Genomic DNA, 72,089 nt, shown 5'->3' with positions numbered 1-72,089 from the left:
CCTCTAATCAAAGATAACGTCAAAGATGTTATGTTTTATTGCTAAATTATTGAGAACTTCCTTTTGGATGATGAAGCTCAAAGCTAACCCTTTTGTTTCCAACTTTTTTGTTAATATACAGATTGTAACCCAATCATTTTTGTGATGTACAATTATAGCAAGGGGACTTGTTTTCTCCTTTTATGTTTTAATAGCTTAGATAAATGAACAGCTATTTCAATATGAGGTACATGTAAGTAATTTTTATAAGAAATGTATGAATTACACAAATATCATATATGAGTAAACTTAGTTGATGTGATATGTAGATTGTAAAATATTTCTTATTGTAAAGTAAATATACTGTATCACGTTGAGTCACATTATTTTGTAAGTTGCTGTTATAAGATATTTGTGTAAATCCAATGCTTCTAAATTGGGCAAAAAATGGACTCTCCGAGTGTCAAGACTTTGGCAATTTTTGGTGTGGGCCATCTGGTTTTCTTTCTCGAAGCTAGGCTGGATATTCATGGGATTAGAAGGGAAAAAAAAAAAAAAAATTGGACAAGAACGTCCTCTATGCTTCCCCTTGTTTGAGATTTGGCCCTCCAAATCAATGGAAGACACTGTCACATTGTACAGTTTGCCATAAGTTTGAAAGATTTTTTTCCCTTAATTTTATAAAATCGAAAGCAAAAGAAAAAATAAATTATAATACATTATGTTTTAAAAATAAATTATTATAATTTTTATATTAAATTTTTGAAAAATAAGAGAAAACATTTCAACATATGGCAGCCTTGCAACGTGACATGTGTCTTTCGTTAATTAGGTTGGATAGAATATATATAAGAGGAGCCTAATTCAAAGCTTGTCAGCACGGGATGTTAATCCCAGAAAATTGAATATGCTGAATTTCAAACAGGACAGAGCATGAGGTTAATTATTGTCCAAAATTCTCAAAATTAAAAAAAGTAAATGAGAAAAATTAAAAGAAAAAAGAAAAAGAAAAAGTCTGGAGGGATCATATTCTGGAATATGTATAAAGATCAGAACTTAAGATAGATGTGATCATGCATGAGTCTTGAGGTGATCATGATGAGTATAACCATGTGTGAGAGCATTCTTTCTCGTGCATTGTTTCAAGTGGGTTAGGCTTATTTCATCATATTGACCCACCCATAGTTGGAGCAGTGCCTTACTTATAATGGTAGCGGCCTTGTAACAATATTGAAGATAATATTCTTTGCAAGATTCAAACTCAAGACTTAAATATCATAATATAATAATATTATGATATTACAATAAACACAAATTATAATTGAAGATGTGAAAAATACATCACATGTTGATCATCAACCTTATGAAATGCTTAAAGCAATTTATGGTTGTAACATGCAGACAATACTTGAGAATAATTAGATGATGATTAAATGAAAAAATTGAACATTTAAAATAAAAAAAAAATATTTTGTGCTTGAGTAATATTTAGAAGTGCCCAAACTATATATATATATATATGGTGCAGCTTTTGCAGTATAGACAGCACTACGTGAAATTTAGTACTAGAGATTTGGGTCTACAAAATATCAAAATGAAGCATCGAGGAGATGCATGCATGCGCTGGAGATGGTTTAATTCATGCATTTTGGAACAATTTAAACCTGTAATTAATGCTGGGTATTATACAAATAAATATCATAAAATAAAATTCACAAATTGATGATATTTTATAGAATTCGTTAGATTTATTTTATAATAAAAGTAATTTTATAATCTGATGTATTATATTAAGTTATATCAGTTTGTAAATTTATTTTTATATAATTCTTTTATGACTAAAGTATTTTATATATATATATATATAGCTTAATATCATTTGAATTTTTGTAAGGAAAAATTCTAAACATAAGCCTGGCCACACATCACACATCACATGTTTTTTTTTTCTTTTATCAAATGTTTGATATATGGATAATGAGTAAAATAATTCAATTAGTTTAAAAAGAATAAATTCATAAAATATTTTTTTAAAAATTTAAAAAATAATATAATATATGATGTGTGAACTTATGTGTGGCAAGCTCTTCTATAAATATTTAGAAAACGTGGACTTCAAGATTAATCATTGGCTGTGAAGGAAATAACAATATTGGATTGTAGCAGCAATAGCAAGACATAAAATAAAGTAAAAAGGGTGTTTCTAGTCAGTCCCATAAGTTTGTCCTCAAACTTACAATTACTGCAAATTACACTTTTTGTACTTTTTTGTTTTTTCTTTTAAACATATTTAAAAGAAATTAAAAATAAATAAATACACCACTTAGTAATAGCTACTTCCTTAACTATTAACAAAAAATAAAAAATAAAAAATAAAATAAAATAAAATACTTGAACGATAACTTTGAGGGGGCAAACTCGGAGACCAATATATATCATTTTCCAAGTAAAAATCCAACAAACCAATTATTTTTCCCTTTGATTTATATTAATAATTATAAGAGCTTTCTTATGGAAGAAAGGAGTAAGTTATACCCCATGTAACCAATAAACAGCTAATTTCTCAAGATATATATATATACTAGGCAGGAGTAATGTGCAAAGCACGTTTGTCTAGTTTTATGAAATGGTTATTTGTAAAAAATAATATATATTTTATAAAAATGATTGATTTTACTTAATAATTTAAGACATAGTGGAGAAGATAAAAACATTAGTTAAAAATATCATGTAATACAATACATGTTTATAACATCTATAATTTTAGTAAAGCTGTCCATGATAAGTTTAATAAAAGTCCAAGGGGAGGTCATGGTGCATACGGTTAAAATTGGATAATGGTTTGTGAGGCCAAATGGGACTTTTGGCGTGGGCCAGATGGACTTCAGGCGAGATATTGGGCCGGATGGACTTCTGGCGAGATATTGGGCCAAATGGACTTTTGGCGGCCAAATGTGACTTTTGGCGTGTTTTTCGGAAAGGATGTGTTTTTGGGCCAAATGGGTTTTTGGCGTGTGTGGAAAACAGGTGTTTTATGGGCTTTGTGCATTGGGCATGTTTCATGCATCTTGTTTGAGTTTTATGTGTTTTTATCTGGTATTGTTTGGGTTTTACTTACCTGCGGTATCACTCTTGGTTCCGTAGCTTTTGGTGCAGAGTTAGAGGACGAAGAGGAGGAGGCTGAGCCCGAGGATGCGGCTCCGCCGGGTTGCTGATGCTATCTTTTTTTTTGTTTAAAACTGTATTTGTGTTTTTCTTTGTAATATTTTATTTATGTATGTTTTAAACAGCTTGTATTACGTTAAGAAAAATTCTGGTACTTAGTTATGACTTTCGTTATCCGCTGCGTTTCCTTTTGCACATTTGTTGCCTTTGCACACACTTGGCACCCGTCGATGGGATGGTGACCCGGGTTGTCACCATCCGGATGTCTCGATTTCCCCGTGTTCAGGCGTGGGGATTTGGGGGCGTCACAGGTGGTATCAGAGCGGTTTGGCTCTGGGTAAAACCACATGTCCCGTAGGTAGTACCAGAATGTTTTTAAAGTTGTGTTTTGAAAATTATGTTAAGTATAGTTGTTTTATTCGTTTTATTTGTTTGGGCTTGTTTGCGTGTTTTTATTTTATTTAGTTATGTTTTGGCATGCTGGTTTCTTTTGTTTCTTGCTGTGTAGTGCTGTTTTTGTTTTTGTTGGTTTTATGATGGTTTTATTTGTTTTCTTAAAGGAGGGTCAAGAGTGGTGTTGTGACAGGAATATGGGGAGACCAGGGAGACCAAGGAAAAATACTCAGGAACCACAGGACAATACCTCCAGGGATGACTCCATAGCCGAAGCAATTCGGCAGATGACAGAGTTTATGCAACAGAGTGCGAGGTCTCAACAGGCAGGGCCTTGGCCACCACAAGGACCTTGGCCACCACAAGGGGGTCCTTGGCCACCATCAGGAGGGCCTTGTCCACCATCAGGAGGGCCTTATCCACCGTCAGGAGAGCCTTGTCCGCAACAAGGAGAGTATTGGCCACAACCAGGAGGTCCCTGGCCATATCAGGGAGGGCCTTGGATGTATCCAGGAGGGTCCAGTAGCATGGTGCAAGCCGGATGCACCTATGAGCGCTTCCTGGCGCATAGGACTCCACACTTCACTGGAAATGAGGATCCACTTCAGGCTGGAAAATGGATCAAAGATCTGGAGAAGACTTTTGAGGTGTGTGGGTGCACTGAGGCACAGCAAGTACTTTACGCCAGCTATCTCTTGCAAGGTACCGCTTCTGATTGGTGGGATACCAAGAGGGTGCTGTTGGAATCTGAACTGGGATCTTTCGCTGCGGTGACCTGGCAGCGTTTCAAGAAGGAGTTCAATGACCGCTTCTTTCCCGCATCGGTAAGGAAGCAAAAGGCAAGAGAGTTCTCCAATCTGGTCCAAGGAGGCGCGACAGTGGAGCTGTACGCCCGGAGGTTCATAGAACTTGAGCGGTTTGCTCCTCACCTTGTCGCCACTGAGGAGATGCGAGCAGATCGTTTCCAGAAGGGGCTGCGTCATGACATACGCCGTATGGTGGTCAGCCATCGGATATCCACTTTTCAGGAGTTAGTGGATGTGGCCACCCTTATAGAGCGGGAAAATAATCTGAGTATGGGCTCCCCTCCAGGGCAAAAGAGGCGGAGTTTTTCTGGTGAAGGAAGCAGCTTGGGTTCGCCTCAGAAGTTTGTTCAGCGGACCGGAACTCGACCTCAAGCATCCTCAAGTGTTCGCATGGGAGGACGTGTGCCTGTTTGTGGAGCTTGTAATAGAGCTCATGAGGGCGAGTGTCGGACGAGTAGCGGACCCCAGTGTTATCGGTGCGGCCAAGTGGGACATATTGCTCGGGATTGCCCCGTCAGAGTTCAAGGAAGCCGTGGAGGTAGACACGGTGGAAGAACCAACCCGAGACAAGCAGTGCAAGCCCGGGTTTATGCTGTCACACCCGGAGAGGTGGATGATGAGGCACCAGCGACCCATGATGCTGGAGTAATCACAGGTATGGATTAATTTAATTTTTAAGTTGGATTTAATTTTTGGTGCATTTGGTTTCTTCGTTGTTTTTTTTGGATTTCATGGGTTGTGTGTTTGATTCAGGAAGAGTCCGTTTGTATGAGTTTTATGCTTGTACTTTGTTTGATTCCGGTGCTTCACGGTCGTTTGTATCTTCCACGTTTGCTCGGGTGTGTAATTTGGTCACGGAGCCGTTGCCGAAGTCTATGGTAGTGGCTCTACCCGATGGCGAGATGGTGTGGTGTTCCAAGGTTGCTTTGGGATGCCTGTTAAATTTTGAGGGAAGATTCCTGGATGCTGATTTGGTGGTGTTCAAGCTGTTGGGTTTTGATATCATCGTCGGGATGGATTGGCTATACCGATATTCTGCGAGTATTAATTGCAGAAGTCGGATAATTAGCTTTCAGCTTCCAGATGGTGATTGTCTGGAATTTGTGGGGAGTAGATTAAAGGAGAAACCGATAATTATATCGGCGATTCAGGCAAGACGAGAGATTGCATGGGGAGCGGATGCATTCTTGGTGCAGATGGTGTCCACGCCGTCTGAGAAGAAGTCTTTGGCAGACATTCCAGTTGTGGAAGAGTTCCCCGATGTGTTTGTGGATGACTTGCCCGGACTACCCCCTGTTTGGGAGATGGAGTTTGTTATAGACTTGGAACCTGGAGCGGCTCCTGTGCATAAAGCTCCTTATCGCATGGCACCGGCTGAATTGAAAGAGTTGAAGATTCAGTTGCAAGAACTGGTAGAGAAGGGATTTATTCAGCCTAGTACGTCGCCGTGGGGTGCACCAGTTTTATTTGTTAAGAAGAAAGATGGAACCCTCCGTATGTGCATTGACTATCGGGAATTGAACAAGGTGACCATCAAAAATAAATACCCTCTCCCGCGGATTGATGATTTGTTTGACCAGCTTCAAGGAGCAGCCGTGTTCTCTAAGATTGATCTGAGGTCGGGATACTACCAGCTGAGAATCAGAGACCAGGATGTGCCTAAAACTGCTTTCAGGTCGAGGTATGGGCATTATGAATTTAAGGTGATGCCGTTTGGGTTAGCTAATGCCCCTGCTGCTTTCATGGATTTAATGAATAGGGTGTTTCAACCTTACCTGGATTCCTTTGTGGTAGTATTTATTGATGATATACTGATTTATTCCCGAGATGTTGAAGAGCATGTGTATCATCTTAGTCTGGTACTAGAGAGATTGAGAGAACACCAGCTATATGCCAAGCTCAGCAAGTGTGAGTTCTGGTTGGGAGAAGTTAAATTTCTTGGGCATGTAATTTCCCGGGGCGGAGTGGCAGTTGATCCTAGTAAGGTAGAAGCCATATTGTCATGGCAGCGCCCAACTACAGTGCGCGAGATTCGGAGTTTCTTGGGGCTCGCCGGATACTACCGAAGGTTTGTAGAGGGTTTTGCTCGCCTATCCGGACCTCTCACAGCTTTGATTCGGAAGAATACAGAATTTGTTTGGTCAGAGAAGTGTGAGAGAAGCTTCCAGGAATTGAAGAACAGGTTGACAACGGCACCAGTGTTAGCACTCCCAGAACCGCATAAGCCATTCGTAGTCTTCAGTGATGCGTCTAAGTTTGGTTTGGGTTGTGTCCTTATGCAGGAAGGACGGGTTGTAGCCTATGCATCTCATCAGCTAAAGGACCATGAAAAGAATTATCTGACGCATGATCTAGAATTGGCTGCGATTGTTTTTGCCCTTAAGATCTGGCGGCACTTCTTGTATGGGGAAGCTTGCGAGGTATTTACCGATCACAAGAGCTTGAAGCATTTGTTTTCCCAGAAAAATCTGAATATGAGGCAGAGGCGATGGCTGGAGCTAATCAGTGACTATCAGTGTGAGATCAAGTACCACCCGGGGAAGGCTAATATAGTTGCTGATGCTTTGAGCCGGAAGTCTCATTTGGAAGATGAAGCCGAGCCGTCAGAATTGGAATCGTTGCTTTGTGGGATGAGAAGGCTCCTTATAGAGAGTTCGCAGCAAGTAGAGATTTTGTCTTCAGTTCTTGATATTCGGGTAACTGATTTTGAAGAATTGAAAGCTCTCCAAAGAAAGGATCCGAAGCTGCTGAACATCAGGAAAAGAGTCCGAAAGTCTCGAGGGCCGTTGCACTATAGCATGGATAGTGATGGAATACTTCGGTTCGAGATCGCAGAGTGGTCCCAAAGGACTCAGATTTCAAAGAACGGATCATGGCGGAAGCTCATGCGGCCCCGTATTCAGTTCATCCCGGCAGTACAAAGATGTATCGAGACTTGAAGAAAAATTACTGGTGGGATGGAATGAAGAAGGACGTTGCCTTATATGTGGAGAAATGCCACACGTGCCGTCAGGTAAAGGCCGAGCATCAGAGACCTGCAGGTATGCTCCAACCCCTCCCTATTCCTGAGTGGAAATGGGATGACATCACGATGGACTTCGTGGTGGGTTTGCCGAGAATGCCTAGTGGGAAGAATTCTGTTTGGGTGATTGTGGACCGGTTAACGAAGAGTGCTCATTTTCTGCCTGTTAATAACACCGACTCTTTGGGTAAGTTGACCCGTTTGTATGTCAAAGAGATAGTGCGACTACACGGCGTACCAAAGAGTATAGTGTCGGATCGAGACCCGAGGTTTACGTCGCAGTTCTAGAAGAGTTTGCAGGCAGCTTTGGGTACTAAGTTGAAGTTCAGTACTGCTTATCACCCACAGACAGACGGCCAGTCAGAGCGCACCATTCAGACCCTGGAAGACATGTTGCGAGCATGTGTCCTGGAATTCCAAGGGAGTTGGGAAAATCATTTGCCGCTCATTGAGTTTGCCTACAATAACAGCTACCATGCGACCATTCAGATGGCTCCCTATGAAGCTCTTTATGGGAGAAAGTGTAGGTCGCCCTTGTGTTGGGATGAAGTTGGGGAGAGTAGGGTAATTGGACCCGAAATAATTCAAGAAATGCAAAGCCAAGTCCGGATCATTAGAGAAAAAATGGCGGCAGCTCAGAGTCGCCAGAAAAGCTACGCTGATACCAGGAGGAGAGAATTGTCATTTGAAGTTAGTGATTGGGTTTATCTTAAAGTCTCTCCCATGAGAGGTGTTAAGCGTTTTGGTAAGAAAATGAAACTAGATCCGAGGTACGTCGGCCCTTTTCAGATTCTGGAGAGAGTAGGGTCCGTCGCCTATAGAGTTGCTTTGCCAGATTATTTTGGAGATGTTCATGATGTCTTCCACGTATCATCCCTGAAGAAGAGCTTTGGACAGCAAGAGCCACGTTTCGTCGACCCAGCAGGTATTCAGTTGCAACCGGATCTCACTTACGAAGTTGTTCCGTCGCAGATTTTGGATTGGAAGGAGCAACAGTTGAGGTCCAAGACGATACCTTTAGTTAAAGTGGCTTGGGGAGATCCGTTAGCTCAAGACTTCTCTTGGGAGCGAGCAGCGGACATGAGGGAGCAGTACCCGTATTTGTTCGAATGATGAAGGTATGTATTTTAATCTTGATCTCAGTTGGTTTATGAGCGTTTATGTGGCTTGCTTTAAGTTGGTGGTTGATTTGCAATTTCGAGGACGAAATTGTTTTTTAAGGAGGGGAGGATGTGATGACCCGCTTTTGAGTGTATTTTCGCTGAAATAATTGTTTTTATTTTAATTAATATATCAGTTATTTATTTTAATTTATTTGCGTTTTAAAATTGGTTTTTAATTTAATTTAATTTATTTGAGGTTGTGTTTTAATTCTTTTAGTTGTTTTGTGGTTTTAATCTCTTTTTGGCGGTTTAGTTTTGTTTTCCGGATGAGGATTAGATCTCCTCTTTTCCCTACATCTCTTTTCTTTTTTTCCTTTTCTTTTTCTTTTTCCTCTTTCTTTTTTCCTTCTTCTCTTCTTTTTCCTTTCTTTTTCTTTTTTCTTCTTTTTCTTTTTTCTCTCTTCTCTCTCCCCGATCGGTCCCCCCCCGAGCTCTCTCTCTCTCTCTCTCCTCCCTCTCCCTCACGCCGAAAGTCCCTTCAACAGCCCAAACCGCCGCCGTCCGGCCACCGTTTGACCTCCCACCGGTCCCATTCTCTTCCCCTCCCTCCGGCGCACCACCCCTCCAAAGCCCACCCCCAACCGGCCGGCCATTTGGCCGGAAAAGCTCCAAGAAGGGCGCACGGATTTTGCTCCGATCCGCCGCCGTCGCTCCACCTCCGGCCACCACTTCTTCACCACTTCATCACCGACTCCTTGCCGTCCTAACCCACCCATTTCCGGCCTCCAACGACCACCGGAACAGCTCCTACGAGCTAGCTTTCCGTTTTGGGTAATCCGGCCATTTTCCGGCGATTCCGCCGCCACCCACGGCCATTCATCACTTCCAATAGCTTCACAACCATCCCTAGACCATACCCTATCAATCTCGTGTCCTAGTTTGTCCCCGTTCAAAAGTGGGTTTTTCAAACCCACGGCCACAGTAAATTTTCACTGTGACGTTGCTGTTTTTCCGCCATTTGCGACGCCGCGTGTTTTCTAAAATTACCGTATAGCGCTGTAAGTATTTTCCAAACCCTATTTTTAGATTTTAATATATATTGCTCATTCAATTATTTACTGTTGTTGGTTGTTGATTCCGGACTGAGTCCGAGGAGTTTCGGGGGTCGGATGGATGGAGGACGGAGTTGCCTGTTTATTTGATTTATGATTGTTGGATTATTTTATTATGCATTGTTATGGCATTACATGGTGCATGCACGTGTGTTTGTGGATTTATGTGAAAAGCCTGTGTATTGGCGTAAGTGTATTGCGGGTGCGTGTGTATCACGAGCCCAAGCCGGGATGGGTTATTATCTCGGTGGAGCTCCTCTGGTCACTCGGGAGCGGAATAAACTGAGTGATGTCCCCTGAGTTGTTGAGAGCGATGACGGGAGCGAGGCTAGGGGATGCTTGGCTACGAACGCGCCGGGCGCGGAACCGGGCATCGCCCTACTCACCGACTCCGTGGCCCTTCGCTGGCGAGGGCTAGAAGATGCTTGGCTACGAACGCGCGGGGCGCGGAACTGGACATCGCTCGTTAGGTGTCACATGTGTGGTGGTACTCTACGGTGTGACACTGGAGTCAGGGTGTGCGGATGACCCCTAGGGGAGGTCATGGTGCATACGGTTAAAATTGGATAATGGTTTGTGAGGCCAAATGGGACTTTTGGCGTGGGCCAGATGGACTTCAGGCGAGATATTGGGCCGGATGGACTTCTGGCGAGATATTGGGCCAAATGGACTTTTGGCGGCCAAATGTGACTTTTGGCGTGTTTTTCGGAAAGTATGTGTTTTTGGGCCAAATGGGTTTTTGGCGTGTGTGGAAAACGAGTGTTTTATGGGCTTTGTGCATTGGGCATGTTTCATGCATCTTGTTTGAGTTTTATGTGTTTTTATCTGGTATTGTTTGGGTTTTACTTACCTGCGGTACCACTCTTGGTTCCGTAGCTTTTGGTGCAGAGTTAGAGGACGAAGAGGAGGAGGCTGAGCCCGAGGATGCGGCTCCGCCGGGTTGCTGATGCTATCTTTTTTTTTTTGTTTAAAACTGTATTTGTGTTTTTCTTTGTAATATTTTATTTATGTATGTTTTAAACAGCTTGTATTACGTTAAGAAAAATTCTGGTACTTAGTTATGACTTTCGTTATCCGCTGCGTTTCCTTTTGCACATTTGTTGCCTTTGCACACACTTGGCACCCGTCGATGGGATGGTGACCCGGGTTGTCACCATCCGGACGTCTCGATTTTCCCGTATTCGGGCGTGGGGATTTGGGGGCGTCACAATAGCCTTTTTTACTCACATCAATAAAGCAACGGAAAATAAGAAAACATACCTCACTAGAATGATTCATAAGCTCAACTACTGAATAATCAAATGCTTCTTCTATAACTTCATCAAACATAATAGTAGATAATTTTTCTGTACCATCGCCGAGTTCGATATATGCTCGAGAACTATAAATTTTATTGAAATATAATCTTAAGTTTAAGTCAATAAAGACTATACATTAAATCTGTTACATAAATTAAAAAAAAAATTAAAAATACATATCGTGGTTGGGAAATACATTGATTTTTGCAATGATAATAAAGAAAACTATCATTGTAATCATGCACAGTTCCTTTTTTACAGCCAATACATGACATGTAAAAAAATAGTTGGCACAAATCAACCACCATTATCTTTGCCTTTATCCAAAATTTTATTTTCTACATTATATTAAAAACATATTTTTAGATGAAGTGATTGTATAAATATTTTAATTTGTTAGTAAGAATATGATTTTACCTCTATTGTTTGAAAACTTTTTATCAGCTCAGCAACATCAGAATTTTTTATTATTTTTCAAATACTAACAGAAGATAGAGATGTAGATGGGTATTGCAAGGATTTTGCAATAATACTTTCAAGTAATGAATCATTAATCATCACCCTCAAAATTCATAAAATAAATGGAACATAAGGAATATAAATATGGTGATATTATTATTTAAGTGGCATGAAATTTATATTTTAAGAATATAATGTAAATGTATTAACAAATAATGGCTTATTTGTTACAATTACCACTCTTGCAATGAAGTTACCTCAGGAATAACAGGATTGATTATAAATATATTTGTTGAACGTGATGAAAGAGATAGTCCTTCATTAGAAATAAGGATTGTGATTAATGCAGGCATAAATGACAAAATAAAATATAAGAATGTTAATTATTAAAAATACAGTTATAAGGACGAACTCTTATTCCAAATATAATTGGTTTTGTTCGAATTATTTCTGAGATTCTTTTTGCATTCTTCTTGCACAAATCGAATAGTTAAAATATAGGGTTTAAACTACAAAATTGGAATAAAAAAATTAACAGAGTATGCAAAAAGATAAGACTGAAACATAATTCTGTAAAAGCGAACAACCCTAAAAATATTTTTACATTTTATCAATAACGTATATTTCTTGAATTGTTATTGGTCCTTGAGCTGAAATTATTTCTTTACATGGCTTGATATGGATTGCAACGGTTAAAACATCTGGTAAATAAAATTTAAATTTTTAATGCATTGGTAATTGAAGATTTAAAATAAAGAGTAAATTACCTATTTTTGCATTTGAGTCTTTGTAAGCGTCTAATTCATTGAATGGAATGGGTTGGTACTTTGGTGCCTCCAATTGGTCTTCATCATTTGGAACTTCTTCAACTATTATTTTAGAATTTAAGATCCATTAATATTTATGTGTTTCAATTTTATACTTCGGATCTAATGGCCTCACATATGCATGTAATATGATCAGAAAATATGCAAAGTGTTATCTCGTGAGTCAATAACTTTATCAAACATAGTTGCTTGCAATTAGTTTTCCTGTCTAGTATAAAATATTGTAATGAATAAGTTATAACTTGTAGTCAATTTTCTTGTTTAGTATAGAAAATTGTAGTGGATAATTTATCATAAGAAATTGCAATGATTTATTTAGTATAACAATTTTTTTGATTTTAAATTGTTTTAAGGTTTTTAAAAAATACTTTGTTTAGATATATTACAAGAAGAGAAGTAACTGAATGGAAAATAATCGGCATTTATATAATATAAGAAGATTTAAAGAATTGAACATCAAAAGACACCACAAATCAAGAGTTAAAAAAGAAGAAGCAAAACTTAATAGACATCATTCAAAAATAGCAAAATCCTTTACCAGTTTCCAGTACAGAGAAAAAAAATAAAAGACAATAAATAGAAATAAATATAATACTTCTTGGTCAATTAGTGTTAGGCTTTGATACTTCACTTGTGAGCGTTGACCTGTTCATTTGGGTGACTTGTCTGCAACGATCATTTTTATTTTCCAATTCCTTATACTCGGAGTAATATATTTTATCGATGTATAAACTGTCCACATCTTTAAAGTTGTTCACATATGGAGATGTTAAATGTGTAAGTGTAATAAACCCAATTCTAAAAAAAGAAATTGCAAAGAGAATTAAATAATAGAAATAAATCTAATTACCCGTATAATATTAATCTGAACATGCTAGTCTTAATAATTCTGTATATACGATATTTTTTGTACAATTCTTTTTTAATTGTTCAGTTGGCACTAGTTGTATTAAAATCTTTATTGTAGATGCTGTCTTTACTCTTGATAAAACCACATATAATTGATCATATGAGAAAATAGGTTGTGGTAAATATATCCTAACAAAATCCAATGTTTGACCTTGTGATTTATTTATAGTCATTGCAAATCTTAATTTGATTGGGAACTGAATTCATTTGAATGAAAAGCCACTATTCTTATCAACATTTAGTAAAAATGGGTTTGATCAACATTTGGTAAAAATGGGTTTGATCAACATTTGGTAAAAATGAGTTCCTTGGAATAAATACTATTTTCCCAATATGGTGCCCAACTACAATTTCTGCGTCAATGACATTTTGATCAAAAGCCTGACAAATCAGATGTGTTTCATTCCATAGTCCTTTTGAATGATTAATATTTCTAAGCAGCATGATGTGACAATTTTTTTCAATAACAATTTATGTGGAGAAAGTCTATTTGGGGTTAGAGTGTTTAAAAAATTCTCCATAATTGATTGTTCGGATGCATCTATTGCCTCATCAAAGTTATGATATCGCTTAAGCTCCCTAGGAAACTTATGAATTAGTAATGCATTTATTTCATCAACATAACTGTTCTTTGGTATTAATATGGCACGATTCACCATTGCTGAAATATTCATTGAATATTCATGAATATAATGGAAAACATCATCTATTAAATGATCCAAAGAAGTGCAGTCATCTTCATATGGAACAAGCATGCCACCAGGAATTTTTATGCTTTCGTCAATTGTGATTGGCGGCATTCCGTAGCCTAATTCTAATACATAATTTGAAAATGCTGGATCCAACCTTGCTCGCATATTTTTAGTCAAACGAAACTTGATCAATGTAGGCTATAAATAGGAAGAAACTAAACTGACGCCAACTTGTTCCTTTACGGACCATAGGTAAAACTTGACAAAAATCTCTACCGAAAATAAGAACTTTTCCACCGAATGTTAAGTCTGTGTCATTGATGTCTCGTAGCATTTTATCTAATGTTTCGATGTATTGTTTTCTTGACATGGGGGTTTCATCCCATATAATTAACTTGGCTACGAATAGTAGTTTTGCCAGAGAACTTTGTTTATTAACACAACATGTGCTATTTTCATCAGTATCTAGTGGAATTTTAAAGCAGGAGTGTGTTGTTCGACCTTCGGGAACAATGGATGCAGTAACACCAAATAAAGTAGTTGCAAGTGCTACTAATTTTCTTGATCTTACTATGACGAGAAGCGCCATGTACAGGAATGTCTTCCCTGTCCTACCAGGGCCATCAATGAAGAATGTAGCAGATCTGTTTGAAAAAACTTTTTCCAACACTAAATTATAGACATTCCATTGTTTACTGTTAAGGGCGCGCTTCTGATGCAGTAACATCTTCTTCTGAAATTTCAACAACTAATTCATCATCGATGTTCCTAGATTCAAATTGGTTTTCAGCAAAACAAATATCATCATCAAGAAGATGGAACGAATTAATGTATTTCCCCATTGATTCAAGTGCAAAAGAGATTGAGCGTAAAACTTCCATTCGTACATTTAACATAAAATCTTCAGTCGACCTAAAATCAGCTAACATATCTTACTCAAAACGTTCCCATAGCTCTCTCAGATTGGTTGGATTATAATAAATTAAGATAGTTGAAAAAAGCCATCTCAAACTGGATGGCATTTGATATAGAGATGCTTCATATAAACAATCTTCTAAGCTAATGTCTCTTTGTAGCAAACCATGCATAGTTGCTGTCTCAAAGAATTTTGAAGCTACAACACCATTAATTGTCCTTAGATCTTCAAACAATAAATATCCTCTTACATGATTTAGTAATATCCGCAAATAATACCTCTCACCTTCAAATGAATTTGCTGTAACAATTCGATCGATAACAGTTTTCTTCTTCCGATGAGTCCACTCTTTGTTTTGTTGGCTCCAAACATAGAATTTTAGAAATTTTTTGTACAACAATGTCTTGGCATTTTTATCCACTTGGTTTAATGCAAAGAATTCTATTAACATCGATTTCGAAGACCAATTAGCATTGAGCACATTGATTAAGTCTTCATTTGTTCTAAAAGTAACTTGGTGTTGATCTTCAAGATGTAAATGTAAGCTATACACCGCTGGGTACATTTTATTAATAATGAAACCGTCTATTCTCCACATAGCTTTAGGCGGAGCAATCCATCGAGCCGATTGGAATTGTTGGATTTCATCAATTTATTGATTGTTTTGTTTAGAAACCAAATTGAAAGCAACTCAATCATGTCTTTTGTAAATGTACTTATAAAGATATTTGACTACTTTTATTGTAGAAAAAATATCGACATTAATGTGGCAGTCGAATGTTGCAAGCAAATATAGATTATATGGAACGACCCAACGGTTATCCAGATTATGTCCTCTCACTTTGACATTTATTATATTGTCAGAACGCCTATATATTGGGATGCAATTGTTTCCAACAACTATGCTTGACGCAAAATTTTTTGGATAATGGCTTTTGCAAGAACCATTTTTTTTTTCATGCAAACATTTGTTATATTTAATACTCCACACGGCCCATGCATCATATACTTGCCGACGGCGTTATGCAAGTGCAAATTCGTATTTTTATCATGTATTTTTGCTGATACAATCTCATTAAAAAATTCAGGTGCATAGAGCTTTCAATCTCTCTGTAATATAAGTAAAAAATATGCATGTAGAAGCTCTCTTTTTTTGATGCTCAATAACATAGACATATGTTGAGATTTTTCTAAATATCTGCCGCTTGAATAACTGATATTTAATTATTCTAATTTTGCACGAAAGACCCGAGCAACCAAATCTAGATGGTTTTGGCTCTTCTCATGCATGCATAATTCATCTGAAATTTATTGCCAGTTTGAATTGCACATCATCGTCAGAAAAATATCTGGTTTACCATAAAACCGAACTAAAGTCATCGCTTCGATATATCTTTTTCGTATGTCTCTTGGACCCCCAATAAATGACGAAGGTAAAATAATTCATTTTCCAACATTAGAAGCATCAGTTTCTCCAAGCATAATAGTATTAACAATACCTTGATATAATTCAGATCGAATATGTTTTTGTTTGCTATAGAAATAATTTGGTCTAGATGTCTCTATCTTAACATACATATCAGCAACAAATTATTGTAACAGATAACCAGAAAGTAACAAAATTGATTTGGCATCTTCTCTGATTTGTAATTTGTAGCAATAATATTCATGACACGAAACGAATGGGTCCTTCCTCTTTCTGTTTAATAATACAAAAGTTGAAAGAGAATTGAATATTATAAAATTGGATGTTTATAAACTAAATAGAAAGATTGAGATTACACTCTAACCTCGCTGTTCTCTTGTAAGCAATTCTTCTGCAGACATTAATTGGTGATGATATATTGTTTGGGCTGTTTCATTACATATTGATTTGCTTCCTCTAACAATTCTTTTAATGCCTTGATGCCAACCAATATCACAAAGAGGAAATAACAACGGATATTGAAGTGGGTCGTAGCAACCATAATAATACTGAACTATATGACTTCCTCCAAGATGAAAGGCAAAAATGCCCCTCCCTCTTAGCTGATCTGCGTTGTTATTTTCAACCCATTTTGCTACAACTTGTGAAGATGTCAGGGTATTGAATACACGTTGATCTAGGCCAACATTCGATCTTATATGGATTACTTGATTTTTCAAATCTGGCAAATCACTAAGAGACTAGAAGAATACAAAATACGGATTGATGTGAAGAATATTGATAAGTTGAGCTACAATTGATGAATCCATTCTATTCGAATCAGAAATATAATTTTCTAATTCATGATCCGTGTCATAGAAATACAATTGGAGATAAAAATGATGATCATTTAAAGGAAGCAGATCATTGATATAGTGATAGATCTGTCCCTGAGTACAAAAGATATAAATTCCTTTGTTTCTCCTGCAAAGATCTCTATCAAACTTGACTCCAAAAGATGTAAAAGAGAACTTGTTATTATAAGTCTGAATATAGGTCCTAAAATATGTAGATTCATATGTGGTAGAAGTCAACAGATCATAAAGCTGATCAGGGACATCATTTATAGTTAAAGAAATTGCCTCATCAGCATAACAGAAACCGTTGGTTTCACGATAGAATCGCTTTCCTCTACAATGTCTGTAACAAGGCACATATAGCAAAGAATATGCTTCAGATGACACGACCTTCAATAATTGTCTAAGTCCAACAGAATGGTAATGTTGTTGACCTATTGACTCCCCTTGTATAATATCAACACCAGGAGGAACATATTCTGTATGAGATGAAGCCAGGTCAACAATGTCATCAAGAACGTTGAAAATTCGTTGTCTCTTTGATCCTCCTCGTACAAAACTAAATTCCTGGATGTTGTCTATATATTGGACATCATTGTTTGAATGTTTTTCAATTGACGTTGCCATTTGATCACCATCAAATAAAATGGAATCGCTACATCTCTTTTTTTAAAATGGATGTTGTATTTTATTTATTTATTTGTTTGTTTCACGGTTTTTAATCTCTTTCTCGGCGGTTTTGTTTTGTTGTCCGGAGTGAGGATTGGACCTCATTTCTCCTTACATCTCTTTTTTTTCCTTTTTCCTCTTTCCCTTTTCCTCTTTTCTTTTTCTTCTTTCTTTTTCTTTTTCTTTTTTCTTTCTTTTGTTTTTCTTCTTCTTCCTTTCTTTCCTTCCCGCGTCGACTCTCTCTCTCTCCTCTCCCACGCCGGAAGCTAGCCCAACCTGACCCATCGCCGTCCGGCCACCGTGTGGCACACCACCCCCACAGGTCGAAGCCCCTCCCTCCGGCGCACCACCCCACCAAATCCCAGCCCCATCCGGTCGGCCGTTTGGCCGGAAACCGCCCTTGAAGCCCCATGGATTTTGCCCCGATCCGCCGCCGTCGCTCCACCTCCGGCCACCACTTCTTCATCACTTCATCACCGCTTCCTTGCTGTCCTAACCCACCCATTTCCGGCCCCTAATAGCCACCGGAACAGCTCCCACGAGCTAGCTTTCCATTTTGGGAAATCCGGCCTCCCTCCACCGTTTTCGTCGCCACCCACGGCCAACCACCACTTCCAATAGCTTTATAATCATCTTTAGACCATTCCCTATCAATCCCAAGCCCTGGTTTGTCCCCGTTCAAAAGTGGGTATTTTACAACCCACGGCCACAGTGAATTTTCACTGTTACGTTGCTTTTTCTCCGCCGTTTGCAACGCCGCAAGCTTTCTAAAAATACCATATAGCGCTGTAAGTATTTTCCAAACCCTATTTTCAGATTTAAATATATTTTGCTCATTCAATAATTTATCTGCTAGTTGGTTGATTCCGGACTGAGTCCGAGGAGTTCGGAGGTCGGATGGATGGAGGACGGAGTTGTTTGTTTTATTGATTTATGTTGGTTGATTATTTTTATGCATTGATATAGCATTTACATGATGCATGCACGTGCATTTTTAGTTAATTGAGAAAAGCCTGTTTTATTGGCGTAAGTGGACTTACGGGTGCGTGTGTATCACGACCCCAAGCCGGGATGAGATATTATCTCGGTGGAGCTCTTCTGGTCACTCAGGAGTGGAATAAACTGAGTAATGTCCCCTGGGTTGTCGCTGGGGCTAAGGGATGCTTGGCTACAAATGCACCGGGCACGGAACTGGGCATCGCTCTACGCACCGACTTCGTGGCCCTTCGCTGGCGAGGGCTAGAGGATGCTTGGCTACGAACGCGCGGGGCGCGGAACTGGGCATCGCTCGTTAGGTGTCACATGCGTGGTGGAACTCTGCGGTGTGGCACTGGAGCCAGGGTGTGCGGATGACCCCTAGGGGAGGTCATGGTGCATACGGATTAAATTAGATAATGGTTTGAAATGGTTATGGGCCAAATGTGACTTTTGGCGTGATATTTGGAAAGGATATGTTTTCGGGCCAAATGAGATTTTTGGCGTGCGTGGAAAAATATGTTTTTATGGGTTTTACGCATTGGCATCACTTCATGCATATTGTTTGAGTTCTATATGCTTTTATCTGGTGGTGTTTGGATTTTACTTACCTGCGGTACTATTTTTGGTTCCGTAGATTTTGGTGCAGGATTCGAGGAGGAGGAGGAGGCAGAGCCCGAGGATGCGGCTCCGCCGAAGTTTTGAGTCGAAGTTATGCTTTATAGTTTGGTTTAAAACTATATTTGTGTTTTTTGTAATATTTTATTTATGTATGTTTTAAACAGCTTGTTTTATATTAAGAAAAATTCTGGTACATAGTTATATGACTTTCGTTATCCGCTGCGTGTTTTTTCGTGCACATTTGTTGCTTTTGCACACACTTGGCACTCGTCGATAGGGTGGTGACCCGGGTTGTCACCATCTGGACGTCTTGATTTCCCCATGTCCGTGCGTGGAGATTTGGGGGCATCACACAATGTCATTCACCGGAGTCGTAGACTTTAACGCAGGTTTAGCCCAGACAAGTTTTCCCAAAAAAGTATGATCAACCCTGCTTGAGAAGTAGTTACTGAGGCCTGTCTCCGATTAGAAAATATTTGTATTATAAAATATTTATTCTAGTTAGGCGATGGACTATATGTATGGTTTGTTGTGTTTTAATATAAGTGATGAAATGATGATGATGGACAATATTATTTGGGAAAAAGTGATAATAACATATAGATATCACTATTGAAGGAGGATTCTCTTGGTACATATATATGTGAAAGAAAAGTTGAATATCCTTCGCATGCCTTTTGAACTATTTTCTTATTCTCATTTGATGTACCATACATATGCCAAGAAATTGGTGTAATAACATTTCTTGTATTGCATTTTTCTTTTGCTGTGTATATAATCATGTAAAATATAAACAATATTAAAGGGTGATCATATTAAAGGAGGACAGCGTTCCAATCATAAATAGAAGACCTTGGGTTCTAGTACCTGATGACGATAGGAGTATAGACGGGAAAAACCAGAGTCGACGACACCGAAACCGAGTTCTTTGAACGAATCGCATTGCACGCTTCAAAGCCCTGGTTCGTAGTGGAGGCAATCAATAGATTTCAGACCACAGGGTTGATCTTGGAAATGGCGGAGCAGGAGAAGAGGAAGTGGAAGAGGAAGGGGGAGGGGAGAATCGAAAGCAAATAGCAGAGTAGGAGAAGAGGAAGTGGAAGAGGAGGGAGGGGAGATGAAGGGGGAGGGGAGAATCGAAAGCAGAGTAACGAGAACGGGTTCGACTCGATCCGCAAGTTGCGGGTCGGGTCGGGTCGAATTGGCGAGCGATTTCTTGCCGGACTGGTCGGGTCGGATCCAAAATTTGATTTGGACGGATCGGTTTGCAGCCCCAGTACACGCCCAGCAGTCACCTCTGGGCAGCAGAGTAGCATTACCCTTAAAACTAAATGCTTGCAAATCAAATCTTCACATGTCAGCAATGTAAGAGTTATGCCCTGCACACTGACTAGTAAGTAAAAGAACTTTGTTAATAATGTTCGATAGTAGAGGAACCCAAAGAAGTTATCTCTGTGTTCTTATAACAAGGCTTCAAGCATTCCTTAAAATAAAATGCATTCACTATGTTTTCATGTGGAAAAAGATAATGATGTGAAGAATATGCAACTTCATATACACGACATGTTTGTATAAATCCAATCTGCTATTAAACCAGTAATAGGTTGAGAATGTAATTTACAAGTGCTGCCAATGGAGTAAGCTGCCTGCTCCAATGGAGGAACGTGCAATTCTATGAGGCTGATGAAGAAATATTCAGAAAGCCACAAACCTATTGCACGCTGTACAGTCACAATTAGCAGCAATCTACTTTCTAACAATAAAACATGGTCATGCCGATTGCTATAATATAAAGCGGGAAGGGAATATATAATAAATGAAACAAAGAATGCTGAGTACAAGGGACTTTTGCACGTTATGCTACAAAAACAAGAAGGCGAGTGATATGTGCATTAGGAAAGCAATTACGCTCATTACTAGCTCCTTGTAAGGCTCATTCTGCACAGAACTGCTATCACTTAGCTGCCCAGCATTCACATATTCACTTCTCTCAGCACTCATTGTTGCTTGGATATTAACCGACATTGAACCTAATTTGATGAATTCAAAAGGAATTAGAACTTTTAATATGAATAAACTCACATAAGTTAGAGAGGGCATTTGGACTAACCCTAGCTAGTTATAAGCATATAACATGAGCCAGATTTTTACTTTTTATTTTTATGTTTTTCTCATTCCACATAGTATTTGAACAAGTCTTTTCATCATTGGCTTATACAAATGTTTTCCAAAAGAGAAATTCTGGGCCTATAAAGAGAATTACAAGAAAGTAATTCATAAAGTAGATCTTATATATCATATCAAGCCACGTTAGTTTGTAAGCTTCCTTTTTTACAATTCTCTTTGAAGGCATGGCATTTTTCTTTCCAAAAACAATTCTTTATCACAATCAGTTTGTGTCTTTCTTTACTTAGTTATGTGTGCAGTTCATAGATTAAGGAAAATTGTCTATTTTATTCCCATAGGGCATCCAAATGCCCCTTTCAGATGGAATATTGAAACTTACAGTCGTAGTTAGCCCATCCAATCCGTTGACCAGCCAAATCATAAACAAATATTTTGTCTTTTAGGACAAGGTCTGCAAAAGAGATTATTATATTGTTATCTTGGAGCACAAGAGTAATCCAGAATATAATAACTAAGTTCAAGAACAGGATTGTAAATAAGATTTGAAAAAATTACTGGGCTTCTAACAAATAAAAAATCAGTCCCCATTGGAGGAAAGGGGGAAAAGGAAATTATCCAGTAACATGCAGAAGTCAGATTAGAGCAGCAGATTCAGGGGCATGCTAATGAGCTTGAATAGCCAAAAATATGCACGGAGTACTGATTCTATTAGGCTTGCAGTCATCCTTAAAGATAATTATCAAGTTAGGTTCTATAATCGAAAACCTTGTGCAAGATCTTCATGCAAAATGATGTGTACTATGATCTAATAAAAATACCACGTTTCGAAAGAAATATTATTGACTCTAGGTTTTAGGAAAGGTTGAAGGTTTTGTTGATTGACAGAATGCTTACATTCCAATTAAGTTGCTCAGACAAAGTAATCGATTAAAGCAAAATATCTGGTCAGTCTTCATACCTCCTAAAATTGTTATCCCTCGGCCCTGTACTTTCTGAAATCCAATGCACCACACTGCAGAGTTACCCTGTAGATTTCACCAAATTTAAAGGATCAAAACAGCAAGCCATTATTCAGCATGTTGTGACAAGATAGAAACAGAACTATGTATTGGTAATGCAACAAAGCTTCAAAGCTGGTTTGGGTTATTATGGATTTACGATTGGGAATAGCAGGGGACTTGCTTTGCATAGATGCATGTTGATTTTTCCACTTAATTGGATAATGGAAAAAGTGGTTGAATAGTCACAATTTGAAATCTAAACATCTTCCAGAGCATGAAATAGCAAGGGAATTGCATTGAATAGATGCATGGTGATTTTCCCACTTAATTGGATAATGAAAAAAGTGGTTGAATGTCACAGTTTGCAATCTAAACACTTTCTAAAGCACAATATAGAACATACAGCCAAAAAATCAAGCACCTGGAATCAATGGAAGTGATAGTTCAAATAAATAGGGCAAATTGCATCCCACTCCAACTCAACTCTGATTTCTATGCAAAAGAGAATATCCAGACTAATCCTCAACAATTGAAAGCTTGTAAACAAGAAAAGGAAAATCAAAACTTCAAAACTCACGATTGAATTTTGCTGCAAGAGATAGTCCTGAGGTCTTAGAATCATGGATGCACCACCGGCAAAGTTTAAACTAACTTGAGGGAATATATCGGTGACACTGAACACATGTAAAGATGTACTTCATAGTTTAGATCATATGAAAAGACTAGCAGTCTAGGAAGAAGGAACTGAAATGATATAATCAGAAGTGAACCTGGAGGTAATTAAATAACATAGGTTTCCCTTGGGAAGAACAGGATGCAAAGATTGTGAAACAGCATATGTTATCTGCATGACAAGAAAAAAACATGCTATAATTTTTCTTTTTTTCCAAAATAGGTATGTTTAGCACTCATGACCAAAAATACGCTGATCTCATCCACCAGAAAGACATATTGACAAGTAAAAACTTTGCAGTTCCAAAATATTTACTGTAAATGGCCAAATTGCATTCTAAATAGATTAATTAAATACTGAGAGTTGCTCAACAGAAACATACAGCACTGACAAAAGGATTGTAAGCTTCTTCTGCAAGGTAAGCCAAGGTTGTCCCAGAATCAATTATGGTTCCTTGGTTGCTTGATGTTGCAAATACTGCTGGATCAATAGGTAATATTTGGCCATTGACAGCAATGCTTTGCAGATTCAAATTATAATGAGGCCTGAAATTTTGGACAGACGAGTGATAAGTCAAAAACTGACTGCAGTCAAGTTTTGTATGATCCAACGTTTTGAAGCACTTGTCAAAAAGGGGGGAGATAAAGCAAAGTTCAACATATCATGTTTGGATTGACACTTCCAAATGCTGTTTAAAATTGAATGTTCAGGAGAACTACAGACTCTACATGTCCTTAAGAAATTTTTCCCTGAACTGGTTTTTTCTCCATCTCTTTTGGTTTCACTAGTATATTCCACTTGAACAATATTAGCGTTTGTCTAATTGGATTTATTTTATATCCTCTTTATAATAAAATGTAGTCCATGAAAAGTGCCTAGCCATCGGTGTAGAATATAGGTTCTTCCCTTTTTCTTCCTCATTTAAACAGTTAGTTATGATCAGCCTTGGCATCTGATTTATGTTTAAATATGTGTTCTCAAGTGGCTTATAACTCAAAAGTTCTTGCAGACTAACTCCTTACACTCAAACTTAGAGGAAGAACAATAAATTGATCAAGGATTGTGCCCCTGCAGATCAAGGACAGCTATTTATTTTTCAAGCCATAGTAGATCGTGTCAAGGGATACTTTTTTCAGAGTACTCATTATAGGTGGGTTTGAAGCTTACACATAATGGGCTTGATCTAATCCTCTCCTTCTAATGAATGAACTTGACAAGAATATTAAGAATCTGAGGTAGAATGGTGCAAAAGATCCCTGTTTGTCTGTCAGTTCTATGCCTAAGAACTTATAGGTGTCTGTGCCTTTTTTGTTTGTGAACCTAATCGAAACAAAGTTGGAAACTTATAGTTTGACTCTCATACTAATTATATAGGATCAAACGAACAATGTACCTTGGATGGTTACAGAATTGGACGGTTTGATTAATAAACATATCAAATCAGCATCCTGAGAGCACCCTATAAACATCTTTTTTGTTCTTTTCTTGCTTACAGATAGTTATCCAATCAATTAAAGAACTTGAACCTATTCCAGTAGCTTAGCTATGGAGAGTTAAATGGTCCCTGATTCATAGTAATCAATATTTAGGGCATCATAAGCATTATTCCCAAATCTCAGGTAAGGTTTTTTGAACAATTTTTCAAAGTTCAAGAATATATTGTGGGCTGATATTCTGTCACATTAACTTGTAAGGTCAAGTCAGCGCCTAATGAGACTTGAGGGAAAAAAGGATCCTCTGCATGAACTTGCTCAAGCCACTGTGCAAAGACTGAACATAATCAAGGAAAATGAAACTGAAAAAAGATCTGCTGAACATAAGGCGATGTAAATGGCATTTAAACTATAAATACTCGAAATACCAAGAAATTCAGACATCCCATCCCATCCCATCCCATCACTTTCAAATATCTGAGAACATTCTGCCACAACACTCCCCCCCCCCCCCCCCCCCCTCCTTCTCTCCCTCACTCTCCCCCTCTTCTCAATCATAGAATTACTTGGGATATTAAGCAACATGGCAGCCAAAGTTGTAAAATATTCCACCCCCTTTGCAGATTCATGAATAAATAAAAAGATTACCAACAACTCATGTAATTAAAATCCCTCAAACTATCACAAACTCGAGGGAAAGGAGCGATCTTAACAATTACTGGTTATAAACATACAATGAAAGACACAACGTATCATGTGGGCTGCAGCTGTCTTTCAATGACATATTTTCATCCAACCTTTAACGTAAGTCCCCGTTTATACATATTTTACTAAAAAGCATCTTTTAAAAACCAAATAGGCAGCAGTCTCTATAATTTAAACTAATGTAAACCATATGACCTCCAATACGTGCTTATGAAGTTCATGCTGTTTTAACAATAAAGTGCTAAGATACATTTGATGCTTGTAAAAACTGTTAAGAATCACGTAGATGAGAAAAGCACCATTGATCATAAATTACAAAAAAGCTACCTGCTTAAATATCTTTTATTTAGAAAAGATGTGAAAGTCAAAGGAGCAAAATATATTTTGAATTGAAACTTATAAACTTCTTACCAAAAAGAACTTATTGAACAAAATTTGTGGAAACACACAAAAAAGTCTAACAAAAACCTAAAACTATTACTTGCATAAAATTTATATCATGCTCAATATAACTCAGATTAAAATAATAAAAAATTTAGTGAGATTTGCTGAATATGAGATGTAGATTTGAAGGAAAAAGAACTTACTGCGATGGGACAAGTGGACTGTAAACTATATTAGGCTCCAAGATTTCCCCGAACACCAATAGACCTCCACCAGCATCATCCCCTCTCAAGCAGTGGGAGAATACTTTTGGTGCCACTCCCTGTGAAGAAAGTTGCGAGATGACAGACATGTCCTGTTGTCCAAACCCAAAAATCCCATCAACTGCTCTATCTGACTTTGTCAAGTCTCCTGTCTGCGAGGTGCTACACCTGTTTCATGATCCACAATCTGAGGTCATGACTTCCAAGCTCAAAGTTATAAAAGAATACTGCTACTATCTTAGGCTTGATAAACAAAAGATAGCTCACCCGAAGACAATGGGAGCCGAAGAGTTTGTGGTTACAGAACCCCTAAGAATTACATCGAAATGCAAAAAGTCTGATACATAATAGCCGGATGTCCCACTGCCATCTCCATACGAGAATGTGTATGCGCACTGATTGTTCTGACTAGAACAGATGGCATCTGAAGATTGAACTCCAAGACTGCATCTTTGGTCTGAACAAGAGATCAATGAAGCTGTTGATGAGCTCCTTGGATCAAAGAAATCGAGCTGAATCTGTAAGAAAAAGAAACAGTTGTATTGAAAATTCATAGCAGTATGCTCCTACTGTTTAAAGAAAGCCACAGGACTTGAACCATGTCAAAGAAATATGAATAAGAAGTGATACTTGGAGTCCACTCGTTTCGGGGCAACCATTGCAGGAGCTACAACTGACCCACAGAACATCACTACCCGTATCAATCTGCACATAGAATTCTCTTGGAGGATTACCCAAATGCACTTTTGTAAAATAAAGCCTGCAAAAGATCAACAAATCAGTCCTGAAAATTAGAGAGAAAACACAGAAAACCGAAGGCGAAGCAAAATTATGCCAAAGAAAAAGGAAAATAGGTACCTAAAGTCCATGAATTCTTGGACCACTATTAACGAAGACACAGAAGAATAAGAAGAAGAAGAAGAAGACAACCGATAAAGACAACAATATATAAATTCTGAAAGAGGAATATTTAAATAAATAGATAAGAAGCAGAAAAGAAGTTTAGAAACGAAAATAGGACATAAATAACAGAACAGACAAAAGCAATCTACTTAAAAATTAAAACCCATGTTCCAAAATCAACCAAATCCACAGGAAATCCAAACTTGCCCAACACTATCACATCAGAAACAAAACAAACTGAGAAATGAAAGCAAACCCATAATTCAAAATCAAAAAAATAATCCACAAGCACACAAATAGAGTTTATCATAGAATTACCCGACGATGTACGGATCATAAGTACCCTCGACCAGAAAATCGGCGACACCATTAGAAGAGGACTGCAACATTCTTCCATGCCTGGCCATGTCCCGTGCCCTGAGTTGACTCAATTCGACTCGTGGGCCAGTAGGAAAGGCTCTCTCCAGCTTCAGCGCCGCGGGAAAACCGCACATCACCAAAGCAGCCGGAAACAGTGCCACCGCGATCAGAATCCCGGCCGGAACACTGGCCGCCATTTCTTGCAGCTCCTCTTTCTCTCCGAGCTTTATCCGGATGACAGATTAATATACGCATATACAATATACATAATAGAATGTTTCAAGGGCGAAACTTAGTTTAAAAATTCAGCAGAGAAATAGGAGGCAAAGATTGAAAGACGTGTTCTTCCCTCATCTTCTTTGTGAAAAGGATGAGAGAGAGAGAGAGGACAGACAACAGCCGATAACAGAAGTTCAAAAGAAAAGAGTAATTCTATGGATTATGTTTGCGTTGCTTCGTATTATAAGCATAATTCTTAATTTTTAATTTTTTTACTTTTGATTTGAGTTTCCTTGTGTCTTCCTTCCTGTTTGGTGAACTGCGCGATCATGCATGCGCGCACTTCCTACGCCTTCCCTGCACTTGCACTTGAAAAAATCTATGCAACCTCCCAACATCCCACTATTTTTTAATTTTTTTATATTTTTTAATATTTTTTTTAAATTTATTTTTTAAAAAATTAATTTAATTATTTTATTCATTATTTATATATTAAATATTTAATAAAAAATAAAATAATAAAAATTAAAAAAAATTAAGGTATTGAGATGTTGAGTGGTTGTGTAGCAAAACCTCCCTGCATTTTGCCTTTTCCTTTGTTCTTATCTATTTCGTAAAAAGAAAAATCTAGTTAGAAACATAATTACTAATTAATATATATATTAATTTAATATAATTTATCAAAAAATAAATTTTATTAAAAATAATACTAATTTAAATTTTAAATATAAAAAAATCAGTATAGATATATAAATTAGTATGCGACTTTACTTATACGTAACAAAACTCTTTTAAAAACAAGTGAGATTTGCTATTAAAAAAATTAATTTTTTATATGTAAACTTTATATTTATTTATTTAAAAAAAAAAATTATGTAACACTTTTACATTTCACGACTGTAAATAATATTTCTTTTATTATAATTTACAACTTAAAACACACTCGTCATCTCATTTACATAGTAAAATTTGTTATAAATTAAGTTTTGTGAAGTAAGTAATATAGAGTGTGCGTTTTACGTATCCATTTATAAATAAAAATTTTCAAACTACTTATTCCAAAGAGATCAGATAAACTTCACGTTTTTTCCATTTTTATTGTTTTGGAAGAAAAAAGAAACAAAATAGCAATCTGGTATTACTATTATTGCAAATTTTTTATTTTAAAAAGGACTTTCTGTGAAGAGAAAAGTCCATTTCTAATTTTCTTTTCTATAATGGCAAATCCAGATTGCCTCTTCATTTGTATCCCATTTAAGCAAATATGTAAGGTGATCGATGGGACTAGACTTTCCAAAAGTATTTTAAGGGCTAACATCACTGTTTAAGAGTGATTAATCAAGAATTATGAGAACTGTTATAAATACAAAGGTGTTACACAAAATAAATTTATAAACTGATGTGATTTCATGGAATTCATTCGATCTATTTTATAATAAGAGTAACTTTATAACCTGACGTAACACATTAAGTCACATCAGTTTATGAGCTTATTTTTATATAATTTTTTTATAATTAAAGTATTTTCTTAATGTAATACTAAATATAATTTTATGACGTGCAATTTCAATACAGTCGTTTTTGAAAAAATGAATCTTAATAAAAGAAAAAAATTGATATGGCAATAAAAGGAATGCATTTTCCTTATGTCTTGCAATTAATTGTGGGTAGAAAGTGAAGAATGGTTGAAACTCAAGTCCCTACCAACCTCAATGACAATTCCTTTGAAATGCAATTTGGCACTTGCTTTCAGCACTTTCTCACAACCCAATGCATAATTATTTCACATTTTACTTTATTATGTGTTTTACTTTCTATAAATAATTGCCAAAAGATGACCCAAAAATAAAACAAAATAAGATCAAATTATTAAAGGCAAAGCTGGTCTTCCCTCTTCCTAATCGGCCAATCTGCCTGCTTTGCTGTCTGCATTTTTACATCTTATTCATATATTTTAATGGGAATCAGGACATGGTTGGCATTGTTGTACATGTGTGGGGGTGTCCGTTTTCATAGTTTTTCTCATGGAGGAAGGAGAGAGTGATTTAATATATATATATATATATATATATAATATTGTATATATTGTTTAGTTGGAATTACGTTGTTAAAATTAAGCATATTTGAAATATTACCTTGGTTACACCACCAACAAGTACCTTAATATTTCAATATCATTTGTCTTATATTTAGTTCTTTATTTATTTTTCTTTTATTACTGATGAATTAAATTTGTATATATTTGTATGATTTAGTTCACCACATTATTCAATATATATATATATATATATTTATATCGGGAGTGAGAGGTTTTAAACTTAGATTTTTCATTTCAGATCATATGTCATCAAGATATTAGGCTCTTAGTCGTGATTCAATATATATTAAAGAAGTAATGCTATTCATCATCATTTTTATTATTATTATTTAACCATTCTAAAATGTGGTATTTAATGATTATAGATTATTTATTTATAAATTAATTATTTATTGTCACATCAAGAGATATTGAGAATACGATGATTAGAAAAAATATAAATAAAATTGTAGAAGACAGAGACTTATAAAAATCGAAATCTCACGACCTCATGATCATATATATTTGTTAGGAGTTGAGCTATGATTGGGATATCTCTCTTCGTTTGTTTCTTATAATCAAAGTCTCTTTGAGCATCATTTCAATAATTTCTATCCTTTTCACAAAATCTATGTCCCACAAAATTAATATATATTCTCGTTTATATATGTTTTAGCTAAAATTGACACCTTGTTGTTATCAAATGTCTTCTAAATTATCCACATCAATTAGTGCAATTTTTTTTTTTCTAGACAACTGAGAAATATATTTTTCATATATAATATCTTATTAGTTTTATAAATTAAGAATTATAACAACAATTTCAGGGCATATTTTCTTTTCTTGTACATGCAAAAATGTTTAATTAAATTAAAATTCATTTTAATAATTATCCCCTATTATTATTACTTTTAAATGAAGCAATGGTAAAGAGTAAAGAAAAATAGTAAGAATCTCTTGATCTTTTATTCTAAACTCACCAATGACTTTAATCATAATTGATGAGAATCTAAAATTACATGGCCATATTTATTTGAATTCTACTATATGTAGTCATTTTTGTGTATTCTGATTATATGATTGGCAAATATGACTATATATATATATATAATAATACAGCCAATCATATCATCAGAATACATAAAGAGTACGCAAATATGACTACACATAAAAACGGCAGTTAGATATAATATCATCAAACTGCGACAATCACATCACAACCTAAATCCATTAAAGCCTGAGATATAATTAATGTTGACAAAAGGATTGTATTCTATTCATCTAGTTTACAAGTCTTTTCCTTTTCCCCCAAAAATATCTCTATATCTCTCTATCTAATTTCCATGGTTGGTTGGCTTTCACAACAAAAGATCGTGAATGCGGTATATCATTATATGTAACATGCGTTTTCATCTTGATTTTGACATTCTAATCATAAAGACACAAATAGCTGAACTTATTTTGATCTTGCAAAGATGATTTTTTTTTTTTTTTTCTAAGTTGCAATCTATATTAGTTGTGCACAAGAAATACCAAACTTCTCATTTAGATAATGAAAGTATCTCATCTCATAATTATATATTTTTTTTAATTTCTACACAAAATATAATAAACAATTCAATTTTTTCAAATTTCAAAACAATAATAGTATCAAAAATTAACATTCTAATAATTTTTTATTTAATTTTCAATTTTCATCTAAAATCATTTCATCTCATTATCCAAACTGCACCTTAATCAAATATATCTCAAGTTGTTCCTTTTCCTATAAATAAGTTGAATTCGAGTTTTTCATCGAGTTGCATTTTGATTTACGAGGTTGTTTACGATATGCTTTATTTAAATAAAATAGATTATTTATCTAATATTTTATAACTTTATTTACAAATCTTGACAAACAAACATTGACTTTTTGCTAACATGAGTGCTATTAGTAACATGATTTTCTATATTTTCATTATAAATATAGAGATAATATTATAAAAAATACAAAGATATTTGAACTTATACGAACTTATATGAGTTGAGACTACATAAGCTTTTTGTACAACAATTTCATAGTAATGTTTTAAATGAAGCTCATTTTTATAGAAAAGAGTTATAAAAGAAATGTCAATCATTTAAAATGTGAGTTGCAAATAACTATAAAAGAGTTGTATCTCTATCGTTACTCGAAAGGGCAATATCAAGATCGATCTATATTGTACAAGCTCATCGTTAACCGAGTGAGATCTTTCTTCCCTCCAAGATGTCTGTCTCTTAGTTTCCATGTTTGGTTGCCTTTCACAACAAAAAATGTATGATTGCAACATATTATATGTCACACGCGTTTTGATCTAATTAAGATTGCACCTTACATTTATAGATCATGAGATCCAAATGGTTGAGCTTATTTTCTTATCTTGAGTATACTATAATAATATTGTATTTTCAATCGTAATTAGTCTTGATTTTTATGCACAACTAAAGTCGCGTACTAATCTGCGTATCAATACAAATTAATTCATATTCAAAATTTAAATTAGTATTATTTTCAATAAAATTTACTTTTTGACCAATCATATTAGATTGGTACACATATTAGTGCGCAATTATGATTGCAATTAGGTTTTTCCATATATATAGTTGTACATGATAAAGTTTCTTTAAGTAATTACTTAATTACCCCACGAGAGAGATGTGGGCTCCAGATAATTTTCAACAGCATCACAAAATAAGTTTTTATTAAGCATGTAATAAGCACATGTCTTTTTAAAAGTATAATTTAAAAATTGTTATATGTTCTTATATATATATATATAGAAAAACTTCATTAAAAACTGAGGATTATGTCAAGTTCTTATCCACCCAAACAGCTGGGAAAATAGGCATAGAAATAACTGCCCCCGCATAGCAACATCAACCACATGCCAAGCATAACGAGCCAAGCAATGAGGAGCCTCATTACCTAGTTTATGAACATGTTGAGTATTACAAACATCAAACATCTTCATTAAGCTCTGTTTTTCCTTCACCAGATGATGTAAGATTGAGCACGTGCGAATCATGTGTTTTTTTAACGAGTCACGTGCTAAGGGACATGTAGCAAATTTATTGGTCTCCAAACTAGATTGGAGGAAAACTTTATGCATTAATTTTGACCACTTTACCTGTGGCAAACTATGAGCATAAGGCTGGTATTAAATAGTAGAATATATATATATATCTCTCTAACTCTAAGGAGATATTCATGGTAGCAATGTTTTAATTGGCTTAAATTAAGCAAAATGATTTTCTACTAGATAAATTAATTAATTTCCTTCTTGAATAGAAGTGTGGCTATATATCAAGGCAACTGTTACCTTATACGGTAATTTTTCTTCTAGGATTTCCCTTCTCTATATAGGAGCTCAATGTGTGATGAATAAAACAGTTAAAAAAAATATTATTTTCCCGAAATTTTTACATCTTGCATGAAAATTTGTATGTTCGGCTCTCTAGACATTTTCTTACTCCTCTGTCAATTTGTATGTTTATTTTTGTGATATTTCTTTGTGTCTAATGCATTTCTCATTTAAAATTGGGTTTCAACTTTCAAAATCTCTAATATTCGGTGAATGGGTAAAAATAATAAGCGCAAATATACTAAATCCAGCCCATTAAAGGGCCACCATTAAGAGACAAGTGGGAAGAGACAAAAAATGGATAAGGAAAAACAAATATCATATGGAAAGAGGAAAAAGAAACAAAAATGAGAAATTGGGAAAAACAAGTTAGATACGCAAATAAGGAGTGGCATAAAGCTGACTTTCTCACCTAGCACTAATAGGGCCACAATAAAAGAAAATTTAAGATATGAGGAAATGAGACTTCCAGACTTGGGAGGAACGAGGGCAAGAAGACAGAGTATCATCTTTGATCTCACGAAGAGAGCTCTAGAGATATCATTTTCTCCAGTAAAAAGATCTCTAACCTCCATTGTATAGAGAAATAAGAGATCATGAGTGATTATAAAACACTAATTTTATAGTAAATTTGCCATCTAAACGACCGGTAGATGTAGACCCTGTGTCGAACCACGTACATCCGTATATCTCAATTTCTATTTATATTTATTGTATTTATTTCTTATTCACTATTATGAACATTTGTAAGGGCACAGTATTACTGTTCTAGAAGACGCTAATTGAGGCCTGGGTAACCACAATGAGCAAGAATTGACTCTTTCTTTAATTTCAACCTGTTATGTGATTTTTGGCATTAACACTTGTCTATACTATTTAGCACATGTGACACAATTCAATGTTAGAAAGCAAATTGTTACGGCCAGCTCTTGTTCCATTAACTCAAAAAACAAATGCATGCATGCATGCCTTCGAGGAAACTTCCACGTTCTTGCTTTTCAGAGTGCTCCTTTTTGTGATTGCATCTTTCCCTTTTCTTTCGACAGATATTTGTTGGTTTTTGTGCTCATTTTTCCATTTTGATCGAAAATGATTTCTAAGAATTTCATTTTTGAGAAGACAGATTTTCATTATCTGTTTTCTTTTTGGCTAATAAGATAAAGACAGTTACTGTACATAAAACCAATTTTGCATTGAAACAAATATAGATACAGAATACATTTTGATGGCATTATCAGCTTGTTTGGCTCGTTTCCAGCTATATATATATATATATATATATATATATATATATATATTTTCTTTAACATTGTGGAAACTTGTTTGGAAAAATGTTGGGATTCATACCTAAGGATCTGGTTATGAGCCTGTAGTATGGTTGAGCCCAATAAGACAACCCCAATACCTTCTTCATGGGCTTTGTTTCATATCACCCCCACCCAGTTTATTTATTTATTTATTTTTGAGTTTTAATATTTTTTAATAATTTTAAAATTTTAAAATATGATTCTATATTTTATCTTGAACTTTTCATATAATTTTTTTTAATATTATAATAAATTATTTTATTGTGTAAGATGACGTGTTAGTTCTTTATTGACCGGCATGTATCATATTTGTCATTTTTTTTTTTGAAATAAGAAACTGATTTCATTAATATAACTTAAACCAGTTCAGAGGTTACAACATATCGAATGCACGAAGGGCAATCTTCAATTTCATACAAATCCTCATCAATTAATAACGCAGACTTAGCAAGTATGTGGGCTGCTTGGTTTGCCTCGCGAAAGACATGTGAAGCTGCCCAAATGCATTGACTTGCAAGACAATATTTAACATCCTCAATAATAAGACCCCCTGTACTCCAGTCAGCAGTGTTCTGGAGAAGCTGAGCGACAACCTTCTGGGAATCTCCCTCGAACACGACGTTGGTAATGCCCATCTCCTTGCAAAACAATACCGTTAAAAGCAAGCCCAAGGCTTCAGCATCAAAAACACTACCTGGAGATGGCCTACTAGCACGTAGGGTACCCATAACACATCATCTATGATCACGCACAATAGCTCCCACCCCCATCTTTCTCCCCTCTAAGCTAACAGCAATATCCCAATTAGCCTTGTAGGTGTCTACAGCTTGTTTCCTCCAAGGTTGACTCTGTGGTGAGATCTGCTTCGAAACTAGAGGAGCTCTGTTCGCTTCTTGGTAAGAAGACAATGCATTCTTTGCTTTACGTATCACCATGTTGTGGGAAACAAAATCCTGTCCGTGAGTATAGGCATTCCTCCGATCCCAGATTTTGCGCAAGGTGTTGGCCACCACTTCTAGATCAGACATGATCAGCTTCTTGGTGAGGTCTGCCCAGATATTGAGAAACAGGTCTGAACTTGTGGACATCTTCTACACTTTGATGACACTCGCAGCCCAAACATCTTTTGCTGCTCCACACGACCACAATGCATGTCCAGAAGTCTCCGGTTCTAACTGGCAGATAGGACAGAGGTTGTCCGACACCACTTTTCTTCTCTTAAGGTTGGCTAGTGTGGGAAGAGCTTCATTATATGCTCTCCAGATGAAAGATTTCACAGAAGGAGCAGTTTTCATTTTCCACATCGACTTCCACACCTGGGTTTCTTCTCTTTTGCTTGATGATTCCCCTTCCGAGTCATCCACCTGCTGCCTATGAAAATGATACCCACTTCTAACTGTATACTGGCCATTAGGTGTGAATAACCACACCCTCTTATCGTCCCTTCCCCCTAGACTGATAGGGAGTCTCCTAATAGCTTGGCATTCTATATCTGAGAACATCTCTACTAATAGACTATCAATCCATGTGTGCCTGACAGAGTCGATGATATCACTAACCTTGGTACACCAATAATTCGATGGCTTGGCAGATGCAATGCTGGAATGAGGCATACCTGGCAACCACTTATCATTCCATATGTCAATACTGCTCCTGTTCCCCACCCTCCATGCCAGACCTGATCGTAGAAGTGACACCCCCGAAAAGACACTTCTCCATGCATAGGATGGGTTACTGCCTAGTTTTGCATCAAATATATCAGAGTTATGGAAATATTTCTGTCTTAAAACTCGAGAGACCAAGGCTGAAGGGTTTTGGATCATCTTCCAGCATTGCTTTGCTAGTATAGCTAAATTAAAGCTTCTAAAATCCCTGAATCCCAGCCCTCCCAAGTCTTTTCTGGAGCTGAGTTGGTCCCAAGGCACCCATTGGATTTTCGAATGGTCTTCATTGTAACCCCACCAAAATTTTCAGATAAGGTGGTTGAGTTTTTGTGATACCGAAAGAGGTAAGAGGAATATACTCATAGAATATGTAGGTATTTCCTGGAGGATAACTTTGAGGAGAATTTCCTTTCCTGCAGTTGATAGTTGTTTTGTGTTCCAGTTTACAACTCTTGCCCAAGTTCTGTCGATTAGAGCATGGAATGCGGCTACTTTACCTCTTCCTATCATGGCAGGCAGTCTAAGATATTTTTCTATTGTGCTAATAGCCTTTATATTCGCAAGTTGGAGGAGGTGTGATTGTGTCTCTCGGCTTGTGTTCTTACTGAAAAATAGGGAGGATTTTTCCTTGTTAATGACCTGACCCGATGCATTTTCATAGTATTTTAGGATGGTCAGTACTTTTGAGAGTTCATTTGGAGACGCTTGGCAAAAGAGAAGACTATCGTCAGCAAAAAATAAGTGACTGACTTTGGTAGGGCCCCTACCGATTGGTACACTTGTAAGGACTCCACTTGCCTCTGCTTTATTCAACAAAGCAGTCAAGGCCTCTGCACACATTATAAAGATGTAGGGAGACAACGGGTCTCCTTGTCTAATGCCCCTGGTTGGCTTAAAACGTTGTTGTGGCTCCCCATTAACAATGATGGAGTAAGTAACTGAAGTGATGCATTTTTATACTAACGAAACCCACTGATGAGGAAAGCCCAGCTTGGTCATTACAGCTTCCACAAACCTCCACTCTATTCTATCGTACGCTTTGCTCATGTCTATTTTTAGGGCCATGAAACCTCTTTTTCCTTTCATGCATGCCGACATGGAGTGTAGCACCTCATACGCTACCAACGTGTTATCCGAAATAAGACGGCCAGGTACGAAAGCATTTTGGTTGTCAGAGATGATACACGACAGTATACTCTTCATTCTGTTTGCTAGAGTTTTGGTCACCAACTTATAACAAACGTTGCACAAACTTATGGGCCGAAAATCTGTAACTCTCTTGGGATTCTGCACTTTCGGTATAAGAGAGATATATGTGCCATTTACAGCACTGATCGAACCACCTCTGTTCAAAACATTTAGTACAAATGAAGTGACTTCAGCCCCCACAATCTCCCAGTTTCTCTGATAAAATTGCGCTGAAAAGCCATCGGGTCCAGGGGAGCCCAACGATTTCATCTGAAAAATAGCACTCTTCACTTCTTCAGCCGTGAAAGGTCTGGACAGATTCTCTTTCATGGATTGGGATATCTTTTGATTCAGGGGTCTCAAACAATCATTTATACTAAAAGGGACAGAAGTAGTAAACAACGAGGAGAAGAAACCTGTAAAAGTTTCACCAATCTGGGCTTGGGATGAAACTGTTTGGCCTTCGGGATTAGTGATTACTTTGATGGTATTGGTCCTCCTCCTATGCGATGCTTGATTATGGAAATACTGGGTGTTCTTGTCTCCCCTTTGTAGCCAGTGTTGCTTTGCCCTTTGTTTCCACTTGAGGTCTTGTTCTGCTAGTTTTGATTCGACCTTCCTCTGTAGGTGTGACAGTCGAGTGATGTGTCTTCCCTCGCCGCTGTTTTGGAGAGTCTCAATTTCTTTTAAATCTTGTTCAACCCCCTCCTTCTCTTGAGTTTTTATCTGTTTGTCCATGCTATATATCCTGTTTGGCATACCTCTAGTTTAGCTCTTATGGTACTGTCTTGGGAGTCCCTTAATATTCCCATGCTCCACGATTGCTTAAGGATGTTTTCACTATACTCTCTTAGTTCCCACAAAGCTTCATACCTGAATTGCTGTGGTCTCCTGTGCCTGCCGTGGTGGGTGCCAAGGGTGGAAACAAGTAAAGGGGAATGATCCGATTGTACCATGGCGAGTACCTTACATGAACCTGCTTGAAACCTATCGACCCATTCTCGGTTGGCCATTGCTCGATCAAGCCTCTCCTTGGTGAAGTCTTTTACACGTCTGTTGTTTGCCCAAGTAAATCTTGGCCCATGATAGTTTAAGTCCCGTAGACCACATTCTTCAAGTACCAGCCGAAACTGTTCTATTTGTCTATAGGGTCTCCTTCCACCCCCCCACTTCTCTCTTTGGTTAAGGATCTCATTATAATCCCCCACACTAAGCCACAGTGTAGGTGCTTAAGGTTTCAGGAGTTTCAGCAATTCCCAACTATCCTTCCTTTTTGACTGTTCTGGGTGGCCATAGAAACCGGTGAACTGCCATGGTTGCTTATTCTCCTCTTTTATCATCACACTAATATGCCACCTGGAAAAGTTGACTACGGTTACCTCCCATTCCCCTTTCCAAAGGATGGCTAGACCTCCACTTGCTCCCAGGTTGTCCACGGCAAAACAAGAATCGAATTTTAAGCTCCTTTTCACTTTGTCTATCTTACTCCTATTACACTTAGTCTCAATAAGGAAGACTAAATGGGGCTGCTTATCCTTAGTTATTTTACTAAGGAATCGAATTGCACAAGGGTTCCCAAGCCCTCGGCAATTCCAGGAAAGAATATTCATTTGTCGTGGCAGGGCTGAAATTCAGCCCCTGCCACTTTGATTTCTTCATCATTCTCTCCCTCTTCTGACTTCCCTTTCTTTCTTGGAGGGCTCTTGTCCTGTCTTTGAATTGTATTTCTTTGTTTTGCACTAACCACTAAAGGGCTATTGGTTATGTCAGTAAAGACAAGTTTGAGATGGCCACTACCACGAGCTTTCCTTTTCCACCTACCGGTGTTATTTCCAGCTACCTTGTTAGTTGCTACACCACATTCCTCTGTTGCTTTTAGGTGAGCTTTTCTAAAGGTAGATTCCTCCCCCTGTAGTACTACCTCGGTCACTGGTTCTGATTCCTTCTGTTGTTGAGCTTGATTTTCCAAATAACCCCCACTGTCCACTTCCATCAAACACCCGGTGTTCATGTGATGACCCGTTTTTACATGTATTTTCACTAAAGACAGTTTTTAATTTATTTAATATATTAGTTCTTTTATTTTAAATTATTATATTTTAAATTAGTTTTAATTTATTTGATGTTGTGTTTAATTTATTTTAGTTATTTTACGGTTTTTAAAATCGTTTTCGACGGATCAGTTTTTGGTTTCCAGAGTGAGAATTGGACCTCATTTCTTTTCTTTTCTCTTTTTCTTTTTTCCCTTTTCCTTTTTCCTTTTCCCTTTTCTTTCCTTCTTCTTTCTTTCTTTTTTTCTTCTTCTTTTTCTCTTCTCTTCTTGCGTGCCCGAGCCTCCATTTCTCCTTCCCATTGCTGCTTGTTGATCGGCCCAGACCGCCGCCGTCCGACAGCCGTGTAGTACACCACCCCCACCATTCTCTTTCCCTCCCACCAGAGATCATCCCCACCAAGTTTTAGAGCCATCGGACCAGCCGTTAGCCGCCACGCACGGTTGGAAGTCACGGCACCTGCCCTATTTTTCTCCCCTGTCGCCGGTTGTTTTCGTAGCCTAGAACCACCGCTCACCGGCGGCGTGGCCTACACCACCCATCCAGTTTTCTTCCCCTCTCACCGGTGAACATCCCCACCAAGTTTCACCTCCATCCGAATCACCGTTAGCCACCACGAGCTCCTCCAAGCCACACGATTTTTCACCGATTCCGGCGCCGTCGCACCACATCCGGCTACCATCTCTTCACAGCTTCTTCCCCTACCTCTTGCCGACCTAAACCACTCATTTCCGGCCTCGATCCATTGCCGGAGTAGCTCCCACTAGCTCAACTCCGATTTGAGCTTTTTCCGCTTCCTCCACTATTTCCACCGCCACTCACGGCCAAAACTCGTTTCCCTTAACTTTATAAATATCTCAAGACCTTTCCCTATCAATTTCGTGCCTTAGTTTGTTCCCGTTCGAAAGTGGGTAGTTTATTACCCACGGTAACAGTGTAAATTACACTGTTACGTTACTTTTCTTCAGCCGTTTGCAACGCCGCACGAGCTTTTGAAAAATATCATATAGCACTGTAAGTATTTTTCAAACTCTACTTTTAGATTTAAATATATTTTACTCTTACAATAATTATTGGATTGGTTGATTGATTCCGGATTGAGTCCGAGGAGTTCGGAGGTCGGATGGATTGAGGAAGGAGTTGTTGGGTTAATGTTGATGTTCGTTTGAGATATTTGTGCCTTGATATTTGTTTTGTATAGTGCACACATGTTCATGTCTAAAAAGGGAAAACCGGATTTTTCGTATAGTTGCATGCATGTACATGTGTTTGAAAAATGAAAGCTATGCTGGTAAGCGAAAAATGATTTATGGTATATGTGAACGGTTGGACTGACAGGTTTGAGTCAGAGGCACGTGTAGGGATGGTGGTAAGCAGCGACGGTGATAGAATCCAGCCTGTGATTCCCGCCTATGATGCTCGCGTAGGGACGGTGGTGAGCATGGATGGTGGTAGAGTCCCGCCTATGATTCCTGCCTACGGTACTCGCGTAGGGACGGTGGTGAGCAAGGATGATGGTAGAGTCCCGCCTGTGATTCCCGCCTACGGTGCTCGCGTAGGGACGGTGGTGAGCAGGGATGGTGGTAGAGTCCCGTCTGTGATTCCCACCTACGGTGCTCGCGTAGGGACGGTGGTGAGCAGGGATGGTGGTAGAGTCCCGCCTATGATTCCCGCCTACAGTGCTCTGACGGTCTAGTTTTTGGGCCATTATAGGGAATAATGGCGAGATTATGTTTAAAAGATATGTTTTGGGGCCAAATGAGATTTTGGCGTGCGTAGAAAAAATGTGATTTTATGGGATGTGAGCATTTGCATTCTTTCATGCATATTGTTTGAGTTTTATATATTTTTTATCTAGTGGTGTTTGGATTTTACTTACCTGGGATACCATTTTTGGTACCGTAGATTTTGGTGCAGAGTTCGAGGAAGAGGATGAGGCTGAGCCCGAGGATGCGGCTCTGCCGGAGTGCTGAGTTAAAGTCTATGCTTTGTAGTTGGTTTTTAAAATAATATTTTTATTATGTAATATTTTATTATGTATGTTTTGAACAGCTTTATATTAAACAAGAAAAATTCTGGTACTTAGTTTATGACTTTGCTATCTGCTGCGTGTTGCTTCGTGCACATTTGTTGCGTATACACACACTTGGCACACGTTGTTAGGGTGGTGACCCGTGATGTCACCATCCGGACGTCTCGACTTCCCCGTGTCTATGTGTGGGGATTTGGGGGCGTCACAGTTCAGGAAATCAATGGTGTTTTGGGCAAAGTCTTGGGCCTCAGTTTGTCTAGCTAGAGCTGAGTTTCTGCCAATATCAGTTGGGTGTAGTACTCCTCTGTCCACTATCCCCTCTTCAGTACTCTGGTTCTGGTATTTTGGATTGGGGGAATCGGATTGCGATAAAACTGAGATCTGGGCATTTTTGAGCCCCTCTTGTGTTTCTCCCTGCACCCCATCATAAGTCCCTATCTTTTCCTTCCTCTCTGACCTTCCCGTCTCCTCGTCTGATTGCTTTTGGTTGAAAGGATTTTGTTTTTGAGTTTCTGCTTTGCCCCCATATTTCTGTAGATCAAAGATAAAGGAGTTTGATGGTTGTGCCCTCAGTCAAGGCCCGAAAGGTAGATCCTGTTTATCTACTGAGTTTTGTTCATAACGCTGTCGGGAACATCTGTTATTTTTATGGAATAGAACACCGCAATGGAAACAAAAACTTTGTAGGCGTTCGTATTTCAGGGAAATCCAGTGCTTCTTCTGATCTATCTCTAGCCATTTTCCTCTTAGCAATGCCTTATGAATGTCTAACGCCATTCTGATTCGCAAGCATTGGCCCAAAGCAAGGCCGTCAGAGTCGGATTCTACCTGAACAACATGGCCAAACGATGATCCAAACTTCTCTCCTATGGTCTCATTCATTGCAGCTAGAGGAAAATTATGGCATTGTACCCAGAAGGGTTCATACCGAAACTGTAAAGCATTTACCGATTCATTTTCATTAACCTCCTGCAGTGTGAGCAGATTCCTATCAAAAAACCATGTTCTTCCTCCCAAGACCTTTCTCAGGTCCTGTTCTGACTGGAATTCAATGAGGAAGACTTGCTCGTTTGGATCTTTGAATCTGACCCAACCATTTAGCCTCCAGATTTGGGACATAGTGATTCTGAATGCTTCGTTGTTGACTCCCTTTTCCGACAGAACCTTACCCACAAGGCACCACTTACCTCTCAGCTTGGTGTCTTTTGATTCTTCTGCTGTGATTTTGACCGTGCTGGTTTCCTCTGTTGACAGTCTGAGTCTCTCCCACCTCTTGGTGAGATCTTCTTCCATAGCACTTAGAATCAGTGAAACCTCACCACCTGTGAGACCAAACCGCTCGTCGAACAACAAACGATACTAGACACCCTACTCTTCTCACTCGCGAAGATGAGAGGGACTCAATTAAAGATTAAAATCTATCATATTTGCCATTTAAACTTTATGAGAGAAATAAAATGTAACGTCGTGATGAGTTCAAACTCATTTCCAAACCAACAAATGGTTCAATACGCGAATGACTAAATGATATAATAAAAAAGTTTTGCTATACATATAATACATCCTCTTTCATTATTTATTACGCTAGATCGACTCTAAGTCTAAGGCAATAAATGTAAAAACTGATGAATAATGCTATATATAAAAAATAATATATGAGTAAAGTTAGAGCGTATTATGTAGTATTTGAGTAGAATATGAGTGTTTTACTATTATGCAGTTACATATTAACAATGTCACTGTTAATTTTAAGATTTTATTAAAAAAAAATCTTTAATAATAAGAACAAAGTTAATTTTAAGAGTAATATTATATACAGTCATAAAGTGTACAAGCACGGTTCAGTTACTTTAAATGAGAGTGTGGTCTATTATTAAAAAAATAATTTTATTTTCGTGTGGATCTCGTATTTATTCACTTTTTTCAAAGTTGTAAATTCACGATTGCAAATATTATTTCTTTACTTTTAATAATAATATACTTTTTATCTATAATTAAAAAAAAAACCCCCCGAAAGGCTAGAGGGAGGAGAGGTCGGCAACACCATCTAGTCCGACAGAGGATGTGCTCGTCGAGTGTGGTAGTTCTTGTTTTTCAATCATTATTCAGGATGGTGAGATTATTCTTAGATTGAACAAATTATCTATCGAATAACTTCCACATATTTATCCCGTGATTTGTCATTTTTTTACTACTATTTAAACACACATATTTACATTAATACGTGTTTAAATAAATGACAAAAATGTCAAATTACATATTTGTGTGTCATGTAGATATGATAAGTAGCATTTCTCAGTACCCAATAAATTCAGGTGTTTATTCCATTTAATACCCAATAAATTTTCATTCACCAAGAATTGCAAGTCGGTTATACTTTCCAGACTTGCATCAATCATTCTCATGGGGGAGAGTTTTTCTCAAAATGCCAATAATAATTTCAAGAATAATTTTAGTCTCACCTTCATAATGCACATGCACTTACCATTCAGAGTACGGCCCCTCCCTCATTCAGCTTAGGGAATCTGGATAGTGTTGGAATTCACTCTGTCATTGGGCAAACTGAATGCTCTTGCATGCATGATTTTATCAATTTGCTGAAACAAAACGCTCTTGTCATTTGATATCGTCTGTAGATGGACAAAAGATGCGTTTACATTGTAGGTGCTCATACCACAAAAGCATTTTGATCTCATGGGCTTAAATTTTCACTAAGGAACTTTTGACCCTTATAATAACTGAAATTTTTTTGGTTGAAAAATTTGAGTAGGGTTTTTGACTTTAGATTCTTCTGAGTTTGAACAAGATCCACTCTAGGGTCAATAGCTCCTTGTAACTCAAGTGCATGGAAATCATCCTAACAGTATTTGTACAAATTATCGAATCTTTACCTGCACATGGGAAGGATTTTTGGCTTACAGTATCTTCCTTGCCTTGAGATAGGAGTACATGAGAAAGAATGCGACAACACCACCAACAATTATCCCAGCTGTTGTTAGCCAAAATGCAAACTGCATATAATTGAATCGTAAGGGAGTAGTAACATGTCCAAGAGATGGCGTATGGCAGGCAAATGGGAAGTGGCTTGTGTTCTCGAAACGGATAAGTATTCAAACTTTAGAAATCAACATACCACATGTTCTTCTAGATAGGACCTCAAGTTCATGCCAAAAATACCTGCAACCAGTAAAAAATGTCTTGAGCATGGCAGTGCTTGGAACATCCCACTTCCAAATTCAACAATTTGGCAGGCAGTTGGCAATGAATCATTCAGAGGCTTCTTTTTCTTTTTCTTTTTCATAAGTAAACGATTGTATTAAAAGAATAGGCATAGCCCAAATACACAAGATGGTATACAAGAGGTGACACCTATCTAGGAGTGAGAAATAGAAATAAGAAAATCATGAAAACCAAGGCTGTTGAAATCAACAGTTTTGACCCATAGATTGATAATGTTTCATGGATTGATAATGTTTTGACACCAAAAGGATTCCAATAAATGAGCCTTATTCCCCTTTAATTTTTTTTAAATGTTTTTTTATATGACCATTTAGAAATTAGTCCATTATTTGTCCTCTCATCAGGAAAACAAGTGCTCCATGTTACACAATTGATGGCATCAGAAGGGTTGAATAAAAAATAAAAAAAAAATTTGATAAAAAAACTCAAGGTCTTATGATAATAAAATCAGATTTCTAGACGTTATCATTGTTTGAAGGACGTTGAGAGAAATCTGTTTATATGTTTTCTCACTCTTGGTGGCAATGTGGGGTCATGCCTTGTTTGCTGATGGAGTTCCTGTCTCGTTGGAGAGTGCAGTATGGGGAATATAATAACATAATGATTGGGAATGCTGTACCCTTGGCGATATGTGTAATAGGAGATACTGAATGCTTATATGTTTGAGGAACATAATGTTTCGATCTTCAATCTGAACTTCTGAAGCTTCTGCTTATTTAAGAACTCTATGATTAGATTGCAGTGATTTGCCTATTCAAATATGTTAGCGTTCGAGTTTCCAAAGGCTTGGACGTTAATTTGAGTTTTTTTCCCTGTTACTCTTGTATACTTATGTGTGTTAGGATGCCACACTTTTTCTGCTCTCTTTGAAAAAAAATCAATAGTTATCTGAAAAAAGGACCCTAGTAGAAAACCATGACGTTGGTCAAGAAAATAGTCTGTCACTTCATGACCTTGTTTTGAGCAATAAACTCACAATCTTTTTTTATTTTTTGATTAGTTACTCTAACAATCTATTGCAAAACCAAGGTTCCTATTGTTGATATTAATATGCTAATTGTACTTGCAAATTGCGATCCTGCCATTCTATATCAGAAGTGCTTTCTAGTCTTAGAACCGAGTAAAAGAAAAAGGTTTCTAAACAGAAGTTCATGGAGAGGCTTCTATCAGGGCAAATTGTTATAAAACACAAGGCAAGTTCCTGGGTGGTTAGATGATGCAACAGCTATATATGCAAACAAAAATGTGTAATACTTACTGTATATAGTTACTAAAACAATCCCCTTTTGTGTAAGCAACTTGTACAACAATGTGATTAATGTAAGCATAATATTAGTTTTATTGCAAGTGAAAGGCATACCAGCAACTAGAGCCCCAATTGCCACACAAAATGTCCCAACCTGGAGAAGCAACTCCACTCTGCTAACCTCAAGCCTCCGAGAACTGATAAATAGAAGCATTTAAAATTGGTGATGGAATTGTTCAGCACATAAACAAAACACATAGTCCAAAGATTAGAACCAGTTCTCCCAACCTCAAATTCACAGCAATTGAGTCTTCCATTTCTTTTGCAGAGTCAAGAAGCCTTTCAGCCTGACCATGACAAGATTCACATCTGTAAATGAAGCAATGCAATTAAAAGTTAGCCTCATGAACCAACAATTACTTGTCCCCAGTTGTCAAAGTAATACAAAGTTGAGGATGCACCATTTTATTAGCAGCTTCTCAGAAGTTCCTATTGACAAGGAATTATTTTCTTGGTCAAATCTGGACTTCTCATTAAAGTAGAAAGCATGACCTTCTGTGTTGGTTTATTTACATTCATAAGTGGGCCAAAATGGAAAGCAATAATAGTTCAGAAAATTCCAGCCAGGTGCAGCTAAGGGAAAATATTTTAGGTTCATTATATGCACTGGGCCAAGATCGAACAACTTTGTTCACTAACAGGCTAAAGACTAACTAAAACGCATTGGAAGGAAAAAAAAAATCAAATGTTTCATTTTGTACAAAAATTAACTAGCTCAGCTTAAATAAATAATCAAGTATATCTAGCTTGCAAAATTTGTGCTTTTCAGCAATAATAATAGGGATTAGTACCTCTAGCCCAGATATATTAATGTGCCCAACACTGACCAGAGCAACCAATTCCATAGCTTATAGAATTTGTGATATTGACAATTGACAAAATAACCAGATATGTAGTTAAATAAGAGGGTCTGGAGACTAGCTTTATGTTGCTGTCCCCGCCTTTTTTTTGGTTAATAATATGTACACACTGTAAAAAAAGTCAAACAATGGCTTTCTAAAGTAGACACAGATTCTAAGTCAGCCTCTCTCTCTACGAGAAAGTAATGATAATTGAGCAATTAATATATCCCAAAATGTTATACATGAAGCATGTTATTTTGGGCATCAAAATACAAAATATGCCAGACATACTTTTGCATGCTCTAGAAATGGACCATGAAATAACCTTTGAAGATAATTTTCCAGAAGCATCTCGATTTCTTCCTCCTCTTCTGCATATATCAGGATCAAATGAAATGAAAACCCGTACTTACGAATTGCATATGCACTTGAACCATTTCTAACGAACCTGTCCTTACCCTCAGCAATCTGCTTCTCTAAGGGGACAGAGCATTCCACTTCATCATTTCCTTTCTTAAGCGTGCAGTTTTTTCCCATTATACACATAAGGCGTATTTCCTCAGGGTCTTCTAAAAGATCAAGCAACATTTGTCGGAGAGCCCCAGCCCTCGAGCCCAATTCAACCTTCGAAAAAACAAAATAGACAGTACATTAAATAAGAGCACCGCAAAAACACATGCAAGCCATTTTGAGTGAATTCAGTAATACCAATGTTTGCTTGCTAATGCGAAGCTGCTCCAATATGTCAGCAGTTAATCGGTTTGGCAAAACATCAAGGAGAGCTTGTACCTAAAGAAAATGGCAGATTACTGATCATATTTCACTGGATGGCCACTAGAGAGAGAGAGTGAGAGAAAGAGTCATCTCTAGAACGAAGAAACAAGAAATAATTGCATCTGCAAAGCTCATCATTAAAGATTTCTTCTCCTAACGTTGAAGCTTGTTTAATTTCAGAACAAATCTAGAGAGCGCTTTTTTTTGGTACTCGAATGCATTTTCAAAAAGACTTTAGAATACTATTATGAGGTGAAGACATTGCACCAGTAACAGGTCCTACAATCGTTCAAAGAGATTGGCAAACCCATGTTTTTACTGATCTGCAGTTTTATTACAAGGATTACTAAGCTTTATTATAAACTCTTTCCAAAACCAGCGACACGCACACAAAGGAGCCAAAAGAAGAACGTATGAGAAGAAACAAAACAAAAGAATACTCACTATGCTTCAATACTCACACGAGGTTCTAAATTGATTAATCTCTGCTCCAAAAACTGTACGCGTGAAAGCAATGCTGCTTCAACAACCTAAAATACAAGAAAAAAATCTTTTCAAGATTCAAGATAATCATAGGGTTATAAATAAGAGCCATAATAGATAATACATATGCACAAAAGACCTCAAGTTGTGAAGGTCATACCCATTGCCATGGATATTGGATGCATATGCTTGATCATCAAGGCTGTCCTGTCTAAATATCAAGGACTACCTTTTGTAATTTGTCCAGTTTGGTCCAGCAGGTATATGAATGACACAAAGACTTTGTCCTCTTTACCTAATCCAAACCTTTTGGTAATGCCCTTTTCAATGAGGAGCAAGTTGGTGATCTTCTTTGGCCTTAGAATGGGAAGACTAATGTTGCGCTTATTATCCTTAGGAGGAGATAGCTGTAATGATATCTGGTGAATTTAAAATCCTAGGGATGAAAATTGGACCTTAATGAGTAGCAACAAAATATGACTGTCCCACTTACATCCAAACTAAATACTGAGAGAACTAGAAAGAGAATCACTTGAGAGATGTCAGATAACATCTGTTGCAGTTTAGTTTAGCAAGTCATCCATTCCCATCTGATGCGCTTTCCATTCCTTCGTTGGCAACCATTACACATTTTCTGTGTATCACTGCATGCTACAACTTAGGTTCTGTAGGAAGCCTCCACAGCCCTTTCAAGAAATGGCATCATTCCTAGGACTATTTGTTTCAATCCATGAGGTGCTCTGCTTTTCGTCCCCCCTATTTCTGATTACAAGAAGTGATAAATACACAAGAGCCCTCTCAAATTATCATCCAACTTGCAATCACTCCCTCAAACTGACAAAAAGTTGCAATTTGCCCCATAGAAAATTTGACATAAGTACCATTGATAAAAAAATAATAATAATAAAAAAGTTGAAAAACTAAAAGAAAGAAAAACATAAAAAAATAAAATAAAAAATAAAAGTGAAAAAAATATTTCTAAAGTTTTTAAAAATGTTCTTTTATTTTCTTTAAAAGCTTGTTTGAAAAATAAAGTTTTTATGAAAACAAGTTCTTATTCTAATTATTCTAAAAATTATTTCTTTTGAAGTTAAGAAGGGTAATTTGTCATCTTTAGAATCTTTAAGAGTAATTTTGTCTTTTTAAGAGAGGGAGGAAGAGGAGGAGGAGAGGCGGGGGGGGGGGGGGGGGGGGGGGGGGGGGGGGGGACGTTGCAATTTTTTGGTAGTTTTAGGGGGGTGGTACTTGCAATTTAAATGGTAGTTTAAGGGGGATTTATATATTTTTGGCTTATAGGAACTAAGATGCTTTTTCCAAATTTTAATGGGATTAAGCAGAAAGGCTTGCCAATCTGATTTGGTGTGATATTCTCTCTTTCAGTGGCAGATGTTGTCAAATTGCTAAGAAACCGAGAATGCTCAAAGAACTTTGTTGGAAAAAAACTCGTTTCCTATGTGCAGCCTCATTCTCATTAAGTAGGCAATCTTAGAACTAATTATAAGTCCTAACTTTTAGCATCTATACATGGTAACTAAAAATTATATAATATCTACATTAACAACCCCCCTTAAATTGATGCTGGTAAGTCAACCAACAATAATTTGCCAACAAGAAATTGACGCTGCTGTCGAGTCATGGCTTTGGTGAAGACATCAGCCACTTGGAGAACAGAAGAAATGCAAGGAAGAGAGATCACCCGATTTTCCAAGTTATCACAAATAGAATGACAATCAACCTCAATGTGCTTGGTGCGTTCAGGAAGACGGGATTGGTTGCAATCTGAATAGCACTAGTGTTATCAGTATGAAGAGGGGTAAAAGTAGTCTGAGGAAACCCAAGCTCCTCAAGAAGACCGCGTAGCCATACAATTTCAGAACAAGCAGTAGACATGGCACAATACTCTGCCTCAATAGAGGATTTAGAAACACGATCTTGTTTCTTACATCCCCAAGAAATTAAGACATCACCTAAAAACATACACCAACCTGTAGTAGATCGACATGTATTCGAATAGCTAGCCCAATCAGTATCACTATAGGCAACAAGTTGAAAAAATGAGCCGGTAGGACAGAACAACCCACGAGTAGGTGAACCTTGAAGATAGCGGATGATGTGTCGAACTGCAGCAAGATGAAGATACCGAGGAGAAGACATAAACTGACTGACCTGATGAATAGCATAGGAGATATCAGGTCGAGTAGCGGTCAAGTAGATAAGACTCCCAACCAAGTGCCGAAAGAGAGTAGGATCATCTAGAAGGTCCCCTTCATCTTTCCTGTATTTGACATTTACCTCTATAGGAGTATCAATAGAAGATGTGTCCTTCAAACCAGCCAAGGTGATAAGATCTTGAATATACTTATGCTGGTTCAAGAAAATACCATTGGCCCGATGATGAACTTCCAAGTCTAAGAAGTATGTGAGCTGGCCAAGATCTTTCATATGGAAAGTTGCATGCAACAGCTACTGAAACTTAGTAATCAAACTACAGTCAGTGCCAGTAATGATAATGTCATCCACATAAACCAAGAGAAGGATGACACCCGATGCAGACTTGTGGAAGAAGAGAGAAGAATCATACTGAATTTGCATAAAACTGAAGGAAAGAAGTGTATTACAAAACTTCTCAAACCAAGCCCGAGGCACCTACTTAAGCTCATACAGAGAATGCCTTAGCTTACAGACATTATGAGGAGAAGAAATAGTCATAGCAGAGGAAAGTTTCATGTAAATCTCTTCTTGGAGATCACCATGAAGAAATGTGTTCTTCGCATCTATCTGATGCAATTGCACGACTGTGAAGCAGCAATAGCTAAGATGGTGTGAACCATGGTCATTTTGGTAACAGAAGCAAATGTCTCCTCATAATCAACTCCATTTTCCTGCTTGTTACGCAGAGCTACGAGGCGAGCTTTGTACCAGTCCAAAGAGCCATCAAACGAAATTTTACAGAGAAAACCCATTTACTCTCAATAGGTTTGACTGTAGGAGGACAAAGAACAATATCCCAAGTGTGATTCTCAAGTGCTTGAAGTTCTGTTTGCATTGCATTTTGCCAACACTCGTTCCATGGCTTATTTATAGCAAGAGGGAATAGAAATAGAGGATAAAGTAGTAACAAGAGAGACAAGAGAGAAGAAACCATACCAATTAGGGGGTCAAGAAGGACCAGTAGACCGGCGAAAAGCAGGAGCAGGAGCAGAATCAGACACCGGGTTAAGATCGGGAGGGGACACAGAGGAAGTGGAACCAGACTCGTGTCGACTACATCTTTCATACACAAAACCAGGTTTGAACCTTTCTACAATTGTCGGGGAATTAGAAAAGCTAGGTAGAATAGATAAAGATACAACTGGCAGCTCAACATAAGATAGAAAGAAATATTGATTTTCAAAGAAACTCACATTCCTAGAAACCCGTATACGACGAGCATGGGGTCATAACAAACATAACCCTTTTGAGGGATAGCATAACCAAGAAAAACACACTTAACAGACTAAGCAGTAAGTTTATGTCGTTCATGAGCAGGGAGATGCACAAAACAAACACAACCAAATGTACGAAGATTAGAATATAAAGGAGAATGACCAAACAACTTAGAGAAAGGAGAAACATGATTTAACGTAGGAGAGGGTAAGCAATTGATCAAATGAAATGAAGTAGAAAGCGCTTCACACAAAAAACGAGGAGGAACAGATGATTCAAGTAAAAGGGTTCTTACCATATCAAGAATGTGACGATTTTTCCTCTCAACAATACTGTTTTGTTGCGGTGTTGAAGGACAATAACATTAAGAGATGATCCCTTTGCTTTGGAGAAGGCCTAAAACTCATTAGACATGTATTCACCGCTAGAATCAGATCACAAGATCTTGATGCTGGCAGAGAATTGAGTCTTAAGAAGGGCAAGGAAGCGCTGAAAGACTTAAAAAACTTGGCCTTAGCCCGTAGGAAGTAAACCCAAGTAAAACAACTAAAATTATCAATGAAAGTAACAAAGTACTTATAATGTGCATGAGAAACAACAAGTGCAATCTCCCAAACATCACTATGAATAATGTCGAAACATTGTGAGGCACGAGATGCATGAGAAGGAAAAGGTAGAAATTTACTTTTGCCAAGTTTGCATGTTGTACAATCAAAAGAAAGATCAAGAGAAGACCATGCTTTATTTCCCAATAAACCAGAATTAAACAGTACGAAGTCCATCTGAGTTTGGGTAGCCTAGATGTCTATACCACATCTTATGTTTAGGACTAACAACATTACATGCAAAGGAAAGTAAAGGAAAACTAGGGATAATTGAGAAAGGAGAAACATGGAGAGGAAAGATACGTTCCACTTTAGGCCCCTTCGCGATCATCTTCCTGGACACTTAATCTTGCACAATACAACCAGAACGAGAGAAATTGACATTATAATTATTATCAACCAATTGACCGATAGAAAGATGATTTTTGAAGAGGGAAGGAGACACAAAAACATCAGTTAAGGAAGAGGAAAGATCACCAACAGCACTGATAGGTAGAGAACTACCATCAACGGTGTTAATTTTCAGATTTCCATCTTAATTTCTGACATTGAAAAGAGGAACAATAGTATTGGTCATATAATTAGAGGCTCTGGAGTCAAAATACCATGGTTTAGAAGAAATTTTATGATTAGTTGAGAGCCCAAAAGTAGAAAAAACAAAAATGATCGTTTGTTGTACCATTTCAAGAGTGGGTGTGTTCGGATTTGCTAAGGCTGTCGGAGCAGGAATAGGAACAACTGGAGAGGCAGTAGGCAATGTAGCAGAACTAGAGGCACCAGTGGAGGCATGATAAGTAGTACCCTGCTTCCTTTCAGGTAATATGGGACAAGCAGAGATAATATGGCCCGGTTTCTTGCAATAGTTACAGAACTTCTGTGGGCAATCCCGAGTAATATGACCAAAAGCTTTACAACTAAAACATTGGACAGCACACGTCTCTACCCTTATTCCTCCATTGTGCTGCATAAGCCATAGGAATAGGTGCACTAGCAGGAGCCTGACGTGCCATGGAAGCTTGAGTGAACAAACGCTGCTCCTCACAAGGAAGTTCACTCAAACAAGCATCTAGAGATGGGACCAGAGCATGATTCATCATATTAGAACGTGCAATTTCAAAGTCGGGTCGTAGCTTCATCAAGAATTGATCTCGCTTGCTAGTTGCATGCACAGCTTGGATAGCAGAGAAAGTTGCAGCGGGAACATTAGCATAAACAATGTCGGAATAATCAGCCCAAAGAGTTTGAAAACTAGAAAAATATTCCTCAATTGAGAGACTTCCTTGTGTGAAATTAGCCATCTCATTCTCCAATTGAAATCACCTAGCAGAGTTGTCTTGATTGTAAACCATGTTGAGATAATTCCACACAGCAGCAGTAGTTTTATAAGGCCTCAGATTGAGAAGGTGAGGCTCAACCGAGCTAAGGATCCAGGTCATAACTTGAGCATCCTTAATTTCCCACTTAGACAAAGCCTCGACATCTCGAGGTGAGGGATCACTCCCATCAATATGACCCCAAAATTCTTTTCCTTTGAAAAATAATTTAAATTGAAGCCCCCAAGAAAAATAATTTTTGCCAGTAAACCGAATATGAAATGAGTCTGCTTTATCGTATGACATGATGCAACCTAGAGAAAAAAAAAAAAAAAAAAAATAGCCCACCAGAAAATTATTGCAAGAAGCAAAAATATAGGTGCCGAGAACACCCCAAACCAGAGAATACAACCAGAAAAGTGCTGACAAGAAATATTGCAACAGAAACATGAACAGAAGGTGCCTACCAAAGGAAACAAAGCAGGAACCAAAAAAAAATACACCAAAAACTAGAACCAAACCAGAGAGTGCAACTGAGAGTGCCAAAGTGCAGAACACGACCAGAAAACCAAAAACCAGCAACAGATGGCACCGATACCCACAAATGCAGCAATAGAAACAGTCGAAACCCACAAAAGCACCAACAGAAAGTCCCAAAAACCACAAACTCGGACCCCCCGAGAGAGAAAAAAATTCAAAACAGGTAAGAATCATAAACCTGCTCTTGATACCATGTCAAATTGCTAAGAAACCGAGAATGCTCAGAGAACTTTGTTGGAAAAAAACTTGTTTCCTATGTGCAGCCTCTTCCTCATTAAGTAGGCAATCTTTACAAGGTAAGAACTATACAAGGTAAGAAATAATAAAGAATTAATTATAAGTCCTAACTATTAGCATCTATACATGGTAACTAAGAATAATATAATATCTACATTAACAGATGTTTCTTCCAGCAAGTGAGGTGCTGATTGAGATATTCAAATAAACTCACAGAAAACTTCCAACCGAGATAAGAGCAACATCTATAGGAGGGCATTCACCATGTTGCAAACTTCTAACTCTTCATTTATGGATTCATGCTGGCTATGACACTACTGTACTATTTGATTCTCAAGCAGAAATTGCTTGAAAGAGTACAAATTGATTTTAAATCAGAGATTTTCTAACTATAAAAATTTCTATGTCCAATAAACTTCCACATCACGAGCCCCTTGTATCTAATCAATTTTTCCATTCCTTCTCTCTTTTTTAACCCATGTATTATGTACTGTCTCTTCTGTATCTGCTAGTTGATATGCTAAATACAATTATAAGAATTCAGTTTAAGAAAAGTTTAGCAGGTTTAACTATTAGTCTACATTGAGGAAAATCTTTCTGTGCAGGTGGTGTTTTCACGTTGATAATTAATAAAAAAAATATATAGATATAGCCAACTTTCATATCTATAAAAATAATTGAAACAGTACACTATAAAGAAAAGATTGTGCAAAATTTGTAGCAACACAATGGGAACCAGATTATTTAGTGATGTTATGTTTTAGCATGTAAAAACAGGGACTTGAAGGACCAAACTAACCTCAATTTCAAATGGCATACATTGTCCTCCATGCCCATTTTTGGGGTTCAACCGAGGCAGCAAGGTTTCTATGAAGGCCTTCCCTCCTTTACTTCAAGTTATCAAAATATGCAAGTCCACAAAGGTCAGTTCATTCTTGACTATATTAAATCAAAATGAGAACTCTGAGTCTAAGGATAAATGCCCTGTTCCAGAAGATGCGATTACCTGTTATAGTCAAAAATACGGACACACTCATGCATTGCCATTGCTCGCAATGAGCCCAGATTCAGAAGAATAGCATGCTCACGAACCTAGCATACGAACCAGAGAAGAAGCATTTTTTAGGAAGTGATATGAGCATCTGCCTATCAGAAAATGGTGAATGGATGACTTGGGGGATATTGATTGTAGCAAGAATACTTAAATAAAAAAAAAAAAAATACTGGCAAGAACAATCAAAATAAGGGTCTGATTACTTTTTTACACAGCCCTAGCCTGTTCAGTACTATCTGTGAGAACAATACTTACTTCTAATCACTTGTCGATCACATAGCCAAAATAGGTACAAAAGCCTACTAACTCAGTCACACATGCAGAAAGTACAAAGACATGATAAGATTATCTGGCAATGAGTATGTTCATCTTGATGCATAACAATCTCTAACGGATCCATATATCTGCAAATTTTAAGGCCTATTTTTTATTTTTTATTTTTTGATAAGTAAGATGAGTTTTTTTTATGATCAATCAAAGAGAAAGAGTCATAATCAAAATATATGAGGGGAATACAACAAAAACACCTAATGAGAGGCCTATTTCATAGAAAAGAAAGCTGAAGTTATTGGGGACATATATACTGACCATTCCATCCACCTATGATTGTCTAGTTGTGCTTCATGATAATCCCCTTAACCAGTTTTCCCATGGATGCACTCCAAAATTTTGGCCTTATGCCTTTGTTGGAGAAATAAATTCTTTGTCCTGTCTGGTTATTTTTGTCTTCAGTAGATTTATATGGAACCACAAACAGAACCCAACCCAATTGCTCTACTAGAATATAAATGCAATACAGTCTAGTTCATCAAAACAATGATGGCTTCATGTAGTTTTTTGTTTCATACCTCCAAAACATGTGGAGTTGCAGATACAGAAATCTCAAGTGTGTCGGATTGTGTATTTGTTAACAGAATGAAAAGAAATATTCAGTTCACCTTCTCTGAATTACTACCATAGTATGAGATATCAGAACAAACAATTAATACAATACTCAAAGCCCATTATCAAACCACGTCTGGATTTAAAAGCAGGAGTACATTTTGCCTATAAAATCACTTAGAGGTCATTATACGGTATAAACTCCGGCCAAAAGGCAAAGCTGCTAAGGCAAGTCCAATTAATTCAAGCAATAAACATTAAAAAGAATTACTATGAAGTGTTAAAAGTACAAATTGGCATGATACCAGCAAACAAGGCATCGAGTTTGTTAGAAACAGCGATGGATCTACACTTCGGATATCTCGTGGACGAAGGCCTGAAAAATTAATATACCCATTAGAGGAAAAGGAGTAAAGGGACATAAACAAACACCATAATTTCAGGTTATGTGTGTTTCTGTTTCTGTGTGTTTGCGTGTCATGACTTAATATGCAACAGTAAGAAGCATATCTTATGACGCAACAAACAACTACCAGAAAGACTAACTAATCCACAACCCAGACTAGGTATGTAAAGGTGAAAGGTCTCTTCAATCAGGATTCAAGAAAGAGGTACACATATGACAGAAGACAAAAGAGAAGTCAGTAGCGCAACAATCAAATAAGACTAAAAGAGTTCTACTACATCCAAACATGTAAAAAAACTGCAAACCTTTCTGGAATAATTTCCTTACCACTTGATTTCAATAATTGGCGTCTGTTAATTTTCCTAGTAGATACCATCCCATTTGACTTTACCTCTACCACCTACAGGATGGTAAACAACAAAAATGACAACACTTACGGTAAAATGTATTTTCTTTCATGTAACAGATAACATGGAGTAATTAAAAGGAAAAAATAGGTGTTTCTTTGACATCCAACTAAAGTCAAAATCAAATACAACATGTTGGGCTACTTCTATATAGTTAACACAATAAAGTGGGGACAGATCATAAGGGATGAAAGTACATTCCAAAGCCTCAAGGTTTCCAACAGAATAGCAGCATGACGAATGCTGAATATGGAATTTATGGCCACCAGCACCCCTACAACAATAATGAAAACTATAAGGGATGGCTATCTCGGTTACTATCAGATCAATCTCCTGTGATACTTGATTGCAGTGATGTAGATCAAAGCAAAGGATGCTTCAAGTTTAGAAACATGTGGCTAAAAGCTGAAGCATTTGTAGACAAGGTGAAATGATGGTGGCAGTAGATTACTTTTATGGCGCCCCTAGTTTTGTCTTGGCAGGCAAGCTGAAAGTTCTGAAGAAAGACATGAAGAAATGGAAAGGACGAGTTTGGCCAAGTGAAGGGGAGAAAATTATTCTTATGGCGGAGTTAGTGAAATTGATGAATTGGCCAAAGAAAATTCTTTGTCTAAGACGGAAGAGTTGAGAAAGGAGATTACCTACAGATGGAAGGGACTACAGGAAGTTGGAGATAGAAGTCGAGGGCAATTTGTGATGTGGGCCTTGTCAAATGGGTTTGGGATTTAATAGGGTGAAGAAAAATTGCATTTGCATGGTCTCCAAGTTTCCTCGTCCTAAAAAAAAAAGAAGTCAAGGCAATTTGGCTACGTGAAGGTGATAAAATATCAGTTTCTTCCATAAAGTGGCCAATTTGAATTGCCGAAATAATATCATTGCATCTATTATGGTTGATGAGTCAATTTATACAGATCCCACATAAGTCAGAGAGAACATGGGACACTTCTAGTGTAATCTCCATTATGAACAATTTAGTTGGCAGCCCAAGTGGATGGGCTGACATTTGATTCTACTGGCAGGGAGGAGACCAATTTGATGGAAAAAGAGTTTGGGGAGGATATGGTCCAAGAAGTTTTGAAATATTGGAACAATGACAAAGCTCCAAGACCCGATGGGTGTTCATTGTCGCTCTTTCAAATGTTTGGGAGGTTGTTAAATAGACTTTATGAATGTCTCTTTCAAAAGGCTAGCTAATAAGATGGAAATGGCACTGGAAGAGGTCATTTCTAGAACTCAATTGCTTTCTTCAAGGAGAAATAAAGCCTAGATTCAGTTTTTATCGCCAATGAGTGCATTGACGGTAGACTGCGATCAGGGATTCTAGGAATACCTTATAGACCTAGAGAAGGCCTATGACCCAATTTTCTGGTATTTGCTATAATGATGTGGCTTTGGTGAGAAATGGTGCAGGTGGATTGCACTGTATTTCTTCAATATAGTTTTCCATTCGGATCAATGGTTCTCTATTTGGCTTCTTTTGCAGCTCTCGACTTGAGACAGGAAAATCCATTATCTCTCTTACTGCTTGTAGTTATCATGGAGGCATTGAGTAGAACGTTGACTATGGATGTAGAGAGAGGACTGGACTCCAATCAAGTATTTTGGCCAATTATGGAAATTGGAGGAGATGCTTTGTATCACATCTCCTTTTCGTTGATGGTACATTGATTTTTTCTGAGGATAATGTAGATGAGTTTTTTTTTTTTTCTTATGCTGCCTATTATTATGCTTTGAAGCTACATCCAAATTGAAGATTAACTTGGCCAAATTAGAATCATTTCCTATGGGGACCATTAAGATAATTGACAGATTGGCTAGTGTTTTGTAATGCAGGTCTAGGGTGGCAGCTTTGTATTGAGTACTTACAGTGACCTTTGGGAGTGTCATTTAAGGCAAAAACAATTTGGGATGACATTGTGCAGAAGATGAACTGACATTTGACATGATGGAAGCAACTCTATTTATCAAAATGAGGAAGGCTAACTTTCATCAAAAGTACTTTTTGAAGCATTATGGGAAGTAGTACGGTTAAGTATGCAGCATATGGGATCTAATGAAATCAACAGTCCTTATGGCGTTGGTGTATGAAGAAATATAAGGAAGGGATGGAGGAGCTTCTCAAACTTGATCAGATTTTAGGTAGGTGATGGGTCTAAGATCAGACATTGGCATGACATTTGGTGCAGCGATAGGCCATTGAAAGTTATGTTCCTGGAGCTGTTCAGAATTTCTTGTGACAAGGATGCATCGGCAGGAAACCATTGGCAATGCATGAATGATACTAGCCAATGGAATATCACCTTTATCTGAGCTGCAAACAATTACAAATTGGAGTCCTCTTCATCATTCTTCAATCTATTGTACTGTTCCAGAATGGGCGGTGTTGACAAGGACAACATAAAATGGATTCCATAAAAATGAGGAGGTTCAAGGTCAGCACTTCTTATCATGCATTAAGGCCCACAAATACTCCTTCTTTGGAAAGTAGTTTGGAGGAACAAAGCCCCTTTACAGATGCGTTCTTTGTATGGACAGCTGCATTGTAGAGGATCCTTACTATGGACAATTTGAGGGGAAAAAGAAAAAGAATATCAGTACTAGATTGTTGTTGCATGAGCAAGAGGAGCAGTGATGCAATCGATCACTTATTGTCGCACTACAAAGTAACATGAAGAATTTGGGCCACGATGTTCAATATTTCTGTCATTGCCTGGGTGATGCTGCAAAGAGTCACTATTTGGAGAACAAAGAACATGAGTCACTGCAGTGCAGAAGCTTGTTGGCTTGTTTCTTCATATCTGACGCGGTGCTTGAGGATGGAACAAACTGTACAGAACTTCAAAGATTGCAAGAAAACAGTGGATGGGCTTAACTCAGTTCCAAAAATGCTGTGTATGGATGTTGGCTCATAGTAGATCAGTCTCTCCTAGCTATTGTTTTCTTCCTTCCTAATCGGGTGCTTTCTATCACATACACCTTGTGTACTTACATTATGCCCCTTTAACTTTGAATTATTTATCAAAAAAAATACTAGGAGCTATGCAATATGATGAAGAATGATCAGTCATTGAGGAAAAAAAAAAAATGCTTTCTACATTAATAAACATCATAAATTGAGAAAATTAATATGGTGCTCAAAGTGAAATATACATAATAAAATAAACAAAACCAAGAAGATAAAGTTAGTACTAATGCAGGAAAAATAAGAGACACAAATTGATTTAATATGGTTTGCATGCATGAAAGGTATAGACATCCCTTTTGCTGGTTGAGTAAGTAATGTATACTTCTTGTATACTGGGATAAACCCTTCATATTAATAAAATTCTTACTTATCAGAAAAAAGATTATGTACCTATGTGTGTTAAACAGTTTAAGTAGATAATACCTTCATTCTTGGAAACGTACAAACCACAGACTGCTGGATGTATCCTCTTCCTAATATTATATGCATCCAATGCTTAATTCTCATATTTCATTCTTTTGGCTTGGTTCAAAGCCCTTTTGGAAGATTTCTTTTTGAGAACTATAGCCTATATCTGTATCATCTTCACATCAATGGGAATGGTGTTACCTTCAGTCAAGTGTTCCTGAGTATTACATTTCTTTTGGTGTCTAAAAATTCTGAGCTACACATATTTGCTTTTAGATTTCCTTCCAGTGGTAGTAATCGGCTGTTTTAATATTCATCCATGTCATGTATGACAGCATGATCATGCCAATATCTTGGCAAGCATACCTTTCTACACCGCTACTATATATTACTGAGTACTGTTATTCTAAGACCTCTACACTACACACTGCTTATGTGGCATAATTTGATTTGGAAGACAAATTTTAAAATTTGAATCTTACCAATCAAATCTTACCTTTTGAGTAATGCGAATGATGTGCTCTACACACTGGCTTGAGAATAGAATAATTCTATATTAATTTCTAAGTGAAGGGGACTATGGCCTAACTTCGAATTTGGAGGCAAATAAATTGTTTCTGGCATTTAAACTTCGTTTTGGTAGCTATACCAAGACTTGGAGATTTTACTGTAATTAATCAATGTCTTAAAAAATCTGTTCTTTGCGATTTCACCTATGCAGTTCTGTTTGAACTTTAGTGCATGAGTGGTAAACTACATTCTTACTATGCCTTTCGAGCTTTGAAGTTGTTAGGTGATTTCTAGGAAAAACGTTGTTTTCGAAACTTAAAGCATTATTTGGGTACCACATAAATCTATTCTTTGGCTTATTATTTTGATATAGTAAGTCATGTCATCCATACCAGGAAAGCACCTAATAATTTTCCTTTTTGCCCATCTTTCTTAGTATTCCTTTGGATAACGCTTCATTTTAAATCAGACATTTAGTTCTTCAACACTCTTCCTGAAATCATTGGAAAGATTCTCGTATATGGACAGGTAAGATAACTGTTAGTTGCGTAAGCATTCTTTATTATTGTAAGCATGATTAGGAGTTCTAAAACTCGCAATTTTTCTACTCATAAAATAAAAAGCATCGGGTTAAATGAAGGAGAAGCAAAAGATATTAAGGATGGAAGGATTGCATGGAAGAAGAAAACGTAACTGCCTTGGGCGTGCGCGCAGTACGTAACAGAATGCAAAGGAAAGCAGAGAAATGCGGAGAACGTGGAAATGAATTGTGAAAATGGAATCTATCTTATTCCTTCACGTACATGTGCTATTTATAGTTACAAAGAATAACAGAAAATAATGAATAAAACTCAATATATTTACAGCTCATCAATGGAATAACACGTCAATCTGGAGGCCTCATAGATGTTGAAGAATTCTCTTTTTCTAACTTTGACAAAAGACAAGAGGAAGGCAGAATTCTAACTTTGACAAAAGACAAGAGGAAGGCTGGAAAGAACAATACCTCGTACACTGGCTCGCGAATCCCGAGAGAAAGAGAATCACTAAGCGAAGTGGACACCCTCTGAGGACCAATCGATCCAGTGGTCGGCACTGAACTCTGGTGCGGGGCCTTCGGGTCGTCGTCGTCGTCGTCGTTGCCAGAAGTGGCTATGGTTTCCCGTTCGATCAACCGGTCCTCCTCCGCCGTTGATTTCGACATGCATATCACTCTGGACGAAGGGGCCTCCTTGATCACAATCGGAGAAATCGCAGAGACCTTGCTCTTGTGCGACGGCGCCCATGGGGACTGGAGGAAGCTGGAGCTGGAAGCGAGGTCGGGGAAGAGGAGTTGGTGAGTTGTTGCGGATGGAGAGTGATGGGGAAAATGGAGCAGATAGGGGGAAGAAGGAGTCAGAGCCATTGCTCGGTCATGGAGATTGGATCTCTGATTCTGCAACGATCATAGGGTGATTAAATCTTTTTTTTTTTTTTCTTTGAAAAAATAAAAAAATCATAAGGAATTAGTGACCGTTATTTCGTGGCTCAGATTTTGCTTCGTGCTCGCGCCTCTACCTCGTCCTCACGTGAATTCTTTTTCTTTTTCATTTTTCTTCTCCTAAGAAATAAAATTTATATATTCTCCTTGTGGAAAAGTTACTTTGCCTCCGACAGTGTATCATTCGGTAAAAAAAAAAAAATATATATATATATATATATATATTTAATGATTAAATAAGTGATTTTAAATATATTAATATATATTTAAATATTTAAATATATTTAAAAAAATAAAAAGTAGCGTACAGTCAAGTAGAGTGGTGTTATTTAGGTGACAAAATAGCCTGCTTCTTCTTCGAATACGAATCATCTTGGATGTCAAAAAAATTAGAAATCAGACTGATACCTGTAATGACGGAGGATCATAAATAAATTTTTAAAAATATATATTAAAATAAATATGTTGTTATTCTCTAGTCTTTTATTTTAAAAATAAGAGAAATAATTTTTAAAAATAAGAGAAATGATTTATACAAGTTTCAAATAGGCAAGTCTCATACAAATCTTTGTAATACAGTGGACTTTATATTAAAAAAATATAAAAAAACTATTTTTTATTAGTGGGACCTAATTTTTTTTAAATGGCTTATATAAAACTTATCTATATAGAATTTGTATCTAGCATTATTTTTTTTTAAGTTTCTTATTTTCTGAATTAAAAAATGATAACTAAAAATGTATAAAACTACATGAGTAAATAAAAGATAATAAATTAAATTAATAAAAAATTATGAATTTTATATATTAGTCAAATACCAAGATCTATACTAATACAATATCATAAGTTGTACATATAATCATATTTATAGCTAATATATATGTATGTATATATGAATATGCATACAAACATAGATGTTTAATGCATATTTTTAATATATATTGTTACTTGATATATGATATAATATACATATAATACCTACATTTATATATTGCAATACACATGACATTATGTGTTATAATATATACGGGCGAGCTTTTGAGTCAAGCCAAGTTTTATAAGAACTTAATCACAAATATTAATTGAATTAAGTAGAGGATTATACAAATTGTATTATTTAATAATTAATCATAAATTCATATTCACAAACAGGTGATCTAATAAATAAAATCGGGCATGAATAGAGTTAATCGAGCCGAATTCGATCTATTTATTGAGTAGCCTATTCAAATTACATATCTTATTTTAAGCATTGCTTGGGGGTGACCTAGGCATGCACAATGTTTTCCGGCAGCGCTTGCGGTGATCTAGGGTTTTTAATTTTTTGACATTATTTATTGTTTTTTAAAGTGATTTTTTTAAATTATTACATGTGGCATCAAATCATTAGTGCTTAGTCGCTTTTTAAAAATTTACTCACAAAATTATTAAAATTATCATAGTTGAAAGCATAGGGAATAAAAGAATTTAAAAAAATATAATATATAGGGACAAATTTTTCAAAAAAATAAACCATATAAACTACTTAAACATTTAGTGAATCTTCTTCGAAACTCAATAACTACTTTTTTTTTTTTTAAGGATAAATTTGAAAAAGTTATAATAATGAAAAGAAATACTTTCACTATCTAACCAGAGTCTCCCAACCTGCTGGTCCTTCTTTCACCATCTTCTTTACCACCTTCGCTTTTTATCTAATGGGAATCAAGTTTCTCCTCCTCTACACCAAGCATTCCAAGCATGGATGTTCCGTAACATTGGTAAGAACCACCACCACGCTCAGCTGTCAAGAACGCAAGTATCAAATGGAGCATGATCGTAGAGTTTTCATGCATGTTCAGGGTTGAATCTTTCAATGGCCAAGGTGAAGGGGAAGAGGAAGTCAAAGTTAATGAGAATCCGAGGAGAGAGAAGACAAATTGGAGTTAAGAGTACTTCTATAGTCACTGAAGAAGTGTTTCGAAAGTGTTTTGAAGTTGACTCTGCTGCATTTAGTGCTGCATGGGAGTTATAGCTCGAGTTTTCTGTTTTTTCTTTTTTTAAATTTCATAAAAATATGATGTGATGCCTAGCTGTTGTACCAAACTGACATCAATTTTTTTTTTTTTTTGTCTTAGTTGAATAAAATGAGAAGATTATTTTTTAAAATGCCTTTGTCGAAAGAGACCCATTGCTATATTATTTATAAATTAGAAATGTTAAATAAAGTTAATTTGAATTATCTTAAGTAGCAAGTTTTTATAAAGTTTAGATTTTTGCTCGTTTTATAGTTACGTCATTTTGTTATTTGTACTTTTAAGTCGTAGAAGAGGCTACTAAAGTTTCCTAAAAAATAACACGCTTTAAAATCAAGAGATTTAGACCATTTTTCTAAGAAAATATAAAAAGAAATAAGAGTTTTTCTTAGACTTTTTTCCATACTTAATTTAAGCTAAGTAAACTCTTATTTAAAAAATTTTCAAATGGAAAGTTATTCCCCTGAAGTTGTGGTAATGGTGGGGAGTAAATTAATAACTTCACACCTATGTGGACACAATATGGGTCATGACCAACAAGAAAAATGATAAATACATGTCATTTTTTATAATATTTTACATAATTATGTTTTCAATTACGGAGCATTTTTATAAGACACCTTGTAAAAGTCCTCTGGAAGCTTCGTATTTCTAAAGTACTTCCATCTAAATACTTCTAAATGTGGTTCTTACATCTTCTAGTTTTCCTTGGACAACATGACCATATTTAAACTCTATGTCTCGAAAACACATTCCTCCCTTAGCTTTTGAATCTTCCATCTTAAACAGACTCTTCCATTGAATTTCTATCTCTTCTTGATTATTTCTCCACCAAAATTAAGAGAGCATTGCACCATCCTTACACAACTTCCTTATAAGTTTAAAAACACTCATAGCATATGTCAGTAGACTATAGAGCAGCCTTAATAACTACCTCCTTTCCAGGTTTTGAGGGGAAATTGTTTTCCCAATTATTAATCTTTTGCCAACTCCTCTCTTTAATACACCTAAATGATATTTAGATTTCCCTCTTTAATACACCTAAATGATATTTAGATTTCCCCTCCATATCTGAAAGTCCTAAATATTTGTCATAGTTGTCACACATAATAGCGCCTGCTTCTCTAATCATCTGATTTATAATTTTAGCACTGGTATTTGAATTGAGAAGAATGGAGGTTTTCTACTTATTGAGGACCTAGCCAGATGCTTTTTCATATTGTTTAAGAACAACTTGGATCCTTAACCATTCTATCTAGTTTGCTCTGCAAGAGATTACACTGTCATTAGCAAAAAACAGATGGTTGATCCCGGTACCTCCTCTAGCTACTACAATCCCTTTTGTTTCGCCTCTGTGCTTAGGTTGATTTAAAAGAGAACTTAGCCACTCAACACATAGAATGAAAAGATACGGTGAAATGGATCTCCTTGTCTCAACTCTCGAGATGGCACTATTTTTCTCCAGGTTCACCACTAACCAAAACAGCATAATTGACTAAGTTCACACAACTCATTACCAATCTGATCTATTTCTCTCCAAATCCTAACTTCTTCGTAATGGCTTCTAGGTATAACCATTCTATTCTATCATAAGTATTAGACATGTCGAGTTTTAAAGCCATACTCCTTGTACTGTCTCTTTGTTTTGTCTTCATTGAATGTAACACCTCATAAGACACCACCACTATGTTGTCAGTGACCAATCTTTTAGAAATATTGAAGACACTTTGACTATTAGAAATAACTTCAAGCAGAACTCTTACAAGCTTATTTGCTAGTACTTTTGAAATCAATTTATACAACACATTACAAAGAGAAATAGGCCTATAAAATTTACAAAGATGGGATTTTTCACTTTTAAAATTAATGTAATATAAGTATGATTCAGATAATGTTGTATATTACCACCATTTAGAAAAGTAAGAGCAACCTTACATGCCTCCTCCCTTACAATTCCCTAATGTTTTTTTGTAGAAACCGGTTCCAAAACCATCTAGTCCAGAAGATTTGAGGGGTGTCATTTGATTCAACGCTTCTTCCAATTCGATGGTGGAGAACTCCAGGTCCAATCCCTTATTCACCTCCTCTCCGACTCTTACTTCAACTAACTGCAAACATACATCCATATCTTCTGTTGTGGTGTGGGATGAAGTATATTACTATATATTCCTTTGAATGACTCTTAAAAGCTTCCTCAATCTCAGCTTGCTCAGTCACTATTCTATTTTGAGTATCATTGATTTTCCTTATGAAATTCTTTTTCATTCTCTAATTTGCATAAGCATGAAAGAGTTTTGTATTTCTATCCCCATGTTGATACTAGTATCTCATCGTTAGTAAAATTCGTACCTCGTTGTGATTTTTGTCCAATAGGTTCTTCCTCAATGGCCTCAATTATCTCATTTGTGGATTATATGAAAAAGTCATTGTTATTTAGAAGATTTGTGAAATAGGCATCTTGGTGAGTTCTTAAATCTATTTCTATTAGAGAATATAGAGAAATATATAGCTTACTTCTATAACTAACTACACTTAGACAAGCGAAAGAGATATTTGAGTATCACAACAGCCATAATTTTTTAATATCACATATCATAAAGAACAGCAGCGAGACATCACAAATAAGATTTCATTAACTAGTTTGATTTCAATCTATTTAATCATCCCTAGCTTATAACAACAGCAAAGAGACATCACAAATAACAACAATAAAGGAAAATCACAAATAAGGTGAATTGGCCAAGCAAAATAATGAAACCCTCGATAAGAAAAAGTAAGGCATAAGTTTGGGCACGAGTTAAAAAGATTTATCGGCAAGAAAAAGAATTAAAGATATTTTATTGTACCTATTTTATTGGCAATAATGAAATCCAATCGGCAAGAAGTACTCTTGTAAAGAATAGAAAAACATTCATTTTTTTAAAAATTGAAACCCACCTATTCTATCGGCAATAATGAAATCCAATCGGCAAGAAGAATTCTTGTAAAGAACAAATTAAAAACATGTATTTTTTAAAAAATTTAAACCCATCTATAATTTATTGGCAATAACAAAATCCAATTGGCAATAAATATTATTTTAAAGAATAGAAAAACATCTGGTTTAAAAAAAATAATTTAAACCCATCTATTTTATTGGCAGGAAAAACCCTTTGGGCAGTTCACTAATCATAGAAATCTCAACGTCATGGTAATCAATTTTTTCCGCATAAGACTTTCTAGAATGCTTACAATCACTACATGATACTTGAATAACTAGCAAATCTATACACTTGAGGGAAAAAAGTGGTTGTGCGACATCGACTAAGATGTTAGCCAGTATAGCAATCAGGGAAGACTATCTCCAGTTGTCCAAGACAATCCTGCAATAAAATTCATATCAATTCAAAAACAAAGAAATCTCATGATGTGTGCAACTGATATGGATGATGGACAATTACGTGATTTAAGGAGTTAGTTTACGATATGATTTGTACGAAATCCATTGTCAATTAATTTCCTTTTTTGGTATATAGTCTCAAACATGTAAATGCTCTATATAAAGAAATGAAGTATACAGTATTGATTACATTGATCAACACCTTTCCATACTCTATCTTTCATGGTATCAGAGCTTCATTAGCTCACGCTTGATCCTTTTGTGTTTAAATGGCTTCTGCTAGTTCTACAGCTTTGATTGTTTATACTCTATCAAATATTGGTCAACTAATTTCGATGAAGTTGGATGGTAGCAACTATTTGAATTGGACTCCCAATTTGTGCCAACCTTGAGAAGTAATGATTTGCTCGGGTTCATGGATGGTAGTGAGCCATGCCCTGAGCAACACCTGCAAGATGACAAGGGAAACTCTGTGGTGAATCCAACATTTGTAGTATGGCAGAAGAAGGACCAATTTGTCTTGGGTTGGCTCAATTCCACTTTTGTAGATCAGGTCCTCTCCTTTGTGTATGGACTCACCTCAGTCCGACAGGTATGATTAGCTCTTGCTAACAAGTTTGCCTCCACAACTCATTCAAGAGTTCATACTCTCAAAAGGCAGTTGCAAAACTTGCATCAAGGTCAGAAAAACTGCACCGAATATCTCACAGTTGCAAAATCATCAGCTGCTCAATTGGTTACTGTTGGAAAACCTGTGGAGGATGATGATCTCATTTCATATGTCCTTAGCGGTTTGAATGCAGCCTATACTCATTTTATTACTTCCATCAATATTGCTTTACGTGAAAAATCAATGAGTTTTGATGATATGCAGTCTGAGTTACTATCTTTTGAAAGTTTGATTGAAACCAACACCAAATCTCTTCTAACCACTCTTCCTTTGCAATAATTTCCTCCTAGAACAAGCAGCAAAAAGGCCTGCGTAAACACCGCAATCAGTTTTCTCCTAAATTCTAGTTCAAGAACCCACATTTCCAACCAAAACTAAGGCCTGCTTCACCTCAAACACCAACCCCACAGTCAAAACCAACCTCACGACACACTCAAAACCGAATGCCTTGTCAAATCTGTGGCAAGATAAGTCATCAAGCGTTGGATGGACTACAGCTACCAAGGTCGACATCCTCCTTCTCAATTGTCTGCAATGGTTACTCAAAACAACTCACTTCATGAGGATAATAATACCTGGATTGCAGACAGTGGGGCTAACCAACATATTACTAATGACATTGCTAATTTGACTTTGTAGGAGGTTTATACAAGTGAGGATTCTGTGGCCATAGGTAATTGTTCTGGTTTGTCCATTCACAATACTGGTTCTTTCTCTATACAAACACCTCATAAGGATTTAACTTTCAATCGTGTGCTTCATTGTCCTGAAGCAATGGCTAATCTTCTCTCAATTAATCGTTTTTGTGTTGACAATCATTGTTTCTTTGTTTTAACGGACTCTAATTATTTTGTTAAGGACAACAAAATAGAAACAACTTTTTTGGAGAGGCTGAGTGAGGGTGGCTTATATCCAATTTCATTCAATAAATCTTCCTTCAATAAATGCCATGCTTTTGTTGCTCTCCTTGGTGTTAAAACATCTCTACACATTTGGCGGGCAAGGCTCGGGTATCCATCAGCTCAAGTCACTTCAAAAGTTGTCAATTCCTTTAAGCTTCCTGTTTTTGGTCCTGCATTTCAAGATTTAGTTTGTTTTTCGTGTCAGTTGGGAACAAGTAAACGTCTACCATTCACTGATTCCATTAGAGTCTCTACTAGTCCTTTAGAACTTGTGCATTCAGATGTTTGGGTGTCGCTTGTTTTATCGAATAGTGGTTGTTGATATTATGTCTTGCTTATCGATGATAATTCTCGATTTACATGGTTGTATCCAATTTCAAATAAATCTAATATTTTGTCTTACTTCATTAAATTCAAAAGTCTTGTTGAGAATCTCTTTTCCAGTAAAATCAAAAAATTCCAATCGGATAATGGTGGTGAGTATATATCCACATCTTTTATTTCCTTTCTTAATAGAAATGGGATTCACTACCGCCGTAGTTGCCCCTACACTTCTCAGCAAAATAACATAGCTGAAAGGAAACATCGGCATATCATGGAAATTGGTTTGTCTCTTTTAGCACAATCCAATCTTCCTAAATCCTTTTGGGCTGATGCTTTTCTAACGACTATTTTCTTGATTAATCGGTTGTCGACACCTCTTCTTCATAATGTGTCTCCTTATGGTAAGCTTTTTCAAAAAGAACTGGACTACTTGCAACTACACTCATTTGGTTGTGCCTGTTATCCCCTTCTACGTCCTTATGCATCTAATAAACTTACTTTTCGCAGTAAATTATGCATTTTTCTTGGATATTCTTCTAATCATAGGGGTTATAGGTATTATGATCCAGTAACTCAGAAAATATATCTCCCCAGACTTATGGTATTCGATAAAAAATTGCATCCAACTCCATCACAGCCATCTCTCAATCACGCCTCCAAAGATGTTGTTGCTACTAGCTGTCTGATTTTTCTTCCTACATCTCAAACACTTGTCCTGCCATCTACTCCAGGTGCTGATATTTCTCCAACATCCAAGGCTGTTTCTACTCCAGATCCTCATTTTTCTCATTTACTAGGTGAGTTTTCTCATTTTTCTCACATATTTCATGTGAACATCAAAATCCTTCTACCTCCAACTCCCTCCCTCCTTCTCGAGTTATCACACGTTCCCAAACTAGTTCTCTGAAGCCAAAACAATTCCCTGAATATGCCTTACATTACTCTACCTACCATCCCATTCAAGCCTTAGTTACCGTTCATGACTCTAAACCTCCAGTTAAAGTCTCACAAGCTGTGACCTCCCCAGAGTGGAAACTTGCAATGGATAAAGAATATGAAGCCCTCCTTGCCAACAATACATGGACCTTGTGTCCTCCTCCTTCTCATCATAATATCATTGACACAAAGTGGGTATACAAGGACAAAGAGAATTATGATGGTTCTCTTGAACGAAGAAAGGCACGCTTAGTTGCCCGAGGTTTTAAATAGATAAATGGAATTGATTTCTCAGAGACCTTCAATCCAGTCATTAAACCAGCCATTGTGAGGGTTGCTCTTGCCCTTGCTGTTCATTTTGGATAGGAGCTCAGATAGCTTGATGTCTTCAATGCCTTTCTTCATGGAACCTTAGCTGAAGAAGTTTATATTGAGCAGCCGTGCGACTACGTTGATGCTGCACATCCTTACTATGTTTGTTGGCTAAACAAGGCTCTCTATGGCCTTAAACAAGCCCCTCGAGCATGGTTCAAGCGCTTATCTCAATGTTTACTAGATTTCAGATTTTGTGGTTCTCAAGTTGATTATTCCCTTTTTATTTATAATCAGTCGGGCATACATTTTTTTATTTTGATCTACGTTGATGATATTATTATTACTGGTAATCATCCTTTGTTTGTTTCTTCTATAATTGCTAAACTTCATTTTGAGTTTGCTCTTAAGGACTTGGGTGCCTTGTATTACTTTCTTGGTATACAAGTGACAAGAGATGCTCATGGCCTCCATCTTCGGCAATCAAAATATATTCTTGATGTTATTGATTGTGCCCACATGCTTGAAGCCAAGCCTTATTTTGCCCCTTGTACCTCTGGCTCCAAATTGTCTTTACATTCTGGGGATCCTTTACCTGATACCTCTCATTATAGATAGATTGTTCGGGCCCTACAGTATTGTACCTTAACTAGGCCTAAAATTGCCTACTCCGTAAATAAACTCTGTCAACATCTTCACTCTCCTACTACACATCATTGGAGTGCGGCAAAACGAGATATCTTAAAGGTACAGTGGATCGTGGACTTTATTTCACTAAAGGTTCTCTTAATCTTCATGATTATAGCGATTCGGATTGGGCTAATAATCTGGATGATCGTCAATCTACGACTGGGTATAGTGTATTTTTGGGCCCTTGCTTGATATGGTGGTGTGCTAAAAAGCAACCAGTTGTAGCTCGCTTGAGTATGGAGGCCGAGTATCAAGCCTTAGCCATGACAATTGCAGATATGTATTGGCTGCAAATGCTCCTTAAAGACCTGCACATTTCTCTTTCTGCATCTCCATTGATTTGATGCGATAATGTAGGGGCTCTAGCACTCGCTTCCAACCCAGTCTTTCATGCTCGTACCAAGCATGTTGACGTGGATGTCCACTTATTCGAGAGAAGGTGATTGACAAGGATGTAGTTTTGAAGTTTATTTCTACCATTGACTAAGTAGCAGACATCTTTACCAAGGGTTTATCTTCTTCTTGCTTTTTATTTTTGAAAGACAAGCTCATGGTCACTTCTCCTCCCATTCACTTGCGGGAAGATGTTAGCCAGAGTAGCAATCAGGGAAGGCTATCTCCAGCTATCCAAGACAATCCTGCAATAAAATCCATATCAATTCAAAAACAGAGAAATCCCATGATGTGTGTAGCGGTGTGTGCAGCTGATATGGATGATGGACAATCACATGATTTAAGGAGTTAGTTTAGGATATGATTTGTACAGAATCCATTGTCAGTTAATTTCATTTTTTGGTATATAGTCTCAATTCTCAAACATGTAAATGCTCTATATAAAGAAATGAAGTATACGATATTGATTACATTTATCAACACATTTCCATACTCTATCTTTCATAATAAACATTCGATGGATTTGACTGGAGTCGTTAGGTGCTGATAGATGAAGAGAAATCACAGGGTAGTGGGATGAAGAGAAATAAATAACCCAATGATGAAAATGAA

General features: G+C 36.9%; 3 protein-coding genes and 1 pseudogene across 12 annotated transcripts; 1 reads left to right on the top strand and 3 right to left on the bottom strand.

Moving 5' to 3' along the window:
• Positions 1-20,774: 20,774 nt before the first annotated feature.
• Positions 20,775-27,567, bottom strand: LOC122294937 (aspartic proteinase 36). Of its 2 annotated transcripts, XM_043103932.1 has the most exons (10): positions 27,016-27,557; positions 26,425-26,554; positions 26,062-26,312; positions 25,735-25,962; positions 23,392-23,554; positions 23,107-23,180; positions 22,914-23,010; positions 22,294-22,360; positions 21,715-21,786; positions 20,775-21,238 (listed from the first exon to the last, which is right to left on the bottom strand). In XM_043103932.1, the coding sequence occupies exons 1-10, from the start codon at positions 27,252-27,254 to the stop codon at positions 21,069-21,071; spliced, it is 1,491 nt and encodes a 496-aa protein (XP_042959866.1). In that variant the 5' UTR covers positions 27,255-27,557; the 3' UTR covers positions 20,775-21,068. The 2 variants fall into 2 exon arrangements, with proteins under 2 accessions (XP_042959866.1, XP_042959867.1); XM_043103933.1 differs by lacking the exons at positions 20,775-21,238; positions 21,715-21,786 and adding an exon at positions 22,758-22,828 and having other exon boundaries at positions 27,016-27,567.
• A 13,984-nt stretch (positions 27,568-41,551) lies between these two features.
• Positions 41,552-42,271, bottom strand: LOC122293745. Its single transcript, XM_043102232.1, has one exon. The coding sequence runs from the start codon at positions 42,269-42,271 to the stop codon at positions 41,552-41,554; it is 720 nt and encodes a 239-aa protein (XP_042958166.1).
• Positions 42,272-43,277: 1,006 nt separating this feature from the next.
• LOC122293904 (magnesium transporter MRS2-11, chloroplastic) lies at positions 43,278-61,848 on the bottom strand. 9 transcript variants are annotated; one of them, XM_043102354.1, is made up of 14 exons: positions 61,383-61,844; positions 56,414-56,486; positions 55,986-56,056; positions 54,751-54,836; positions 54,544-54,634; positions 47,602-47,670; positions 47,075-47,155; positions 46,825-46,990; positions 46,692-46,737; positions 45,753-45,833; positions 45,579-45,661; positions 44,112-44,155; positions 43,870-43,989; positions 43,278-43,608 (listed from the first exon to the last, which is right to left on the bottom strand). In XM_043102354.1, the coding sequence occupies exons 1-13, from the start codon at positions 61,779-61,781 to the stop codon at positions 43,894-43,896; spliced, it is 1,386 nt and encodes a 461-aa protein (XP_042958288.1). In that variant the 5' UTR covers positions 61,782-61,844; the 3' UTR covers positions 43,278-43,608; positions 43,870-43,893. The 9 variants fall into 9 exon arrangements, 8 of the variants coding, with proteins under 8 accessions (XP_042958288.1, XP_042958287.1, XP_042958294.1 ...); XM_043102353.1 differs by having other exon boundaries at positions 43,278-43,575; XM_043102360.1 differs by lacking the exon at positions 61,383-61,844 and adding an exon at positions 58,794-59,474 and having other exon boundaries at positions 43,278-43,575.
• Positions 61,849-68,001: 6,153 nt separating this feature from the next.
• LOC122295271 lies at positions 68,002-68,116 on the top strand (annotated as a pseudogene).
• The last annotated feature ends 3,973 nt before the right edge of the window (positions 68,117-72,089 follow it).

This window comes from Carya illinoinensis, chromosome 14 (genome assembly GCF_018687715.1).
Source record: "Carya illinoinensis cultivar Pawnee chromosome 14, C.illinoinensisPawnee_v1, whole genome shotgun sequence".
NCBI classification, from domain to species: domain Eukaryota; kingdom Viridiplantae; phylum Streptophyta; class Magnoliopsida; order Fagales; family Juglandaceae; genus Carya; species Carya illinoinensis.
The sequence above is the reverse complement of the archived record's forward strand: the minus strand, read 5'-3'. Positions and strand labels throughout refer to the sequence as shown.

Coding starts and splice junctions, on each gene's coding strand:
- LOC122294937 (XM_043103932.1), bottom strand. CDS start 27,254: ATGGCGGCCAGTGTTCCGGCCGGGATTCTGATCGCGGTGGCACTGTTT. Junction 25,963..26,061: donor TCGGCTCCCATTGTCTTCGG/GTGAGCTATCTT, acceptor ATCATGAAACAG/GTGTAGCACCTCGCAGACAG. Junction 21,239..21,714: donor TGGATGGGCTAACTACGACT/GTAAGTTTCAAT, acceptor TCATCAAATTAG/GTTCAATGTCGGTTAATATC.
- LOC122293745 (XM_043102232.1), bottom strand. CDS start 42,271: ATGGAAGAAGATCTCACCAAGAGGTGGGAGAGACTCAGACTGTCAACA.
- LOC122293904 (XM_043102354.1), bottom strand. CDS start 61,781: ATGGCTCTGACTCCTTCTTCCCCCTATCTGCTCCATTTTCCCCATCAC. Junction 54,837..55,985: donor ACTCGATGCCTTGTTTGCTG/GTATCATGCCAA, acceptor TTCGTATGCTAG/GTTCGTGAGCATGCTATTCT. Junction 45,662..45,752: donor TCAATTGCTGTGAATTTGAG/GTTGGGAGAACT, acceptor TCTATTTATCAG/TTCTCGGAGGCTTGAGGTTA.